Source organism: Mustelus asterias, chromosome 17, assembly GCF_964213995.1.
Source record: "Mustelus asterias chromosome 17, sMusAst1.hap1.1, whole genome shotgun sequence".
Taxonomy (NCBI): domain Eukaryota; kingdom Metazoa; phylum Chordata; class Chondrichthyes; order Carcharhiniformes; family Triakidae; genus Mustelus; species Mustelus asterias.
Window position 1 is genome coordinate 14783024 of NC_135817.1, and position 72089 is coordinate 14855112.

General features: G+C 43.2%; 1 protein-coding gene across 2 annotated transcripts; it reads left to right on the top strand.

Annotated features, from left to right (window-relative positions):
• Positions 1 to 5752: 5752 nt before the first annotated feature.
• On the top strand, positions 5753 to 57989 carry LOC144506343 (BCLAF1 and THRAP3 family member 3). Of its 2 annotated transcripts, none has more exons than XM_078232318.1 (12): positions 5753 to 5918; positions 8258 to 8326; positions 37050 to 37760; positions 38137 to 38880; positions 43477 to 43655; positions 48422 to 48530; positions 48636 to 48696; positions 49249 to 49376; positions 51084 to 51180; positions 51963 to 52064; positions 54099 to 54257; positions 55639 to 57989. In XM_078232318.1, exons 2-12 carry the CDS (start codon positions 8286 to 8288, stop codon positions 55666 to 55668), a joined length of 2361 nt encoding a protein of 786 aa, XP_078088444.1. In that variant the 5' UTR covers positions 5753 to 5918; positions 8258 to 8285; the 3' UTR covers positions 55669 to 57989. The 2 variants fall into 2 exon arrangements, with proteins under 2 accessions (XP_078088444.1, XP_078088447.1); XM_078232321.1 differs by having other exon boundaries at positions 5758 to 5922.
• Positions 57990 to 72089: the final 14100 nt, after the last annotated feature.

A 72089-nucleotide genomic window follows, 5' to 3' on the forward strand; every position in this document is an offset into this window, starting at 1 on the left:
TTGGGCATGTTCGTCCATTGTATATAAATGATGTACGTGTGGTGGCCGCACAGTATCTACCCCGTCCCCCGTATCCTACCCAGGAGAAGTGTGGATCTATGGGTGTAATTTCTAGGGTGCAGTCCTGTGTCCGGTTAAACCCACATTCTGCTGCCTCTCCTTGTCTCAGTGGGTGAGGACAGATGGTGATCTCTCCCCGCTGCGAGAGAGACACTGGACATTATACCATGCCTGGAGATGGCCGTGGTTTCGAGAGCAGGACACCAAAACGGCATTACAAAGCCAAACATGGGCACAGAAGGTGTGGGACTGGGGTCTAAATGTAAACATTCACCCCTGGATCCGAATCATTTCACATACACTGGTTGTCATCCAACTCATCTTAGCACTTTCCTGGGGAGTAGCGACATGCTACACATACCGCCAGCAGAAGAAAACAAAATCACGTAAAAACTTAGTTAGGACAATTGGCGTGGTCGGACAGTTAACAAATCGGGAGGATTACTCCCGCATACACTTAATTTGACAAACCTCGGGGCTCCCCTAAACTGCATGACTGCAGCGTGCAAATGCAGGGAGCACCGGACACAAAATATGTTAAAGGGGAAAATCGGTCTGAGGGAGGCGAGACAAGTCCGCTCCCGACCGACAGGGGGGAACTGTTGGTGGACAACAAATTTATGAAGTTACGTATATAATATGAAACAGGCCAAACTGCAGTCAGAACCCCTCCATTAAAGATTAAAAGGGACAGATCCAGACAAACAGGCAAAGGCATGCTTTTAAAATGCAAATAAGGTCTAACACACAAAAGGGGGCCAGACAGGGTGGCACCAAAGGAAACTCATCTAGAACAAAGAACAATACAGCACAGGAACAGGCCCTTCGGCCCTCCAAGCCCGTGCCGCTCCCTGGTCCAAACTAGACCATTCTTTAGTATCCCTCCATTCCCACTCCGTTCATATGGCTATCTAGATAAGTCTTAAACGTTCCCAGTGTGTCCGCCTCCACCACCTTGCCTGGCAGCGCATTCCAGGCCCCCACCACCCTCTGTGTAAAATATGTCCTTCTGATATCTGTGTTAAACCTCCCCCCCTTCACCTTGAACCTATGACCCCTCGTGAACATCACCACCGACCTGGGGAAAACCTTCCCACCGTTCACCCTATCTATGCCTTTCATAATTTTATACACCTCTATTAAGTCTCCCCTCATCCTCCGTCTTTCCAGGGAGAACAACCCCAGTTTACCCAATCTCCCCTCATAACTAAGCCCCTCCATACCAGGCAACATCCTGGTAAACCTCCTCTGTACACTCTCCAAAGCCTCCATGTCCTTCTGGTAGTGTGGCGACCAGAACTGGACGCAGTATTCCAAATGTGGCCGAACCAACGTTCTATACATCTGCAACATCAGACCCCAACTTTTATACTCTATGCCCCGTCCTATAAAGGCAAGCATGCCATATGCCTTCTTCACCACCTTCTCCACCTGTGACGTCACCTGTGGACTTGCACACCCAGGTCCCTCTGCGTACCTACACCCTTTATGGTTCTGCCATTTATCGTATAGCTCCTCCCTACATTATTTCTACCAAAATGCATCACTTCGCATTTATCAGGATTGAACTCCATCTGCCATTTCTTTGCCCAAATTTCCAGCCTATCTATATCCTTCTGTAGCTTCTGACAATGCTCCTCACTATCTGCAAGTCCTGCCAATTTTGTGTCGCCCGCAAACTTACTGATCACCCCAGTTACACCTTCTTCCAGATCGTTTATATAAATCACAAACAGCAGAGGTCCTAATACAGAGCCCTGCGGAACACCACTAGTCACAGGCCTCCAGCCGGAAAAAGACCCTTCCACTACCACCCTCTGTCTTCTGTGACCAAGCCAGTTCTCCACCCATCTAGCCACCTCCCCCTTTATCCCATGAGATCCAACCTTTTTCACCAGCCTACCATGAGGGACTTTGTCAAACGCTTTACTAAAGTCCATATAGACGACATCCACGGCCCTTCCCTCGTCAACCATTCTGGTCACTTCTTCAAAACCTCCACCAGGTTAGTGAGGCATGACCTCCCTCTCACAAAACCATGCTGACTATCGTTAATAAGTTTATTCCTTTCTAAATGCGCATACATCCTATCTCTAAGAATCTTCTCCAACAACTTCCCCACCACGGACGTCAAGCTCACCGGCCTATAATTACCCGGGTTATCCTTCCTACCCTTCTTAAATAACGGGACCACATTAGCTATCCTCCAATCCTCTGGGACCTCACCTGCGTCCAGTGACGAGACAAAGATTTGCGTCAGAGGCCCAGCGATTTCATCTCTCGTCTCCCTGAGCAGCCTTGGATAGATTCCATCAGGCCCTGGGGATTTGTCAGTCTTTATATTCTCTAACAAACCTAACACTTCCTCCCTTGTAATGGAGATTTTCTCCAACGGTTCAACACTCCCCTCCGAGACACTCCCAGTCAACACTTCCCTCTCCTTTGTGAATACCGACGCAAAGTATTCATTTAGGATCTCCCCTACTTCTTTGGGCTCCAAGCATAATTCCCCACTTTTGTCCCTGAGAGGTCCGATTTTTTCCCTGACAACCCTTTTGTTCCTAACGTATGAATAAAATGCCTTGGGATTCTCCTTAATCCTGTCTGCCAAGGACATTTCGTGACCCCTTTTTGCCCTTCTAATTCCCCGTTTGAGTTCTTTCCTACTTTCTTTGTATTCCTCCAGAGCTCCCTCCTTTTTTAGCTGCCTGGACCTAACATACGCCTCTCTTTTCTTTTTGACCAGTCCCTCAATTTCCCTGGTTATCCACGGTTCTCGAATCCTACCCTTCCTATCCTTCTTTTTTACAGGCACATGCCTGTCCTGTAGCCCTAACAACTGTTCCTTAAAAGACTCCCACATGCCAGATGTGGATTTACCCTCAAACAGCCTCTCCCAATCAAGAGCTGCCAATTTCTGCCTAATCCCACTAAAGTTAGCCTTCCCCCAATCCAACACCTAATCAACCCAACATCTAATCAAATCAGCACCACTGACCTAATCAAGTGATATCAGGAAGCCTTCTTAGCCTCAAAAGACTTCCTGAGATCAGCCAAACACCCATTGTTCAAGAAACCCCGGGGAGATTCTAGTCCATTGATAAACCCATCGGACAGAAACGATTACCATACCTAAACATTGATACTGTACTTAAAACATCAAACAGAATGGTCAGAGTCAAATACTGTAAACAAAACATTAACATTTGAATCAGACAACGTGTCACTGTTCGAGTATAACTGCAGCCCATTGCGGCAGGCCTTCAGAGTACCTTTGGGACTGTTATTGTGTGTATGTCCTGATTGTACCTCTGTCGACGTAAAGCAATAAAGCTGTGCCATTGTTGAACCCGACTCTGGGTCCGTAGTGGTCGTATTCGCCCACTCGCGCTAACAACCTCGACAGGAATGTGGGGCTATGATCAGTAAATTCGCAGATTACACAAAAATACGTGGTGTGGTATTGTTATGAAGTTGCATATATAAGGTTAAAAATGTGGTGTTTGACAAATGTAAATATTGAAAAGAAATGCTGAAACCAAAAGAAGAAATCATATAGCATTGTCTCTTTAAAAAGTATGTGTCTTTCTGTGGATTCTAAACTGCAGCAGCAGGTTTGCAACATTTGTATCCAAAGCAGCAGTCAGGGTTCCAACAGAGCAAAACAGGCTTTTGAATTGAACCAACGAGTTTAAAGCAAGCATGCAGAGACACAGGACAAATGGAATTCAAATGTGGGGTTTATTGACAGCCTTAAGCCCCTCAGATTGCAGGAATACTGTGAGGTAATTCCAGGTATTTAAACCTGGACAAGGGGAAATAACTGTTAGAGTAAGTTTGCCACCTTTTTAATCAGAAGGAGGGAGAGGCAAGGCTCTCATATAGTATCCTTTGGTTTAATATATATATATTCTTTCAGAAAATCACTATTTAAAAAGAAAGAGATACCAACTCAGAAAGTGTTCCAGACAGAAGCATCAGAGGAAAGTTCATACTTCCAACATATGCCTGGTATTATCTTATTTGAGAGTGACAATATTCTATAAGGATCTATTTCATTATTCCTGAATGAGTCTTGTAATATTCGAACAGAATTCTACTGGGGAGTTTATTCAGTTAATTGTTTTAATAAGGTTGTCACCAGTTTTTAAATAAAGACCTGTTAATTGTTCATGATAGAGAGTGTCAGATCCTGCTTTAATTTACCAAAACCAGTAGCTTTCTACCACCTCACGCACATTTGTATAAGATTACGAGGCAAGGTATCCCTTTGGATGGTTCCAAAATCGCGTAGAGTGAAAAATCACCTCCGCGTCATAACAGTATATAGGAGAAAGTCCTTAGATTACAGGATGATATTGACAGGCTGGTCAGATGACCAGAACAGTGGCAAATGGAATTTAACCCTGAAAAATGTGAGGTGATGCATTTTGGGTGGACGAACAAGGCAAGGAAACACACAATGAACGTTAGGAAGTACAGAGAACCAATGGGATCTCGGGTGCAAGTCCAAAGATCCCTGAAGGCAGCAGGACAGTAAGATAAGTTTAACCATCCTGAAGGCAAAGGGGATACTTGCCTTTGTTAGCCAAGACACAGAATACAAGAGCAGGGAGGTTATGATAGAGCTGTATAAAATGCTCACGAGGCCACAGCTAAAGTAGTGTGTGCAGTTCTGGCTGCCAAACTGTAGGAAGGATATGATTGCACTAGAAAAGGTGCAACGACATTCATCAGGATGTTGCCTGGGATGGAGTGTTTCAGCTATAAGGAGAGGCTGGTTAAGCTGGGGTTGTTGTCCTTAGAACAGAGAAAGCTGAGGGGATCCCGATTGAGGTGTACAGCATAGGTAAGGAGAATAGGAATTAACTTTTCCCCATAAAAGAGGGGGCAATAACCAGGGGCTATAGATTTGTCAGGGGCATGGGATTTAGAGGGGATTTGATGAAAACTTTGGTGGGGCTCTGCTGCCTGAAAGGGTGGTACAAGTGGGAACCCTCACAACATTTAAGCAACATTTAGGTGAGCACTTGAAACTCCATATCATGCAAAGCTATGGACCAGGTGCTAGAAAGTGGGATTAGGGTATGTGCTTGATGGCCGCTGCAGACACAATGGGCTGAAGGGCCTCTGTCAGTGCTGTAAGACTCTATGAGGCATTGAAAATCATAAGGGGTCCAGACAGAGTAGATAGGGAGACACTTGTGAATGAGAAGACACTGAGCTACAAAGACAGAAAATACTGGAAAATCTCAGCAGGTCTGACAGCATCTGTGGAGAGAAAATAGAGCTAATGTTCCGAGTCAGGGTGACCCTTCGTCAGAGCTCAACCAGTTAAAGTAATTGGCAGAAGTAAACTCTTTCACACAATGAGTGGTTAATTCTCTGCCTGAGAATGTGCTAGAGGCAGGTTCAATCAAACCATTCAAAAGGGAATTATTATGATTATTTGTAAATAGTCAATTTGCAGTGTTCTGGGGAAAAAGCAGTACAATGGCAATAGAGATGCAAGGCTCATTCGGACAGAAAGTGCAAGACAATGGGCCTAATGGACTGTAACAATTCTGTGATTCTGGCTGCAACACTGCGCATGTGCTTGCCCGGCTGTTAGCCTTTGGCAATACTGCGCTTGTGCCGCCGAAACTCAGCGCCCGGTCGGGGGCGGGGTGATGACGGCTCGGCGGAAGTTGTCGCCGCAGGAAGGTCAGAGGTCAGCGCTTTGTTCGGACGCAGATTCCGAGGAGTCCAGCGGGCGGCAAGGCGGCGGCGGTCCAAGAGGAGGGGAACGAATTGTCGGAGCAGGCGTATCTCCTGAGGAGGAGAGTTTCCGGAGACGCTGTGAATCATAGCCGCTCACAGCAAGTTTCAGATTTGTTGATTATAATTGAATGAGTGGAGAGGTTTGCTCCCACCGCGAGGGGGAGGTCTCATTTCAAATCGCTTCAGTCCCAACCGTTAAACCTGGCTTCTCAGCAAGGCTGGCCTGCCCACTGAGCCTGCGCCACCGCTCGAGGCCCCCCGACGGTGCCGAGCGCACGCGCGGGATTGGAACTGCCCCCTGCATACGGGAACCGCCGACTTATCCCTTTGGGCCCATCATGCCTGAGCTGGACATCCAGAGTCCATACATTCTAATTCCATTTTCCAGCACCTGGTTTGTAGCCTTGTATACTGTGGCGTTTCAAGTGCTCATCTATATACTTAAATATTATAAGGGCTCACGCCTCTACCACCCTTACAAGCAATGAGTTCCAGATTCTCAACAATCTCTGAGTGAAAAGGTTTTACCTCAAATCCCCTTTAAATCTCCAGCCCATTACCTTAAATCTATGCCTCCTGATTATTGACCCCTCTACTAAGGCAAACTTACTTTCTACCCTTTATATGTCCCTCATAATTTTGTACATTTCAATCAGGTCCCACCTCAGCCTTCCTCCCTCCCCCCCGAGGCTGTTCCCCCCCTTTTCTTCCCCCGAGGCTGTTCCCCCCTTTTCTTCCCCCGAGGCTGTTCCCCCCTTTTCTTCCCCCGAGGCTGTTCCCCCCTTTTCTTCCCCCGAGGCTGTTCCCCCCTTTTCTTCCCCCGAGGCTGTTCCCCCCTTTTCTTCCCCCGAGGCCGTTCCCCCTTTTCTTCCCCCGAGGCCGTTCCCCCCTTTTCTTCCCCCGAGGCCGTTCCCCCCTTTTCTTCCCCCGAGGCCGTTCCCCCCTTTTCTTCCCCCGAGGCCGTTCCCCCCTTTTCTTCCCCCGAGGCCGTTCCCCCCTTTTCTTCCCCCGAGGCCGTTCCCCCCTTTTCTTCCCCCGAGGCCGTTCCCCCCTTTTCTTCCCCCGAGGCCGTTCCCTCCTTTTCTTCCCCCGAGGCCGTTCCCCCCTTTTCTTCCCCCGAGGCCGTTCCCCCCTTTTCTTCCCCCGAGGCCGTTCCCCCCTTTTCTTCCCCCGAGGCCGTTCCCCCCTTTTCTTCCCCCGAGGCCGTTCCCCCCTTTTCTTCCCCCGAGGCCGTTCCCCCCTTTTCTTCCCCCGAGGCCGTTCCCCCCTTTTCTTCCCCCGAGGCCGTTCCCCCCTTTTCTTCCCCCGAGGCCGTTCCCCCCTTTTCTTCCCCCGAGGCCGTTCCCCCCTTTTCTTCCCCCGAGGCCGTTCCCCCCTTTTCTTCCCCCGAGGCCGTTCCCCCCTTTTCTTCCCCCGAGGCCGTTCCCCCCTTTTCTTCCCCCGAGGCCGTTCCCCCCTTTTCTTCCCCCGAGGCCGTTCCCCCCTTTTCTTCCCCCGAGGCCGTTCCCCCCTTTTCTTCCCCCGAGGCCGTTCCCCCCTTTTCTTCCCCCGAGGCCGTTCCCCCCTTTTCTTCCCCCGAGGCCGTTCCCCCCTTTTCTTCCCCCGAGGCCGTTCCCCCCTTTTCTTCCCCCGAGGCCGTTCCCCCCTTTTCTTCCCCCGAGGCCGTTCCCCCCTTTTCTTCCCCCGAGGCCGTTCCCCCCTTTTCTTCCCCCGAGGCCGTTCCCCCCTTTTCTTCCCCCGAGGCCGTTCCCCCCTTTTCTTCCCCCGAGGCCGTTCCCCCCCTTTTCTTCCCCCGAGGCCGTTCCCCCCTTTTCTTCCCCCGAGGCCGTTCCCCCCTTTTCTTCCCCCGAGGCCGTTCCCCCCTTTTCTTCCCCGAGGCCGTTCCCCCCTTTTCTTCCCCCGAGGCCGTTCCCCCCTTTTCTTCCCCCGAGGCCGTTCCCCCCTTTTCTTCCCCCGAGGCCGTTCCCCCCTTTTCTTCCCCCGAGGCCGTTCCCCCCTTTTCTTCCCCCGAGGCCGTTCCCCCCTTTTCTTCCCCCGAGGCTGTTCCCCCCTCTCTTCCCTGCTGCCCAATCTGGGACTGTTCCCCCGTTTCATCACAATCTGACTCTTTCTCTCTCTCTCTCTCTCCTCCTCTCCCCCCCCCCACCCACCCACCAACCAACCAAATATTCAGCTGCCCCTTTGTTTTGCCCTGACTCATTGCCCTTGCCCGCAGTCCTCCTTTTCACTAGGTTCTGTTCCTCTCCCTGTTCTTGGCTTTAAAGTCCCCAGCAATTGCTGCCACCACCACTGCAACTGCTGTTGCTCTTGTTGCACTTTCTGAACTCGCACTGAATTCCTGTACTCTATCTATTGACAGAATTGTGTGAGGGATATGAAATGTTCTCAGTGATGTAAAATGTTCTGATGTGTATACATATATTTTTCATATTCACAGCTCGGAGGGTTGCTAATTACCTGGCAAAATGGTTCGATCAAGATCGAGGTCCCCACGCTGGAAGCATAGGTAAGCAAATCCTACACTTTGCAAAGGTGTCCATTAAGCTCTAATCCCGTAAGAGGACTTATAAAGCTGGTTACCTAAGCATGGAGTTGAGCTTTGGAAAACCTTTGGCACAGCAGTTCTAATGAGTTAGATGCAGGAAAATCCGCTGGTGAGTTGCTTTGTAAGTCAAAGACAATTCTGTGAAATAATGTCTGAAAATTTGACAGACATATATGAAGAAGATTTTGGTTATTTTGGAGCTAGTATTTGGTGTGAAGCTACTTCCAAATGAGGGTAAATCTTTTTTGGAAGAGATTACATTTACAGCTCTGCTTTGTTGACGCATCGTGGTGTATGAAAAGTGACAATTTTACATGCCTGTAATGATTGGATGGTTTGGCGAGATGTCTGAAATTGTGGATAAAATATTTTGAGGTTGTGTAAAGGATACTCATTGACAGAAGGGTTGTGAAGAATATTAGCTCTTGAATATTTGTACTTTGTTGTAGTACAGTTTGATTGCAATCGCCTCTAATTCAGTCGCTCAGGTAACTCGTAAATAAGCCAGCCTGAGGCAACAGTTTGTGAATGTAGATTGAACAGTTGACTCACATCTGTGTAACACTGTTCACCTTGTAGTTCTGTAGAAACTGTTCCAAAGTCACATATAAAGATAAAGTCACCATAGACCCAGGTGACCATAGACTGTTCTCCCCTTTTGAGGGGGAGAGCTGACTGGTGCTGATTTCACCTGAGGACCACACTTCAGGTGAGGAGCAAGGTTGAGAAGGCGGGGCCTTCATGAATAATCTCAGCCAGTACAGGAATTGAACCCACACTGGTGTCGCTTTGCATCACAAACCAGCTGTCCAGTCATCTGGCTAACCGACAGCCAATCTAATTGCTAAATATAACAGTTACGCGTTGTTTTGGTTCAGGTGACCTCTGTTTTATTTTAATGCTTATACCATGAGATTTGCGTGTATTTTGCTTTTCAAGTAAAAGTTTATTAGTCACAAGTAAGGCTTACATTAACACTGCAGTGAAGTTACTGTGAAACTCCCCTAGTCGCCACAGTCCAGCGCCTGTTCAGGTCAATGCACCTAACCAGCACATCTTTCAGAATGTGGGAGGAAACCAGAGCACCCGGAGGAAACCCACGCAGACACGGGAAGAACATGCAAACCACCCAGACAGTGACCCAAACCGGGAATCGAGCTCGGGTCCCTGGTGCTGAGAAGCAGCAGTGCTAACCACTTTGCTACCATGCCGCCCATCTACATTCATGAGTAGAAATTTGTGATGTTGCACATGTTAGATTCAGATGAAAAACTTGTGTGGAAACTCATCTTGTAATTCTCAATCACTTTACTTTGTATCGTGTATTCAAATAGTTGTTTTTCAGAATAGTTAAAGGTAAACCTAGTTTCTTCACTACAGCAGCACGCTTCCCAGAGGCAGAATCAAAGCAATTGCTGATCTAAGGAATGATATGGCAGGAGAGCTAACCAAAAATCTGGTTGGAAGGGGTGGGACTTAAAGCTGGTCTTAATGGAGGCGAGGAAGGTTGGAATTGGGAGTGTTCAGCCAATATGTGGTGAGGGAAATATGGTGCAAAATTAACCAGAGTAAGAGAAATATAGTTCATGGAAGGTTTTAAGGATGGAGATGTTCGGAAAAGTTTAAAACACAAGGTTTAAAACTTAAATTTAAGGCACCAAATGTCGATCAACAGGGTTGATGGATGATGGATCACAGGGACTTGATGTGGGATAAGATAGATCTGGCACTGTATAGGGATCATAGGAGGCCATCAGAGTATTGGAATGTCGAAATCTGACGAGCTTCAGCAATAGGAAGGACAGAGGTGGATAAACTTACAAAGATATAAATAAGTTGAGATGATGCAGTTAGAAGCTTAGCTTCAAGTTGAGTCAGGCAGTGACATTATAGGCACTCTGCCTAGTTCAACTTGAGGCAGTATTTGGAATCTGTGGAGAACAGAATGAAGTTTGTGAAGGGCTGAAGATAACAATCACAGGCGGTTATAGCATAGAAAGAGGTCATTCGGCCTGTTTTGTCAATGCTGGCTTTGTGAAGGAGCAATTCAACTTGTGCCTCTCCCCTGCCTTTTCTCCATAACCCTGCACATTCAACCTTTTCAGATAATAATTCAATTGTCTCTTGAATGTCTCTATTGAATCTTCCTGTACCACACTCTCAGGTAGTACAGATCCTAACCAATCGCTGTGTGAAAAAGTTTCTTCTCATATCTACATTGCTTCTTTTACCAATTTTCTTAAACCTGTCTTCTGGTTCTCCATTCTTTCAACGATGGGAACAGTTACTCCCTATCTACCCTGTCCAGACTTCTCATCCCTGGAACCATTCTTGAGAATTGTTTTTGCACCCTCTCCAATGTCTTCACCTCTTAGCTGAAGTGTGATAACCAAAACTGGATGTGAACTCCAATTGAGGCTAAAACAGTGTTCTGTACACATTTAACGTCCTTGTTTTTGTACTCTGTACCCCTATTATTAAAGCCCAGGATACTGTATGCTTCATCAACCAATCTCAACCTGTCCTGCCACCTTCAATTATATATGCCCTCAGTTCCCTGTGCTCTTCCAACTTAAGAATGACTTTATTTTCTCTATTTTATATAATCGCTTATTCTTTCTACCAAGATGAAATACTTCATGCCTCTGTATTAAGTTTCATCTGCCAAGTTATGACTTCAGTCATTTAATTTTTGAATTGAACAAATTTTGTCCAACTTCCCACTTTTTATGAGCATCAGTGTTGCAAGCTGGAGACAGTAGGCGTGCAGGTCTTGAGGTGTAGACTGCGATAGGTACAACTAGGTATTGTAAGCATATGTGAAAGCTGATTCCATGTCTGGATGATATCACCAAGGGACAGTTTCTAAAAGAGAAAGGTTCCAAGAGTAGATCCTTTAGCCATATTTCATGTTTCTTGTTAATCATAAATAAAAATCTCAAACAGCACCATGTGTTTCTTCTGCCACTTGACTGAATTTCTCTAGGATTTTTGCTAAATCCAGAGGTTGTTCCTTAACATCACCATGTGTCATTTTGGATCTCTGAAGAATTATCATTTGTGTAGAATACTTCTGGACTCTGGAGATAGGTGAACCTGCAAACAGAGCTATTCGCTGTCTAGAGTGAAGCTGTGGGAGGGAATGGTGTATCACATGTTTTTGTCTTAACATGTTTTTATTGGCCAATCAGGAGGAATTGACTTTTGATTTGATCTGACCTCTACAAAGCTACTTCTCCAGGTTACTATTCTTGAGAAGAGTCAAACTGGTTGTTGGCACTTGGTACTGTACCTTGGAAATATGTGGATGAGGTTGTTCATTATTTGAAGCTAGTGAACTCTCGATCGAGTTATGTGGCCCATCTAGCGAGGATTTGATCCGACTGTGCCTGCTATGTGCTGGTGAATCACCACTCATTGCTAGGATGCAAGTTTTTACCTTGGTTACTGGCACACCTCCATAATTTAAGCATTGTGCAATTTATTGTCATGGAATCCTACTGAGGGTGATTGTTTCCCTAGTGATGTGGGAATGATATGCTTTCAGTAAAGTCTAGTTTCTCCGAGAGGCTTGGCTAATTCCAGTGCAGTGTTGGTGGGGCTATGTGGTGGAAAATGTTTAAACAACAGGGTATAGCACCTTTTTGCTGCAGGAATCAGGCTTCATAGATCTGTCTTATGCCAACAATAGGAAAACAAGACTAAGGATTTGGAGGGGCCTTGCAGCTGTTAGCACTCGGTCTGAGCTTCATGCAGCACGCTTGAGACCCCAAATGCGCATCTTGCCACCACATTAATTATCACGACTCACAGTTTGGGAAGCCCTGATCTAGTAATCCCCCTCGATGTAGTCGTGTGAAGCTATATTCAAACAACAGATTTCAATTGGTACAACTTGAGATACTTGCTGCCCAACGTATCAGGGTGAGGGATACAAGATCACAAGGAATAGGAGCAGGAGTAGGCCATTCAGCACATCTGTCGTGGATTAACCCAAATAATGTGAGTACTCAAAATTTTTTAAGCTTTTTATTAAATTGCTAACGAGAACAGACACAGTGAACAGTGAATTTCACTATGGTGTTCTGTTGATTCGTACAGATAGTTAGCAGTTATAGTTAATTACAGCAAATGAGAAACGAGCAACTTTTTAATTCGTCATTTGCATACGTAGTCCACCAATCATAGCATAGCTTTTTGCTCTTATCCAATAGAAAACCATCTCCTTCATTAGCGTAATTATGTCAACATATCTTGTTATTTGGTAATTGTCATAGTAACTTGTCTTTATTTTCATCCTGTGTCCTAACCTGGAATACAGTGATTATGAAATTGACACAAGTTTAGATTAGTCTCTTATCCTGAGTACGTAAGCGCTGGCCTCACTGAAGGCCTAGTAGGCTAATAATCATTTTCCACGACTTAACAGAGTTGTTTGTCATAACTTAATTTCCACACATCAAGCCTGTTCCATCATTGGACATGTTCATGACTGATCTGATTGTGGTCTTAACTCCACTTTTCTGCATGTGTATGTCCCATCCCCATAACCCTTGATTCCCTAGTAGATCATAAATCTGCCTGACTCAGCCCTGAATATATTCAGTGACCCAGCCTCCACTGCTCTCTGGGGAAGAGAATTCCAAATATATAATAATTCTCTGAGAGTAGAAATTCCTCCTCCTCTGTTTTAAATGGGGGGCCCCTTATTTTTAAACTGTTCACCCTAATTCTAGATTTCCCCACAAGGGGAAATCTGAGAGAATGCTCTCAGCATCTACCCCATCAAGCTGCCTCAGAATCCTTTGTATTTTAATCAGATCACCTCTTTGCCTTCCTAACTCCAATGAGTATAGGCAAATCTGCTCAAACCTTCCCCATAAGACAACCTTTCATCCTGGGAATCAGCTCAGTGAACCTCCTGTCAGAGGCTTTCAATCCAAGTATACTCCTCCGAAGAGCAAAACTGTACGCAGCGCTCTAGGGTTGGTTTCACTTGTACAGTTGTAGCAAGACTTTCCCAACTTTTGTTTTCCGAGAGTCGGAATAAATGGGTGCTTTTCTGGTTGGCAGATGGTAACTAGTGGCATGCCGCAGGGATCGGTACTGGGGCCTCAACTATTTACCATTTATATAGACGATCTGGAAGAGGGGACTGAGTGTAGGGTAACAAAGTTTGCAGACGACACAAAGATAAGTGGAAAAGTGAATCGTGTGGAGGGTGTAGAAGGTCTGCAGAGAGATTTGGACAGGCTGAGTGAGTGGGCAAGGATCTGGCAGATGGAGTATAACGTTGACAAATGCGAGGGGGGGGGTTATATACTTTGGAGGAAATAATAGCAAATTGGATTATTATCTAAATGGAAAAAAATTACAACATGCTACTGTGCAAAGGGACGTGGGGATCCTTGTGCATGAGACGCAAAAACCCAGTCTGCAGGTGCAACAGGTGATCAAGAAGGCAAATGGGATGTTGGCCTATATCGCAAGGGGGATAGAATATAAAAGCAGAGATGTCTTGCTGCATCTGTACAGGGCATTGGTGAGGCCGCAGCTGGAATACTGTGTGCAGTATTGGTCCCCTTATTTGCGGAAGGATATATTGGCCTTGGAGGGAGTGCAGAGAAGGTTCACCAGGTTGATACCAGAGATGAGGGGTGTTGATTATGAGGAGAGACTGAGCAGATTGGGTTTGTACTCGTTGGAATTTAGAAGGCTGAGGGGGGATCTTATAGAGACCTATAAGATAATGAAGGGGCTGGATAGGGTAGAGGTGGAGAGATTCTTTCCACTTAGAAAGGAAGCTAGAACTAGAGGGCACAGCCTCAAAATAAAGGGGGGGTCAGTTTAGGACAGAGTTGAGGAGGAACTTCTCTCAGAGGGTGGTGAATTTCTGGAATTCTCTGGCCACTGAAGTGGTGGAGGCTACCTCGTTGAATATGTTTAAATCACGGATAGATGGATTCCTGATCGGTAAGGGAATTAGGGGTTATAGGGATCAGGCGGGTAAGTGGAACTGATCCACTTCAGATCAGCCATGATCTTATCGAATGGCGGGGCAGGCTCAAGGGGCTAGATGGCCTACTCCTGCTCCTATTTCTTATGTTCTTATGTTCTTTTGTATTTCACCCCTGCCCCTTGCAACATTCTATTTGCCTTTGTAATTACTTGCTGTGTGCTAACTTCTCATGTACACAGTGGTTAGCACTGCTGCCTCTCAGCACCAGAGACCCAAAGATTTTTTGATTTGATTTATTATTGTCACATGTATGCAGTGAAAAGTATTGTTTTTTGCAAGCTATACAAACAATGCATGCCGTTCATAGAGAAGGAAAGGAGAAAGTGCAGAATGTAGTGTTACAGTCATAGCTAGGGTGTAGAGAAAGATCAACTTAATGCGAGGTAGGTCCATTCAAAAGTCTGATGGCAGCATGGAAGGAGCTGTTCTTGAGTCGGTTAGTATGTGACTCGGACTTTTGTATCTTTTTCCCGATGGAAGCGGTGGGAGAGAGTATGTCCGGGGGTTCCGTAATTATGTTGGCTGCTTTTCCGAGGCAGCGGGAAGTGTAGACAGAGTCAATGGATGGGAGGCTGGTTTGCGTGATGGACTGGCTTCATTCAGACCCTTTGTAGTTACTTGTGGTCTTGGGCAGAGCAGGAGCCATACCAAGCTGTGATACAACCAGAAAGAATGCTTTCTATGGTTCATCTGTAAAAGTTGGTGAGAGTCATAGCAGACATGCCAAATTTCCTTAGTATTCTGAGAAAGTAAGTTGGTGGGCTTTCTTAACTATAGTGAGGGACCAGGACAAGTTGTTGGTGATCTGGACACCTAAAAACTTGAAGCTCGCGGCCATTTCTACTTTGTCCCCATTAATGTAGACAGGGGAATGTTATCCACTAGGCTTCCTGAAGTTGATAGAAACATAGAAAAACTACAGCACAAAACAGGTCCTTCGGCCCCACAAGTTGTGCCGAACATATCCCTACCTTCTAGGCCTACCTATAATCCTCCATCCTATTAAGTCCCATGCACTCATCCAGGAGTCTCTGACAAGACCCTATTGAGTTTGCCTCCACCACTACTGACGGCAGCCGATTCCACTCGCCCACCACCCTCTGTGTGAAAAACTTCCCCCTAACATTTCCCCTGTACCTACCCCCCAGCACCTTAAACCTGTGTCCTCTCGTAGCAGCCATTTCCACCCTGGGAAAAAGCCTCGGAGAGTCCACCCGATCTATGCCTCTCAACATCTTATATACCTCTATTAGGTCTCCTCTCATCCTACGTCTCTCCAAGGAGAAAAGACCGAGCTCCCTCAGCCTATCCTCATAAGGCATGCCACTCAACCCAGGCAACATCCTTGTAAATCTCCTCTGCACCCTTTCAATCTTTTCCACATCCTTCCTGTAATGAGGCGACCAGAACTGAGCACCGTACTCCAAGTGGGGTCTGACGAGGGTCTTATATAGCTGCATCATTATCCCGGACTCCTAAACTCAATCCCTCGATTGATAAAGGCCAGCACACCATACGCCTTCTTAACCACCACCTCCACCTGCGGGGTCGATTTTAGAGCCCTATGGACCCGGACCCCAAGGTCCTTCTGATCCTCTACAGTACTAAGAGTCTTTCCCTTAATATTGTACTCCTTCATCCCATTTGACCTACCAAAATGGACCACTACGCATTTATCTGGGTTGAAGTCCATCTGCCACTTCTCCGCCCAGTCTTGCATCCTATCTATGTCCCTCTGTAACTTCTGACATCCCTCCAGACTATCCACAACCCCATCAACCTTCGAGTCATCGGCAAACTTACCAACCCATCCCTCCACTTCCTCATCTGGGTCATTTATGAAAATGACAAACAGCAAGGGCCCCAGAACAGATCCCTGGGGCACACCACTGGTGACCGACCTCCATTTAGAAAAAGACCCATCTATACCCACTCTCTGTCTCCTTTGGGCAAGCCAGTTCTGGATCCACAGGGCAGCAGCCCCTTGGATCCCATGCCCTCTCACTTTTTCGAGAAGCCTTGCATGGGGGACCTTATCGAACGCCTTGCTAAAATCCATATAAACCACATCTACCGCTTTCCCTTCATCAATGTGTTTAGTCACATTTTCGAAGAGCTCCACCAGGCTCGTAAAGCACGATCTGCCTTTGACAAAGCCGTGCTGAGTATTCCTGAGCATACTAAACCTCTCTAAATGCTCATAAATCTTGTCCCTCAGGATCTTCTCCATCAGCTTACCAACTACTGAGGTTAGACTCACCGGTCGGTAATTTCCTGGGCTATCCCTACTCCCCTTCTTGAAAATAGGAACCACATCCGCAATCCTCCAATCCTCCGGCACCTCTCCCGTCTCCATCGACGACACAAAGATCATCGCCAGAGGCTCTGCAATCTCTTCCCTCGCCTCCCACAGTAACCTGGGGTACATCCCATCCGGACCCAGGAACTTATCTATCTTGATGCCATTCAAAGATTCCAGCACAACCTCTTAAAGTCCACATACTCAATCTTTTCAGTCCACCGCAAGCCTGCAGTACATCCACCCAGGTCCTTCTCCTCTGAAAACCGAGGCAAAATACTCATTAAGCACCTCTGCCATTTCTACTGGTTCTGTACAGACTTTCCCGCCTGCACCTTTTATAGGCCCTATTCCTTCACGTCTCATCCTTTTACCTTTCACATATTTATAGAACGTCTTAGGGTTTTCCTTAATCCTGGTTAGCACTGCTGCTTCACAGCTCCAGGGTCCCGGGTTCGATTCCCAGCTCGGGTCACTGTCTGTGTGGAGTTTGCACATTCTCCTCGTGTCTGCGTGGGTTTCCTCCGGGTGCTCCGGTTTCCTCCCACAGTCCAAAGATGTGCGGGTTAGGTTGATTGACCAGGTTAAAAAAATTGCCCCTTAGAGTCCTGGGATGTGTAGGTTAGAGGGATTAGCGGGTAAAATATGTGGGGGTAGGGCCTGGGTGGGATTGTGGCCGGTGCAGACTCGATGGGCCGAATGGCCTCCTTCTGCACTGTAGGGTTTCTATGATTTCTATGATTTCTACCTGCGAAGGCCTTCTTGTGACCCCTTCTGGCTCTCCTAATTTCAATCTTTAGTCCCTTCCTACAAGCCGTATACTCATCTAGATCCCTATCTTCAGCAAGCTCTCTGAATCTTTTGTATGCTTTCCTTTTCTTCTCGACTAGGTCCCGCACAGCTTTCGTGCACCACGGTTCCTTTAACTTACCAACACCTCCCTGTCTGCTCGGAACGTTGTCCTGTAGAACTCTAGACACCAGTCCAACGCCGGCATCTCCACATCAGAACTCTAGACAGACATTCCTTGAAAAACTGCCACCTCTCTTCAGTACATTTCCTCGAGGATACCTCCTTCCAATTGATGACTATATCCTTCGTTTTGTTGACATTGAGGGAGAGATTATTTTTCATTGCACCAGTTCACCAGATTCTCTATCCGGGTTTGACCCGGGTTTGTTTCCGACTTTGACTAACTGTGTGGAGTTTGCATGTTTTCCCTGTGTCTGTGGATTTCCTCCTTGTGCTCCGGTTTCCTCCCACAGTCCAAAGATGTGTAGGTTTAGTGGATTAGTCATGCTAAATTGCCCCTTAGTGTCCAAAGATAGAATTATACAGTGCAGAAGAGGCACTTCGTCCTATCAAGTCTGCACTGACACGTTTGATTCCCACCTGCCAGTACTTGGCCCATAGCCCTGAATGTTATGATGTGCCAAGTGCTCATCAAGCACTTTTTAAAGGATGTGAGGTAACCCACCTCTACCATCCTCCTAGGCAGTGCATTCCAGGCCGTCACTACCCTCTGGGTAAATAAAGTTTTTCCTCACATTCTCCCAAACCTCCTGGCCTCACCGTAAACCTATGTCTTAACTAAGGAGAGCAGCTGTTCCTTATCCACTCTGTCCATGTCCCTCATAATCTTGTACACCTCAATCAAGTCGCTGCTCCAATGAAAACCAACCCAAGCCTACCAGTGCATAGGTTGGGTGGATTAGCCATGTAGCAGGGTTAGGGCCTGGGTAGGATGCTCGATCAGGTGCAGACTCAATGGACCAAATGGACTCTTCTATGTTGCCACATACTGCAATCTCTTCTACTTTAAATAATCTGTTTCCTACTTGCCAAAGTGGGTAATATCTCAATTTCCTACATAGTTTTTGTCCACTTAGTTCACCTGTGCACATCCCTTTGCAGAGTGTTTGTATCCTCCTCACAACTTCCTTTCCAACCTATCTTTGTATCATCAAATCTGGCTACAATGCACTTGGCTCTTTCATCCTCATCTTTAGTATGAATGTTATCATTGCTGGGAACAGGAATAGTTTTGGGCTTAGTGTCAACACTAAGCATCCGTAGCTCTTATAAAAACAGAAAATGCTGATAAACTCAGCAGGCCTGGCAGCATCTGTGGAGAGTGAACAGAATTAATATTCCAAGTCTACACAGCTCTTCAGAGCCTCTAGCTCAAATTGGTTTCAGTGATAATGACTCTACCCCAACAATGTGTTTCAATAGAAAATCGCTTGTTAGAGAGCAGTGCATTACACGCACTGGCTGTATGAATACTACACTTCCTCAATTCTGGGTAGTTTATGACCCACTCAAACATGGACTGGGACTGTCATAATTCTTGTTACAACTCCTGACAGCCGCTGGAGAGAAAATGGCTTTTCATCACATCAGTAGAACCCTAGTTTAATCTCGGATTTACAGTCTTGTCTTCGCTAGCTAGCTATGTACAATAGATTGTCAGATGGGCCATGACCTTATTGGTTGGCAGTGCAGGCTTGAGGGGTCAAATGACCTATTCCAAATTTGTATGTTCATATGCATGCATTCAGTATTAACTTTTTGGGGAATGAACGAATAAAAAATAATGATGTAACTAGCTATAGGTTTAATTCATCATTAAATACCATGTCAACATGTTAAATCAATTAAAAAGGAAGTTCGTGGGCAACTCTATTCTGGACTTCTGGATTGATGGTCGTCTTTTCATTCGTTCATAATGTTCTTGCAAATAGAGGATGAGAATCTTATTACTGGTTCACAGGGCAGTGATATCATTGGCTCAGCAAAGTCTTAGAATTCATCTTCAAAATCAAATGGATGTGTCGATTATTCAAGGATAGACAGCCCAGATTTCTTAAAGGCAATTCCTGGTCGAAAAATTGAGGAGCTTTTAGAAGAAGCCAGATAGAGATGCAGTTGATGTGATCTATATGGATCTTTAGATGGCATTCTATAAGGTGTCCTTGTTGCAAAGGTTCAAGTATAAGGGGAAATTTCACAATGTGAAAAATAAGGTTGGAAATCATCAAGGAAGATGGTCTTGAGGTAATGGAGGAAGTGGGATATCCAAGGCTTAGGGCAAGATGTAGTTCTCTTGATGAGTATGGATGGGATCCTTTGGACTTGTGTTTCCAATGTCCAGTTTCAAACTTTGCTGATGATGCAAAGAGAAGAGGGCATGGCAAGCAGCATTGAAGCTTGTAAAAGGAATAGGCTAATGAAACAGATAGATGGCTGACTGAAATGTGCGCTAAATCATTTTGGAAGAAAAAAGTGAAGTGTGCATCCATTGGAAAGACACTGAAAAGTGTGGATGATTAGAGAGCTTTAGAGGTAATTGCCTCTTAGTCTGCCTGTAGGCATATAAAGCCATAAAGTAATTTTCCATTAAAATTCTGCCCACAATTACAAATATCTCCCAAGCATTCAAAGTACCTTGAACTGCTACATCCTGAGATCCACACTCAGTGCCATGCACTGCCATGTGAATGTACTTGATCTCTCTCCAGTGGCATCAATTCATTCTATTTCACATTTGTCCTGCTCCACAGTTACACTTCTTCCTTTCTCATCTGACAGCTTAACAAAATATCATTTTCTCTTCCTTTCAGGTGTTAAGGATCATATGCTCCAACTGCCCTAGTAGTGCTCTTCCAGATCTTTCTTCCCCTACAGCTCCCACTGACCCCCATCCCTTCTCAAGTGTGCCTCTGTATTCATGATACCCCCCAACCTTCCTCTTTCTGACCCTGAATGATCTGACCTTAGCAATGGACTCAACTTTATCTTCTTAATCCAAACACCTTAATGAATTTAAACCTTGGTATGACATTGGGCTTCCTTGACCTCTGCACCCATTTCTTTGGCCAGAAGAAAAAATAATTATTGAAATAAAAGTGGTATAAGTTTAATTACATGCAGCCGCCTTCAAGCTCAGGTAATGCCACGAGTCTATATTTGACAAGTCTGGGTTGAGCTGTGTCTCAATTTCACTGCTTCCCTCACTCTCTGAACCTGCTGTCTCAGGTTCAACACTAACCTAGTTATCAATGCAACTGACGAGTGATACCATTATTTTCTGGCACATTGACTTCCAACCGAGCTGAGACTGAATGCCAGCTCTCCAGCGCTTCTTCCTACCTCTCCTGAATTACCACCCTACCATCAAGTTGTTTCCTGGACCATCACTGATTTCCTCATCTGGAGATCTTCCGACCTCATAGTCCCCCAACCCCAATCAACCGCTTCTACTTCCATCCCAAGATCCACAAGCAGGACTCTCATGGTTGACCCATTGTTTCAGCTTGTCCATACCTCATTGAACTGATTTCTTCCTATTTCTACTCAATTGTTTTCCCCTTGTCCATTCTTTCCCAGGCTTCATCCAAGATTCTTTTGTGCCCTCAGTTTTCAGTTTTCTGGTCCTAATCATCTCCTCTTCACTATGGCTTTCCAATCTCTCTACACCTCCATCTCCAACAAGGATAGTCTAATTTCTTCCTTGGTCCTATTTACCACCACCCTCCACCTAGCTGAATTTATTCTTTCTTTGAACTACTTCCTCTTTCAATCATTTCACTCCCTCCAAATGAAAGGTGTTTCTCTGGGTCTTGGCAATGCCCGCCTCTTTTTGTGAAATGCATGGAATTTTTTTCCAGTCCTACTTGGCCCTTTCCTCTGTTTTTCTTTATGGGTAGATTGTTGTTGATGGTGTTTCCTGCTCTCACCTTGAATTGGAAAACTTCCATCAACTTCACTTCTAATTTCCGCCCTTTCTCATTTTCTCATGGTCTGTCTTTAACTCTTGCCTTCACTGACTTCTCTGTCTCTATGGGGCTAGGCGATCGAATGATAATCTTTGTAAGAATACCTGTAGAGGGACAGGTAGTATTGAGGAAGCAGGGGGCTGCAGAAGGACTTGGACAAGTTAGGAGAGTGGGCAAAGAAGTGGCAGATGGAATACAATGTGGAAAAGTGCGAGATTATGCACTTTGGAAGTAGGAATGGAGGCGCAGACTATTTTCTAAATGGGAAAATGCTTAGGAAATCAGAACCACAAAGGGACTTGGGAATCCTTGTTCAAAATTCTCTGAAGATTAATGTGCAGGTTCAGTCGGCAGTTAGGAAGGCAAATGCAATGTTAACATTCATGTCGAGAGGCTAGAATACAAGAGCAGGGATGTTCTTCTGAGGTTGTATAAGGCTCTGATCAGATCCCATTTGGAGTATTGTGAGCAGTTTTGGGCCCCATATCTAAGGAAGGATGTGCTGGCCTTGGAAAAGGTTCCGAGAAGGTTCACAAGAATGATACCTGGAATGAAGAACGGTTCGTATGAGGAACGGTTGAGGACTCTGGGTCTGCACTTATGGAATTAAGGATGTCGCTAGTCGCGTCCCGGAAATCCTGAGGTGGGAGGGAGAGGAGCCTGAGGTAGCGGTACATATTGGTACCGCTGATGTGGGTAGGAAGGGAGAAGGGGTCATGAAAAGGGAGTACAGGGAATTAGGGAGACAGCTGAGAAAGAGGAAAGCAAAGGTAGTAATCTCAGGATTACTGCCTGTGCCACGGGAAGGTGAGGGCAGGAATGGAGTGAGGTGGAAGATGAATGTGTGGCTGAGGGACTGGTGCAGGGGGCAGGGATTCAGGTTCCTGGACCATTGGGACCTCTTTAGGGGCAGGGGTGATCTGTATACAAAAAACGGGTGGAACTTGAATCACACGGGGACCAATATCCTGGCCGGTAGATTGGCTAAGGTTACTGGGGAGAATTTAAACTAGATAGGTTGGGGGGAGGGGAGCTAGAAGAGTTGACTAGGATCAAGGAACTAATTGATGGGGTGGAGGATGCAGGGGTAAGGGGAATTACAAAATTAATGGTAGAGGAGAGAGTGCAAGTGAATGAAGGCGGTAATTTAGATAAGGGAGTAGAGGGAGAGGGTGTTCGCGACTCATCAAAGCGGGTCCAGATAAAAGCTGGAATAAGGACACTTTGCCTGAATGCACGAAGCATTCGGAACAAGGTAAATGAGTTGATGGTGCAAATCAGCACAAGTGGGTACGATCTAGTGGCCATTACAGAAACTTGGCTGAAAGGTGACCAGGACTGGGAGATGAATATCCAGGGGTATCAGGCGTTTAGGAAGAATAGACAGGAAGGAAAAGGTGGTGGGGTCGCGCTATTAATAAGAGATAATATCAGGGTAGTACTGAGGGATGACATAGGCTCTGAGGAACAAAACGTGGAATCATTATGGGTAGAGATGAGGAATAGTAGAGGGAGAAAGACACTAGTAGGTGTGGTATATAGGCCCCCAAATAATAATGTTGAGGTAGGGAGGGCTATAAACAAGCAGATAAGGGATGCGTGTAAAAACGGAACGGCAATAATCGTGGGGGACTTCAACATGCACATTGACTGGCAGACTCAAGTCGGTAAGGGTGGAATGGAGGAAGAGTTCTTAGAATGCTGTCGGGATAGTTTCCTTGAACAGCATGTTACGGAACCGACGAGGGAACGAGCTATTTTGGATCTGGTATTGTGTAACGAGGTAGGTAGAATTAAGGATCTTATTGTGAAGGACCCTCTTGGGTCTAGTGACCACAATATGGTCGAATTTCTGATTCAGATGGAAGAGGAGAAAGTTTGGTCCCAAACCAGTGTCCTCTGTTTGAACAGAGGGAAATATGATAGGATGAGGGATGAATTGGCTAAGGTAGACTGGGAGAGCAGGCTGGCAGGTAGGATAGCTGAGGAACAGTGGAGGATTTTTAAGGAGATCCTTTTCAGTTCTCAGCAAAAATATATTCCAGCAAAAAACAAGGATTGTAAGAAAAGGGAGAACCAGCCGTGGATAACGAAGGAAATAAAGGAGAGTATTAAAATAAAAACAGCTGCGTACAGAGTGGCCAAAAATAGTGGAGAAACAAGTGATTGGGAAAAATTTAAGAAACAACAAAGAGAGACTAAGAAAGCGATAAAGAAAGGAAGGATAGACTATGAAGCTCGGCTAGCAATTAATATAAAAAATGATAGTAAAAGTTTTTATAAATATATAAAAAGGAATAGAGTGGCTAGAGTGAATGTTGGACCCTTGGAGGACGAGAGGGGGGAGTTAATAGTGGGAAATGAGGATATGGCTGAGTCTTTAAATAAGTTTTTTGTGTCGGTCTTCACGGTGGAGGACACAAGTAGTTTGCCAAATATTAACGATAGAGGGTTGGCAGCAGGAGAAATACTTAATACCATTAATGTTACCAGAGAGGCAGTGCTGGGTAGACTAATGGGACTGAAGGTGGATAAGTCCCCGGGTCCGGATGGAATGCATCCCAGGGTATTGAAAGAAATGTCAGAGGTAATAGTGGATGCGTTAGTGATTATTTATCAAAACTCGTTGCATTCTGGGGTAGTGCCGGTTGATTGGAAAACGGCTAATGTTACGCCGCTGTTTAAAAAAGGAAGGAGACAAAAGGCGGGTAACTATAGGCCGGTCAGCTTAACGTCTGTAGTAGGGAAAATGCTGGAATCCATTATTAAAGAGGAGATAGCAGGGCATCTGGATAGAAATGGTTCGATCAATCAGACGCAGCATGGATTCATGAGGGGAAAGTCGTGCTTGACGAACATGTTGGATTTTTATGAAGATGTGACTAGGGCGGTTGATGGAGGAGAACCGGTGGATGCGGTGTTTTTGGATTTCCAAAAGGCGTTTGATAAGGTGCCCCATAAAAGGCTACTGAAGAAGATTAGGGCACACGGAGTTGGGGGTAGTGTGTTAAAGTGGATTGGGGACTGGCTATCCGACAGGAAGCAAAGAGTCGGAATAAATGGGTGTTTTTCCGGTTGGAGGAAGGTAACTAGTGGCGTGCCGCAGGGATCGGTACTCGGGCCGCAACTATTTACCATTTATATAGATGATCTGGAGGAGGGGACGGAGTGTAGGGTAACGAAGTTTGCAGACGACACAAAGATAAGTGGAAAAGTGAATCGTGTGGAGGACGGAGAAGATCTGCAGAGAGATTTGGACAGGCTGAGTGAGTGGGCGAGGATATGGCAAATGGAGTATAACGTTGATAAATGCGAGGTTATACACTTTGGAGGAAATAATAACAAATGGGATTACTATCTCAATGGAAACAAATTAAAACATGCTACCGTGCAAAGGGACCTGGGGGTCCTTGTGCATGAGACGCAAAAGCCCAGTCTGCAGGTACAACAGGTGATCAAGAAGGCAAATGGGATGTTGGCCTATATTGCGAAGGGGATAGAATATAAAAGCAGGGATGTCTTGATGCACCTGTACAGGGCATTGGTGAGGCCGCAGCTGGAATACTGTGTGCAGTATTGGTCCCCTTATATGAGGAAGGATATATTGGCATTGGAGGGAGTGCAGAGAAGGTTCACCAGGTTGATACCGGAGATGAGGGGTTTGGATTATGAGGAGAGGCTGAGGAGATTGGGTTTGTACTCGTTGGAGTTTAGAAGGATGAGGGGGGGATCTTATGGAGACTTATAAGATAATGCGGGGGCTGGATAGGGTGGAGGCGGGGAGATTCTTTCCACTTAGTAAGGAAGTTAAAACTAGAGGACACAGCCTCAAAATAAAGGGGGGTCGGTTTAAGACAGAGTTGAGGAGGAACTTCTTCTCCCAGAGGGTGGTGAATCTCTGGAATTCTCTGCCCACTGAGGTGGTGGAGGCTACCTCGCTGAATATGTTTAAAGCGCGGATGGATGGATTCCTGATCGGTAAGGGAATTAAGGGTTATGGGGATCAGGCGGGTAAGTGGTACTGATCCACGTCAGATCAGCCATGATCTTATTGAATGGCGGGGCAGGCTCGAGGGGCTAGATGGCCTACTCCTGCTCCTATTTCTTATGTTCTTATGCACTTGTTGGAGTTTAGAAGGATAAGGGGGATCTTATTGAAACTTACCGGATACTGCGAGGCCTGGATAGAGTGGACATGGAGAGGATGTTTCCACTGCTAGAAAAAACTAGAACCAGAGGGCACAACCTCAGGCTAAAGGGACGATCCTTTAAAACAGAGATGAGGAGGAATTTCTTCAGCCAGAGAGTGGTGAATCTGTGGAACTCTTTGCTGCAGAAGGCTGTGGAGGCCAGGTCATTGAGTGTATTTAAGACAGAGATAGATAGGTTCTTGCTTAATAAGGGGATCAGGGGTTATGGAGAATGGGGATGAGAAAAATATCAGCCATGATTGAATGGCAGAGCAGACTCGATGGGCCGAGTGGCCTAATTCTGCTTCTATGTCTTATGGTCTAATACAGCTATCCAGACTAGACTTCCCCGCACTTTGATTCCTGCAAGAACTCCATCCCACTTTCTCCTTCTCCGTTGCTTCTGTTTAGATGATGCAACTTTCCAAATGAGTGCTTCCGATATATCTTCCTTTTTCCTAACTATGGTTCACAGTACCCTTAATTGAATTTGACCCATTTTCCACATTTCTGTTCTTAGATTTCCAGGATCCTGCTTTTGTAATAGTAATTTGAGTTTTATAAATTGGGGTTTAGAGATTAAAAGTTAAGCAGTGATCATTTGTACAAAGTATGGGCCAAGGTGGTGTGCACAGCAGTGGTCCTTCATTGCAAAATGTTAAAATGTAAAGTCCTAAGTTAATACTGTGGAGGAGGGACTTGAGATAATGGAGCTGCATCCACTCGAGCAGGGAAACCCAAGAGGAGATTGATTAGGTTATGGGTTGCTTGAGGAGTTATAAAAGCAATAATGTTGACTTTTCAGCTAAAAATTAACACTGAGGAAAAAATGTCTTCACACTGAGATTGTTGGAGCATGCAAATGCCCTACAATAGAGAGGACAGTAAGTAGTCTCACAACACCAGGTTAAAGTCCAACAGGTTTATTTGGTAGCACGAGCTTTCCGAGCGTTGCCCCATCATCAGGTGAGTGAAGAGTTCAGTTCACAAACAGGACATATATAGACACAAACTCAATCACAAGATAATGGTTGGAATGTGAGTCTTAACAGGTAATCAAGTCTTTACAGATGCAGACAATGTGAGTGGAGAGAAGGTTAAAGAGATGTGAATTGTCTCCAGCCAGGACAGTTAGTGAGATTTTGCAAACCCAGGCAAGTTGTGGGGGTTATAGATAGTGTGTGTGACGTGAACCCAAGATCCTAGGGCGGCATGGTAGCACAGTGGTTAGCACTGCTGCTTCACAGCTCCAGGGTCCCGGGTTCGATTCCCGGCTCGGGTCACTGTCTGTGTGGAGTTTGCACATTCTCCTCGTGTCTGCGTGGGTTTCCTACCATCCTAGCACTACCATCCTAGGGCGGCATGGTAGCACAGTGGTTAGCACTGCTGCTTCACAGCTCCAGGGTCCCGGGTTCGATTCCCGGCTCGGGTCACTGTCTGTGTGGAGTTTGCACATTCTCCTCGTGTCTGCGTGGGTTTCCTCCGGGTGCTCCGGTTTCCTCCCACAGCCCAAAGATGTGCGGGTTAGGTTGATTGGCCAGGTTAAAAATTGCCCCTTAGAGTCCTGGGATGTGTAGGTTAGAGGGATTAGCGGGTAAATATGTAGGGGTAAGGCCTGGGTGGGATTGTGGTCGGTGCAGACTCGATGGGCCGAATGGCCTCCTTCTGCACTGTAGGGTTTCTATGATTTCTATGATCCCGGTTGAGGCCGTCCTCATGTATGCGGAACTTGGCTATCAGTTTCTGCTCAGCGATTCTGCGTTGTCGTGTGTCGTGAAGACCGCCTTGGAGAACGCTTACCCAAAGATGAGAGGCTGAATGCCCATAGAGTCATAGAGGTTTACAGCATGGAAACAGGCCCTTCGGCCCAACTTGTCCATGCCGCCCCTTTTTTAAAAACCCTTAAGCTAATCCCAATTGCCCGCATTTGGCCCATATCCCTCTATACCCATCTTACCCATGTAACTAACTAAATGCTTTTTAGAACATAGAACAGTACAGCACAGAACAGGCCCTGCGGCCCATGTTGTTGTGCCGAGCTTTGTCTGAAACCCAGATCAAGCTATTTCCTACCTATCATCCCGAAGTACTCCATTTGCCTATCCAATAGCTTCTTAAATGTTCCTAAAGTTTCTGACTCCATTATCACTGCAGGCAGTCCATTCCACACCCCAACCACTCTCTGAGTAAAAAACCTACCTCGGACATCCTTCCTATATCTCCCACCATGAACCCTATAGTTATGTCCCCTAGTTACCACTCCATTCACCCGAGGAAATAGTCTTTGAACGTTCACTCTATCTATCCCCCTCATCATCTTATAAACCTCTATCAAGTCTCCTCTCAACCTCCTCCGCTCCAAAGAGAAAAGCCCAAGTTCCCTCAACCTTTCCTCATAAGACCTACCCTCCAAACCAGGCAGCATCCTGGTAAATCTCTTTGCACTCTTTCCAGTGTCTCCATATCCTTCATATAGTGAGGTGACCAGAACTGCACACACTATTCTAAATGTGGTCTCACCAAGGTCCTGTACAGTTGCAGCATAACCCCTCGGCTCTTAAACTCAAACCCCCTGTTAATGAACGCCAACACACTATAGGCCTTCTTCACGGCTCTATCCACTTGAGTGGCAACCTTCAGAGATCTATGGATATGAACCCCAAGATCTCTCTGTTCCTCCACATTCTTCAGAACCCTACCTTTGACCCTGTAATCCACATTTAAATTTGTCCTACCAAAATGAATCACCTCGCATTTGTCAGGGTTAAACTCCATTTGCCATTTTTCAGCCCAGCTCTGCATCCTATCTCTATCTCTTTGCAGCCTACAACAGCCCTCCACCTCATCCACTACTCCACCAATCTTGGTGTCATCAGCAAATTTACTGATCCACCCTTCAGCCCCCTCCTCCAAGTTATTTATAAAAATGACAAATAGCAGAGGACCAAGCACTGATCCCTGTGGCACTCCGCTGGTAACCGGTTTCCAGTCCGAAAATTTTCCATCCACCACCACCTGTTAGATAGCCAGTTACCTATCCAATCGGCCAAACTTCCCTCTATCCCACACATCCTTACTTTCTTCATAAGCGGACCATGGGGGACTTTATCAAACGCCTTACTAAAATCCATGTATATGACATCAACTGCACTACCTTCATCTACATACTTAGTTACCTCCTCAAAAAATTCAATCAAATTTGTGAGGCAAGACTTGCCCTTCACAAATCCGTGCTGACTATCCCGGATTAAGCTGCATCTTTCTAAATGGTCGTAAATCCTATCCCTGAGGACCTTTTCCATCAACTTACCAACCACCGAAGTAAGACTAACTGGCCTATAATTACCAGGGTCATTTCTATTCCCTTTCTTAAACAGAGGAACCACATTTGCCACTCTCCAGTCCTCTGGCACCACCCCCGTGGACAGTGAGGACGCAAAGATCAATGCCAAAGGCTCTGCTATCTGATCCCTTGCCTCCCAAAGACTCCTAGGATATATTTCATCAGGCCCAGGGGACTTATCAACTTTCAGTTTATTCAAAATTGCTAGTACATCTTCCCTCTGAACATCTACTTCCTCCAGCCTATCAACCTGTGACACCCTCTCTTCCTCAAAAACATGGCCCCTCTCCTTGGTGAACCCGAAGAAAAGTATTAATTCATCACCTCTCCTATCTCTTCTGACTCCATGCATAAATTCCCACTGCCGTCCTTGACCGGCCCCAACCTCACCCTGGTCATTCTTTTATTCCTCACATAAGAGTAAAAAGCCTTGGGGTTTTCCTTGATCCGAACCGCCAAGGACTTCTCATGCCCCCTCCTAGCTCTCCTAAGCCCCTTTTTCAGCTCATTTCTTGCTAACTTGTAACCCTCCATCGAGCCAACTGAACCTTGTTTTCTCAACCTTACATACGCTTCCTTCTTCCTCTTGACAAGACATTCCACCTCTTTTGTGAACCATTGTTCCCTCACTCGGCCATTTCCTCTCTGCCTGGCAGGGACATACCTATCAAGGACACGCAGTATTTGTTCCTTGAAAAAGTTCCACTTTTCATTAGTGCCTTTCCCTGACAACTTTTGTTCCCATCCTATGCTTCCTAATTCCCACCTGATTGCATCATAATTACCTCCCCCCCCAATTGTAAACTATGCCCTGCCGCATGGCCCTCTCCCTCTCCATTGCAATAACAAAAGACACCGAATTGTGGTCACTATCTCCAAATTGCTCTCCCACAACCAAATCCAACACTTGGCCCGGTTCATTTCCCGTTACCAAATCCAATGTGGCCCCACCTCTTGTCGGCTTATCCACATATTGTGTCAGGAACCCCTCCTGCACACACTGCACAAAAACTGCCCCATCCGAACTATTCGACCTATAAAGGCTCCAATCAATATTTGGAAAGTTAAAGTCCCCCATGACAACTACCCTGTGACCTCCACACCTATCCATAATTTTTAAAAGACAATATTGTACCCGCCTCTACTACTACCTCTGGCAGCTTGTTCCAGACACTCACCACCTTCTGTGTAAAAAAATTGCCCCTCTGGACACTTTTGTATCTCCCCTACCTTTGGAAAAGATATTGACTATCAAGCTGATCTGTGCCCCTCATTATTTTATAGACCTCTATAAGATCACCCCTCAGCCTCCTATGTTCCAGAGAAAAAAAGTCCCAGTCTATCTAGCCTCTCCTTATAACTCAAACCATCAAGTCCCGGTAGCATCCCAGTAAATCTTTTCTGCACTCTTTCTAGTTTAATAATATCCTTTCTATAATAGGGTGACCAGAATTGCACACAGTATTCCAAGTGTGGCCTTACCAATGTCTTGTACAACTTCAACAAGACATTCCAACTCCTGTATTCAATGTTCTGACCGATGAAACCAAGCATGCCGAATGCCTTCACCACTCTGTCCACCTGTGACTCCACTTTCAAGGAGCTATGAACATGTACCCTAGATCTCTTTGTTCTGTAACTCTCCCCAACGCCCTACCATTAACTGAGTAAGTCCTGCCCTGGTTCAATCTACCAAAATGCATCACCTCTCATTTGTCTAAATTAAACTCCATCTGCCATTTGTCAACCCACTGGTCCAATTGATCAAGATCCCGTTGCATTTGGAGATAACTTTCTTCACTGTCCACTATGCCACCAATCTTAGTGTCATGACATGTTGAAGGCTCTGGAGAAGATGTCGTCATGTCATCGATGAAGACGAACATCTCGCGAAGACCATCCCCACACCCCCACTTCTTGCCTTCAAACAACCGCACAACTTCAAACAGACCGTTGTACGCAGCAAACTACCCAACCTTCAGGAGAACAGTGACCACGACACCACACAACCCTGCCACATCAACCTCTGCAAGACCTGCCGGATCATCGACACAGATGCCATCATCTCACGTGAGAACACCATCCACCAGGTACACGGTACATACACTTGTGACTCGGCCAACGTCGTCTACCTGATACGCTGCAGAAAAGGATGTCCCGAGGCATGGTACATTGGGGAGACCATGCAGACGCTACGACAATGGGTGAATGGACACCATTCAACAATCACCAGGCAGGAGTGTTCCCTTCCTGTCAGGGAACACTTAGTCGAGGGCATTCAGCCTCTGATCTTCGGGTAAGCATTCTCCAAGGCGGTCTTCACGACACACGACAACGCAGAATCGCTGAGTAGAAACTGATAGCCAAGTTCCGCACACATGAGGACGGCCTCAACCGTGATCTTGGGTTCACGTCACACACACTATCTGTAATCCCCACGACTTGCCTGAGCTTGCAAAATCTCACTAACTGTCCTGGCTGGAGACAATTCACATCTCTTTAACCTGTGCTTAACACTCTCTCCACTCACATTGTCTGCATCTGTAAAGACTTGAATACCTGTTAAGACTCTCATTCCAACCATTATCTTATAATTGAGTTTATGTCTATATGTGCCCTGTTTGTGAACTGAACTCTTCACTCACCTGATGAAGGGGCAATGCTCCGAAAGCTCGTGCTATCAAATAAACCTGTTGGATTTTAACCTGGCGTTGTGAGGCTACTTACTGTGCAGTCCAACGCCGGCAACTCCACGCCATGACTGCAATAGAGAGTGGTAATGGTGGCAAGCTGCAGAAATGTGAGAGAGTCCATCTTTACTTCAGATGCATTTCACATTCAGTAACTTGTTTCTAGTTCCCAAATGCTTTGACTGAAATTAGTAGGTGGAGCTATTTTATGCATTGGTTTATAGGGTTTCCATAATGAAGTTCTGTGACGGTATTTTAAAATTTTAATTGCTTAGCTTCACATCTCCAAGCATGTGCTGCACACAAATCACTTCCACCTGTTGATCTATGTTTCAGTCAAACAGTTTGATCATTACTGTAACTTTTCATTGTTTTCTACACTCCTGACAATATGGAAAAAAATACTGCTTACTCCATGATGAAAATAATCCTCCTCTCATTGGAGATCGAACTTAACCTCGTGCTCAGGAATGTGGTAGCATATGTAATACATCAGTACTATTTGGTTTGCATCATGCTTGTGCATTAACTATAGATTATTAATGCAATGTAGTTTGGCTTGTGGTGAGCCAGAAGGTGCTTCATGTAAGAACGATACAAATGTTTCATACATAATGTTCAATGTACGATTACAACCATTGATTCATGCTGCCAAGCACTGGAAGTTCTGTGTTTGTGACGAGGATACAGAATTTGTAGTGGTGTGTTAAGGTTTAAAATCATAAAACTGTCCATTATTATGTGAAACCGGTAAGAATGACCTTCACATGCACTTTATACACAATTCTGTAAGCTTGGAGTGAATTGTATTTAACAAATTATGGATTGAAAGAAATATAATGAACTGTGGTATGGAATTCGGGAAATTAATTAGTCAATGCCACATTGAAAGAAACAAACTGGATCAGACTTGGTTAGATGAGATAAATAAAGTGGACTATGGAAGCTGACAACTTATAAATCAGCACAGTTTAAAAGTGGGTTTACAAGGAACGATGGGAATTAAATAAAAATGAACAGAAAAGACAAATTTACACAATCACAACTAAGATTACATTGACATTTAATAAATGTATTAAAATGGAACTGTGCACAATGAATTTCAATTAGACTTGCCCAGAGTCACAAATGGCACCCTTAGGTTTTTGAGTCAAAGTCACTAAATAAATTTGTTTGTTTGCAAACCAGAAGAAAAATATGTATTCCCAAACATCTGCAATGTTGTGAAGGTTCAGGATCTAAGGTAGCTGGAGCCTGATTGGTCGCAACTAACAGGAAACGGAGTCATCTAACATGAAATGAAGTCAAGATAAATGAGCCATCATTTTCAAGTCGACAAACTAGCTAGTGAAAAGTCACAGGGAGCAGTTCTGGCCCCTCATAAGTTTACGATCCATGTTAATGACGTGGATAAAGAGGCTGACTGTATTGTAGCCAGAGGATCCAAAGATAGGCAGGAAAACAAGTTGTTCAGAGGATACAATGAAAAGGTACAATGAATGGGCAAAAAGTTGGTTGATGATTTGATTTATTATTGTCACATGTATTGGGAAACAGTGAAAAATATTATTTCTTGTGCACTATATAGACAAAACATACCATTCTTAGAGAAGATAGGGTAGAAGGAAAACAGAGGGTGCAGAATATAGTGTTGCAGTTACATGTAGATAAAGCCCAGCTTAATATATGGTAGGTCCATTCAAAATTCTGGTGGCAGCAGGAAGAAGTTGTTCTTGAGTCGGTTGGATCTCAGACTTTTGTATCTTTTTCATGGTGGAAGAAGGTGGAAGGAAGCATGTCTGGAATGCGTGGGATCCTTGATTATGCTGGCTGCTTTTCCGAAGCAGCAGGAAGTGTAGACAGAGTTATTGTGGAAAAATGAGGTTGTCCGCTTTGGCCAGAAGAATGGAAAAGCAGAATATTTAAAGAGATGGACTGTAGAATGTTGTACAGAGGGATCTAGATCCTTGTATGAGTTACAAAGTTACTGTACAGTTACAGCAAATAATTCGGACGGCAAATGGCCTTTATTTGCAAGGGGGTTGGAGTACAAAAATAGGGATGTCTTGCTACAACTGTATAGAACATTGGTGCAACCATATTTGGAGTGCTGTGTACAGTTGTTCTTTCTCAAGATGGGATAAACTTGCATGGGAAGCATTTGAGAGAAGGTTCACTCGACTGTCATAGAATCATAGAAACACTACAGTGCAGAAAGAGGCCATTTGGCCCATCGAGTCTGCACCGACCACAATCCCACCCAGGCCCTACCCCCATATCCCTACACATTAACCCACTAATCCCTCTAACCTACACATCTCAGGACACTAAGGGGCAATTTTAGCATGGCCAATCAACCTAACCCGCACATCTTTGGACTGTGGGAGGAAACCGGAGCACCCGGAGGAAATCCACGCAGACACGGGGAGAATGTGCAAACTCCACACAGACAGTGACCCGAGCCGGGAATCGAACCCAGGTCCCTGGAGCTGTGAAGCAGCAGTGCTAACCACTGTGCTACCATGCTGCCCCACCGTGTCCTGGGATGAAGGGCTTGTCTAATGAGGAAAGACTGAGCAGATTAGGCTCATCGAGTTTAGAAGACTGAGAGGTGATTTTGTTGAAACATATATGATTCTGAGGGAGCTTGACATGGTAGATGCTGAGAGAATGTTTTGCCTCATGGGGCATCCACAATTGGGGATCATGGTTTTAAAATAAGGCAGAAATGAGGAAGAATTGCATCTCCAACATTCTTATTCTTTGGACTTCTTTTCCCAGTGACCAGTGGAGGCTAGCTCATTGAATATATTCAAGGCTGAGTTAGACGGTTTTTTGATCTGCAGAGGAGGGTTATGGGGGACAGGCAGAAAAGTGGAGATAGTCCACAATGAGATCAGTTGTAATCTTTTTGAATGGTACAGCGGGCTTGATGTGCTGAATGGCTTAGCTGTGCTTCTATTTCTTATAATGGAATTAGCTCAGTAAGGGAGCTGAATCAGGCAGATGAGGATGGCCCTAGATTCAATCCCCATTTTGTGCCACATTAGAGAGAATCCTGGCTGGCATGCCATTGGTATGTCATTCTGCGATGATTGAGTGAGAGGAAATCATGGCAGAATTGCCACTCTTGATCACTGGAACTGTTTGTGTGAATATCAGGCGAGAAAGGATGTTTATGGTGGTTGAAAATCAGTAATTTCAAACCTATTGGAATCACTGCAGGAATTCTTCAGGACACATCTTAAGCCCAACAGTCTTGAACACCTTCATTAATGACCTTCCATCTATCACAAGGTCAGTGAGACTGTAAGCTGAAAATTCCTCAGGTAACGAAGTGATAGATGCAGACGGTTCCTCAGGTGTTGAAGCCATAGATATCTACATGCAGCAAAACCTAGGCAGCATTTCGATTTGGGTTGATGTATGAGCAATGACCACCTCTAGTGGAGTGCCTAAAAAAATGACTTTCAGTGGTATTGCTGTCGCTAAATCCCTCACCATCAACATTTTGAGGGTCACCCTCATCAGAAACTGTGAATTGGCCACGTAAATAGCACTGTTACCAAAGCAGGTAAGAAGTTGGGATATTCTACACCGTGACATGTCTCCTATCTTTCCAAAGCCTCTTCACCACCATCTTCAAGGCAATTATCGGCCTGAATGGAATACTCTGCAGTCACTTGGATGTGTGCAGCTACAACAAAATAATACAAGATACTCGCCACCATCCAGGACAAAGCAGTCCCCTTAATCGGTACCTCATAAGCTAAAACGCCCAACCCACCTACCACCATGTACTGTGTGTGCAGTGTGCATGATGCAGGATGTACTGGAGTAACTTGCCAAGGTTTATTCACCAGACTTGAATCCCTGTCCTCAGCTACTTAGAAGGGCAAGCACATCAGGTGTATCGTCTCCAAATCACATACTAGCCATACTTGGATGTGTGTATTACCATTCCTTCATCATCACTGAACTAATCCTTATAATCCCATCTTGCAGCACTGTGGGAGCACCTTCAGTAAATTTACTTCAACTATTCAAGAGGGCCAACTTGAGGTCACCTAGGGATGGGCAATAAATGCTGGCTTTGCCAGTGATGTCCATGTTCTGAAAACAAATTGGAAAAAGAACAGGATGTGGTTCAGCTTTGAAGCTTTCCTACACTTGAATACTTTCTGAGCACATTAATATAGGTCAGCTTTATATAATGAATATTTGGATGTCGTGGTCGGCATCTGTGGAACTCTGCAAAAATCATTGTGAAGCAAACTTATTATGGAGCTGATGAAGAAGCTGTTTCTTCCTCTCGTGTTGCTGAAATAAAGTCTTCAGTTAATTTCAACCTCAAACTTGAAAATCATTGAGATTACAGAAGGAGCTATGTGTATCCTTGTTTCTCTGCATGTCATTCATGGTCGTTCAGTGTTGAAATTGTTAAAATTCAATGGAAAATTCTTGATTGTTCCTAAAGTGGTGCCGAGATGTTCTTGGATTTAATCTGTCAGAGTGGTGTCAACCAAAAGCATCAGTCTTGGAGTTTGATATCTGGTTACAACTTTGTTCTTGACTTATCGATTTCTTGTCAAATTAATTATATAAATGTCTAGTCACTATTGTCTTGAGTACATGACAACTTTTCTTTGTACGTACTGAGAGTTCCTAAAGATCACCGGTTTGGGCAGCTTTCCTTTGTAAATTTGCACTTCAACGTATAATGTATTTATTGGAATGTGTTTAAACATTTTTCCAGTGATTTTATGTGATATCTTCCAGTTAAATAATACAAGTGCAACATGAATGGCGAAAAGCCACCTGAATTTAGAATTTCAAATTGCATGTTAATATGTCCAAATTAAACTTAATTCCTAGTAAACACTTGCTTGAGCTACAAATTGTGTTTGTATAGTGTCTTTGATTTGGTAAAATGTTTCAAGGCACTTCATGAGGGCATTATCAAACAATATTTCACACAACCAGAAATAGTAATCAAGGACCTAAAGCTTGGTCAGCGAGAGGTTTTAAAGTACATTTTAAAACAGGAGAGAGGTGTAGAGATTTAGGGAATTCCAGAACTTCAAGTCCAGGCAGAGCTCTGGGCAGGATCCTGCTATTTAAAATTATTATATAGATTTTGTTGAACAAATGGTCCTGTTTCCAATAAAACACTGCAGCCTTGCTTTAATATTGTTGATCCTCAGTCTCATCATTGTCATTTTGTAATGCTGATTACATTAAAAGTGTAATCCAAAAATGAGAATGAATCTTTCTGCAGTGAGGTTATAACTGGGATGAGCTGCTACATTGTGTTTTATTTCAGTTGTACCAAAATGTCCCATCTTCTCCTTCAAATACATTGTAGGTCAATCTCGCCAACCTATGGAAGAAGCCAAGAGTACTATGTTGAGAGACCATTGCATCAGTCCTATAGTGGTGAGCTGAGAGAATTTGGTCAAAGCTCAGGAAGACCTGTACAGTGGAGGAATCAACGAGAGAAATGGACTGAAACAGTAAATGTAGAATCAAGATCGGGAGATGCCCAATATGGCGCCGTTCATCATAAAGTTTTTGAGTACGGGCATCCTTCCCCAAATGCAAGAGTGGAATCAGAATATACAACTACAACTGGAAGAAACTTGTATCTACAAGAAAGAGAAGGAAACGAAACCTACCCACTTCCTTCAAGATTTCTTGAAGATAATCCATACAATGATCATGATGAACGGCCATCTGACAGCAGTGAATGGCATGAACAACGGCACCATTCTCACAGTGAACGGCACCATGAGCATGATCAGTGGCACAATGACCTTGATGATCGACATTACCATCAGAATGTGGAAGTTCCAACCTACAGCAGAGTGTACAGCGAAAAGCCCAAGAGCTTCGGAAGTGATCCACAAATAGATTCCTATGACGAACCTGTGGTAACTACTTATGGCTCCACAGAGAAGTGGCATGACTCAGAAGGTTTTAGAAGTCATGGTTTACATGAGGAAAGGCGCTCAGGTTCTTCGCGTTCTCCTGGAAGACGGGCTGAAGAGCTTCCAGATAGGAGCTCCTACCAGAAGAGGTATTGGAATAGAACCATTAAGGCTGTGTTTTGATGTAAAACCTCAACTGAAATAAAATGATCATATTTGTGAATTGAGGATTTAAAAGTTGAAAGCCCTTTGTCCTAATCTGAAAGTGTGAGCATTCTATTTAAATAATGAGCTCTTATGTTATTTTCAGAAAGAGCAGATTGGATGGCTTGAAAGCTGAGGACCACTTTTGTTTTCCTCAGCATCCTACTGAATGGCTTTCAGAAGGATAAAGGGTTAGACTTGTAACCTGGGAAATACACTGCTTTCGAGGCATTGCTCCCAAACTTACTTCAAGTATTACCAAAACTTAATTCTCACTGTCTTCTCTCTGCTGCAAGTGTAAACTGCTTTATGTCAACACAGGTATCCTGAGGAGGATGAAGTCAGAGGGTACAGAGAAGCATCTGGAAGAGGCTGGGTACCCGGAAAGCATGAGGTGATAGAACATGAACGGGATTTAAAATGGAGAGGGGAGAAATTCCCTCATAATAGGAAAAGCTATCCCACAGCATCATACGGTGATTCTGAAAGCATGCGTGTTAAAGATATACCAAGAGAACGGTATAGTAACAGTGACCGCTGTGAAGAGTATGTGCAGGTAAAGAGTGGGTTTGCACATCCACAAAAGTACCCTGAGGTGCAGGCCTCTTCTGAGCATCACCAGATATTTTCCAGTGGAAGACAGCAAGGCTATTCGAGCAAAGAGAAAGAGTTTACCACCAGCAGCTCAAGTAATAAAGAGGTGAGTTGTTTTCACGGTAACAGTAGGAGGTCAGGTACTGATGTGGACAGAACAGAGGGGCGCCACGTTGGGTCAGCAAAATATTCTGTTCCTGAGCATTACCCTAGCAGGTTTCAACATGTAAGCAAGAAAGAAGTAAGCCCAAGATCTGCAACTTCAGTAACAAGAGGACGTACGGAAAGAGGAAAGGAAGTAAGAAAGCGCTCCGAGTTTTCCAAAGACCGACGTGACGATGCTCATAAGCGATCAAGCCACAGATCTTGTCATGTGGAAACTTCACGACGTGATGCTAAGAGTAAACCCGAAAGGAAAACGGAGTCTCTAACGATCAAACTAGATATGAAGAAATCTGTGAACAAGTGCAGGTATTGTCCTTAATTCTTTGCTATGAGGCTGGGTAAAGAAATTTCATGCATATTTTTAGTATCCATCTAAAGATTTAAGTTATAGTACCCTTCCCTTACAGAAAGCAGCCCATTCTGAATTGTCAAACAGCTTAAAAATGATCCTTAGACTCTGCTCTGATGCAGCAGAAACTTTAAGTGCCGTCTCTTTCTATAATAGGGGGACTTTGATTTCCAGCTTTTACTCCACATGCTAATCCTAGTTCTAAAAATGCTTTCGTTCCTGATGGAAGGAAATGAGCAGGAGGGAGAGAATTCCTCACTTTGAACATATACTAACTACTTAGCCTGCGTGTTCTGAAACTTGACAAAGGAATTGCATTCTTAAACACTAGCAATTCTGTATAATACATGATACAATCAAAAGGCAAAGAAGAAAGAAAGGATGGATCCAATCCTTTGTGATGGGCTTCTGCCTGATTTGCCCATATACCAGAAGCTAGAAAAAGGAGCGTAAATCGCTATGAATTCTAAATGAAGAGTCTTGTGTGCATCAAGATGTTCTTTGCGGTTTTTGAAAGTTGATTGAAGACTAACTTTATTGTGAAAAACTGAAGTCAATAAGTGAAAAATTATACTAGAAAAGTGGCAGCTGCTTCGACCTCGTACTGAACACTGAACAGTGTTAAACACAACAAAAACATAAAATGCTGTCAGCAGGTCTGACAGCACCTATGGCTGCGAGAATAGAGCCAATGTTTTGAGTCTGGATGACCCTTTGTTCTCATTGCAAATCTCTTTCAAGCAGAAAATTAATTTGTTGAAATTTGGATGTCATGTATGAGAAGTGGAAATTGTGTGTAACTACAATCAAGAAAGAGGGGGAATATTGCCTGAATTGTGTTCTACGGTCTGATTTTGTTCATTGTGTCCATACCATTTTGATTGAATTAATTTTTCAGTGTCCTATAACAATTGAACAAGCTACATACATAAAGCTATATAATGGTCCTGGATAAGTTGCGGATCTCATTCCTGGTCCAGGTGAAGACTACAAAAAAATAATTCATGCAATGAAAATCTTTATACAAGGATCTATTCTTCAATCAGCCTACTTTCAAATGGTTTGTACCTGATGAAAATAATGTAGAAAAATGAATGAACAACGCCTCTGTTACTGCCATGCGTTTCATTCAGGAATTTGTTTGCTGTGCATGGGCAGTATCTTTCTGCAAGCCTTGTTTGACTGGTGGCGGCATCTTGCTGTGTAAAAAATGTTTTATCAAAAATAGAAGGACACAGAATGGAACTTGAAAATAAAATTGATCACTTTCATCACATCTGGAACATATCAACATATCCTGCAGATCCTGGGTTCAGCAAATTTGTATAATTTTTTTCTAAGATCATAATGTATAAGCAAACTAAGAATTCATGCTACAGCCTTATAATACAATGCGCCCATTAAATGAAATTGATTCATTCTGGAATAGTGCTGTTCAAGAGTTCAGAAGGCTTCTAATTTGAAGTAAACAGCTCGCTTGGCGCATCACAACATTCAGTATGCTGCCTTGATGGTTGCCTCCTTTGCTTAGGTTTCAAGCTATGAGTGACGTGTTAGCCCAGAGAACATTGACTTCTGCCATTTCAAGCTAAGGTGCTAATTTCAAAAAGGAGCATCTGATCATGATGTAGTTTCCAGCGGAAAGAGAAATTTGTCAATGGAAAATAGCGTAATACCGCCATAAATTTTCAATTATCCTCGAATTACTGTACTTCACAATGCAAGTTGGTTTTGACTTGAAAATTATTGAACTGCTTATCTTTGCTAAATTTCAGTTGAAGTTAGACTGTTGTTTCATTTAGGCTCTGCTGGATTAATACCCTGGATCTAATAAGGTTTCAGAATTCTCAGTATAACTGAATATCTTTCGAGGAATATTGAAACAAGGGAATTAAAGCATCTCTCCTTGACATCTTCATATGTATATTCAACAGCATTGCCATTATGGAACCCCCAACATCTTGAGGCTCTCCATGGTCAGAAACTTATCTGGACCCAACGTATAAATACTGTGGCTAGAAGAGCAGGCCAGAGGCTGGGAATTCTACAACATATAACTCACCTAACACTCTAAACCTGTCCAACTTCTACATCCTCAAACTAACACCGTCCAGGACAAAGCAGCCCACTGTTGGACCTCATCTACCATCCTAAATGTTCATTCTGTTCATATTGGTGCACCATAGCAACAATATATACCATCTACAAGATGTCTTGCAGCAATTCATCAAAGGCTCTTTCAACAACACCTTCCAAACCTAGGTGACCTCTGTCACTTAGAAGGACTAGGGCTGCAGCTGCATGGGAACACCACCACCTGCTAATTCCCCTCCAAATACACATCATCCTGACTTGGAAATATATCTCCGTTCCTTCACCGTCACTGGGTCAAAATTCTGGAACTCCCTCCCTAACAGCACTGTGGGTGTACTGCAGCGATTCAAGAAGGCAGCTCACCATCACTTCGGGGGCAATTAGGGATGGGCAATAAATGCTGGCTTGTCAACAATGCCCACATCCCATGAAAAAAAAACGTTCTTCAGATGAAGATTAAAGATGAGTTGATACATGAACAGCTAGGCAAAAAAGCTCAACATTGTCTTTGTTCACCTATTTTCCTGCGAGTCACTATGAACAACAATAGAGTTGAAGACTAATTATGGCAATCAATCTCTCTGAATTGATCTACAACAGCCTTAGATTTGAAATGGGGGAAACTCCAGCAGTAGAGAACTTTGCTTTCCAAATCTGCTACACTTGCCACATCTAATTTCTGAAATTACTCTGTATACTGACGTATCCTGGAATATTTGAATGATTTAGTGCTCACTGCATCCATGGCCACCCTAGCGAACCAGTTCTAGACATTGGTCGCTCGCTCGTTAAAAGATGTTTTAGTTTATAGCTCTCCATCGGCCACCCTTGCAAGCACGAGATGTCTTCTGCGCTATTCTGGACAAAGTGAAAAGGCTGCTCTCCGTTTTATCTAATGCTTGCCGAATTGAATCATTGCTTAAATATAAAGTGGACAATCTCGAAGAATTCTACTGCTATTGTGCATGAAACACATCTCAAGCTCGTCGCGATGTTGATGCAGTGTGAATCAAAATTAGTTCAAGGTCTGATAATCTTGCCAATGTACCCAATTGGCTGGCACCTACGTGGACTGCAATTAATGGATAACCCCAAACTTGTTAACTCTATTTTCCTGAGCCAGTAACTGCATTACAGGCCTATGAAGGCATTTTCAGAATTGCCAGCTTGCACTTGCTGAAAATTGCCCCAGGGGACAACACAGCTTATTCATGAACCTGAGTTTGGATTTCTAGCCATGAAGTGGCTTTTCGTGTGAAATTTCTTTCTACTCAGCCTCAAATATTCAACCATTAGTGCTATTTTCTGACCGATGGCTTAGCTGATTAAAATTAATGTAATTGATTTTTCCCTTTTGATAACCACTTGACAAAATCTATTTTTAAGCATAAACTCCATGTTTAACAAATTACTTTTGATATATGTGTAGTCATATTGAATTCTGTAGTAGGTGCAGGAGTTATTTTACAAGAAGAATTTAAGGAAACCAAAGCCAGGTCATTAAGGTATGAACATTCCACTTCCATAGAATGTAATGTGAATGACAACTAGTCTTTGGCAAAAATGGATTTGGGAATTAGTTTGAATTGAAATTAATTTACTATAATGGGAGGCTTAAATTCAATAATTGCAATTCTTTTTATAAAATACTTGGCTGAGGATGTGTTGAGAAATGAAAATTGCGGTATTCAGTATTTTCCAGGTGTTCTGTGCAGTTCTTGTTATTATACATCTGACAAAAGGGTGGATGGCATGCGTTTTGGCTACATAACTTTCTATATTTATTTTGGCACAACCTAATGTCAGCTTTGTTTGATCTAATTTTCTGGAAGTTTTACATTGTAGGAGTGCAGAGTGATAGCTCAGCACATTTTTTAAAATCAAATTTTCAACCCCAATGGAGACTTGTTTCAACAACTTCTCATGGCTGCTCCCCTGACAACACTCTGCCTGCCTCTGGGTGCCACTCTCACACCATTTAAATTGGGTGGCAACTTTAGACAACTCTCAGAGTTAATCCAGACCAGAACCATCCTGGAATACTGTACTATAGCTGATTAGTTTTCCTAGAGCTGTGCCATGTCCAGGTAACTCTGAATTAGTGACTGATACAAAAATGAAGCAAGCCTCTCTGGCATGCAGATAGCTTCTCTTGATGGGTAATATTAATGTTGGGATCCGTAATTAAGCAATCAATTTGGGTATGACATTTAAAATTAAATGATTTATAATCTTTAATAGATACTGGGGCGAGTACTTTAAGCAGAACCCCCCCCCCAAAAAAAGTAAGTGTCTGTGAAATATTTTTTTATTTTTAGAATTACCATATTCAGTAGCTAGAAGGTTTGTTAGCTTTGTATTTATGTATATTTACGTATATTATGGATTCTGTTGATAAAAGCTCATAATGCCTGATTCCTAGTTGTGAATTCTTTGAATGTATGTGGGGATTTCTCCAGGCCTACATCAAGCCATGCTTCAGAGAGACTAATGTCTCGGGATTTGGTTAGTGTTGGCAAGAAACGGGATGAGTTCCATCATGTGTTTGAGCATATGGGTTCATCATTCAAGGCTAAACCGAACATCTCATCAGGAGAATTTGCCCAGGAGATAATCACTTTGATGCACCAGATTAAAGGTTGGACATGCATTATGGCATCCTTTTTATTTAGTTGCAAGAAGCGCTGCTGGTAGTGAGATGATTGCATTTAAAGTATTGCTTGTTTATCAGTGACCTAGCCGAATGTTTTAAAAAGTATTATTTTAAAACCATGTTAATTGTAACATGTGCATTTCTTGTATTTATACATTGTGAAATCTGGCTTAAAGTCTAACCACTTTCCTTTCTGGTTGTTGAACATCTTAAATGAAATTAGTTTGGGTTGTAGCATTAATCCAGCTCCTAATAAACCCCAATCCACTTGACCTTAAAATTGCATACTATACTTGGGGAGGTCAAAATAGAGAGAAAGGAGGCTCATGTGGAACATAAACGATAGCATGTGCCGTACATTCTCAGTAATAAGTACCATTCTGTCTTCACTGGTTAGCCAGTGGTGATACTTTTGAGGATTGACTTCCTTTGTTTTATTGGGTTAGTGAGTGGGTCTAACTCATATTAACTGGGTCTAACCCACATTATTTCTAACGTTTGCACCTGATGCTGTTACTGTCTCACTTAAGCCAATTGGTGAAGTTTATTTCTATCTGAATACTCAGCGATCATTTTTCTCCCATAGCCTTGTCCCAATTCTAAACTTAGTAATTTAGCAGATGAGTGCAATTTGTTTGCAATCCAAAAGTAACTTCTATGATTCAATATTTCTTATCTATCATATGCAATTAGTAGGTGGATAGTTATGTTGCTTAATTCAGATAGTCTGAAGTAGGTGTCTTCACTTTGCTGTCTTAAATAAAAACTTTTGTAGTCCGAACAAGAGTAGGTTATACAGCTCCAAATCATTTTCACCATTCAGTAATGTCACAGTTCAACTCCACTTTTCTAAAATATCATAGAATCCCTGCAGAAGGAGGTCATCCTGGCCACTGAGTCTGTACAAACTCTGACAGAGCATCTTACCCAGACCCTATCCCCATAACCCAACGTATTTACTCTGTTAATCCCCCTAACCTACACATCCTTTTGGGCACTAAGACTCTGGGAGAAAACTGGAGCACCAGGAGGAAACCCACACAGACACAGGGAGAATGTGCAAGCTCCACCCCACAGGCAATCACCCAAGGCTGGAATCGAACCCAGGTCCCTGGCACTATGAACAGCAGTGCTAACCACTGTGCCACCGTGCTGCACAGCACCATATCCCTTGATTCCTTAGAGTTCAACATTTATTGCTCTCAATTTTAAATGTATTGAGTATCTCTTGAGGTACAGAATGCCAAAGCTTTGCAACGCACTGGGTGGGGAAAAGTATCCTTGTCGTAGTTTTAAATGGCAGACCCTTTAATCTGAGGCTGTAACTTCCTAGTTTTAGATGTCCCCCACTAGGGGAAATAATGCCTTGCCCTGTAAAGCACTGTAAGAATTTTCTGTGTTTTAATCATCTCTCATTCTTAGAGTCGAGGGAAAACAGACCCATTCTACTCTTTCCTCATAGGACAATGCTGTCATCCCAGGAATCAATCCAGTTGTATAAGGCTTTGGTGAAATAACAACTGGAGTACAGTATACAGTTTTTGTCCCTGCACCTAAGGAAGGTTATACTTTTGTTACACTTTCTTTAAAACAGGTATAACCTTCCTTCGGTGCAGGGACAAAAACTGTATACTGTACTCCAGTTGTTATTTCACCAAAGCCTTATACAGCAGCAAGACTTTCTCCTTCGTAAAACACAGTATTTACCTTCCTAATTGCTCACTTTAAATGCATGTTAACTTTCTGATTTGTGTTCAAGTGCATTCATATCATACTGCATAGCAATATTTAATCATTTCTCACCTTTTAAAACAAAGCTCTGTTCTTCCATTTTTCCTGCCAAAGTGGATAATTTAGCATTTCCCGACAATATATTCCATCTATCACCATGCCCACTCACTTAACCTGTCTATCTTCCTTGCAGAGTCTTTGTGCCCTCCTCGTAGCTTATTTTGCCAAATAACTTTGCATTGTCAGAAAACCTGGATATGTTACACTCAGCCCTCTCATCTTTCTCTCCTTCTCTCACTTTGAGTTCTCTACCTGAAGACAAGTCGTATGTAGTTATTTGCTAGAACACAGAAAAGGCAAGTGCCATGCTTTTAATAGGGTGGGACAAAGAGAAAGACACCAAGACTGCCTCCACCGGAATGGGGAAAGAGCCCTGTGCTGATCCACACGCTAGCCGCCTGACCACTGAAATAACTTCCCCTGAGACCCTAACTAATTGATATAGATGAATTCAGAGTATTGGTTAATTTAGATATTAGAGCAAAACGTAGAATTCAAAATAATGCAAAGGATGCAAATTAAGTATTGTATTGTGAAATAAGAACAAAGAACAGTACAGCACAGGAAACAGGCCCTTCGGCCCTCCAAGCCTGTGCCGCTCCTTGGTCCAACTAGACCAATCGTTTGTATCCCTCCATTCCCAGGCTGCTCATCTGACTATCCAGGTAAGTCTTAAACGATGTCAGCGTGCCTGCCTCCACCACCCTACTTGGCAGCGCATTCCAGGCCCCCACCACCCTCTGTGTAAAAAAACATCCCTCTGATATCTGAGTTATACTTCGCCCCTCTCACCTTGAGCCCGTGACCCCTCGTGATCGTCACCTCCGACCTGGGAAAAAGCTTCCCACTGTTCACCCTATCTATACCCTTCATAATCTTGTACACCTCTATTAGATCTCCCCTCATTCTCCGTCTTTCCAGGGAGAACAACCCCAGTTTACCCAATCTCTCCTCATAGCTAAGACCCTCCATACCAGGCAACATCCTGGTAAACCTTCTCTGCACTCTCTCTCTAACGCCTCCACGTCCTTCTGGTAGTGCGGCGACCAGAACTGGATGCAGTACTCCAAATGTGGCCTAACCAGCGTTCTATACAGCTGCATCATCAGACTCCAGCTTTTATACTCTATATCCCGTCCTATAAAGGCAAGCATACCATATGCCTTCTTCACCACCTTCTCCACCTGTGCTGCCACCTTCAAGGATTTGTGGACTTGCACACCGAGGTCCCTCTGTGTTTCTATACGCCTGATGACTCTGCCATTTATTGTATAACTCCTCCCTACATTATTTCTTCCAAAATGCATCACTTCGCATTTATCCGGATTAAACTCCATCTGCCACCTCTCCGCCCAATTTTCCAGCCTATCTATATCCTGCTGTATTGCCCGACAATGCTCTTCGCTATCCGCAAGTCCAGCCATCTTCGTGTCATCCGCAAACTTGCTGATTACACCAGTTACACCTTCTTCCAAATCATTTATATATATCACAAATAGCAGAGGCCCCAGTACAGAGCCCTGCTGAACACCACTGGTCACAGACCTCCAGCCGGAAAAAGACCCTTCGACCACTACCCTCTGTCTCCTATGGCCAAGCCAGTTCTCCTTGTATCCCATGAGCCTTAACCTTCTTAACCAACCTGCCATGTGGGACTTTGTCAAATGCCTTACTAAAATCCATATAGACGACATCCACGGCCCTTCCTTCATCAACCGTTTTTGTCACTTCCTCAAAAAACTCCACCAAATTTGTAAGGCACGACCTCCCTCTTACGAAACCATGCTGTCTGTCACTAATGAGATTGTTCCGTACTAAATGCACATACATCCTGTCTCTAAGAATCCTCTCCAACAACTTCCCTACCACGGACGTAAAGCTCACTGGCCTATAATTTCCTGGGTTATCCCTGCTACCCTTCTTAAACAACGGGACCACATTCGCTATCCTCCAATCCTCAGGGACCTCACCTGTGTCCAAAGAAGCGACAAAGATTTCCGTCCGAGGCCCAGCAATTTCATCTCTCGTCTCCCTGAGCAGTCGAGGATAGATGCCATCAGGCCCTGGGGCTTTGTCAGTTTTAATGTTCCCTAAAAAACCTAACACTTCCTCTCTTGTAATGGAGATTTTCTCTAACGGGTATTAGTATATTATATAATATCCTGAAATTTAAGTTTGAACTTTTTTTTATTCTTTGCTTGTGGGCATTGCTGGCAAGGCCAGCATTTGTTGCCCATCCCTAATTGCCCTTGAACTGACTGTTTCCCTTAACCATTTCAGAGAGCAGTTATGACTTAACCACATTGTTGTGGATCTGGAATCACATATAGGCCAGACCGGGTAAGGACAGCAGATTTCCTTCCCTAAAGGGCATTAGAGAACCAAATGGGTTTTTACAACAAACAATGATAGTTTCATGGTCACCATTATTTGGTGGCATAGTGGAACAGTGGTTAGCACTGCCATCTCACAGCGCCGGGGACCCGGGTTCAATTCCGGCCCGTGTGTGTGGATTTCCTCCAGGTGCTGCAGTTTCCTCCCGTAGTCCGAAGATGTGCGGGTTACGTTGATTGGCCATGCTCAATTTCCCCTTAGTGTCAGGAAGATTAGAAATGTAAATACATGTGATTATGGGGATAAGGCCTAGGTGGGACTGTTGTCGGTGCAGGCTCGATGGACCGAATGGCCTCTTTCTGCACTGAGATTCTATGATCATGAGACGAGTTTTATATTCATTAATATTTATATTATTAATTTAACTTAAAATCTGTGGATTTGAACCCCAAAGAATAGCCTGGGGGTCTCAATAACTAGTCCAGTGACATTACCAATATGCCACCATCTCCCGTTAATAATTTGACTAAATGTCCAATTGACTTAATTTTGTATAAAAACTAACATTTCTGCTTTCCTACTGAGAGGTGACGTATGGTAATAAGTGGTCATGATTTTTGTTACAGAAGACCATTTTAAGTCTTCAGATCTAACATTGCATGACCGCTTTTCAAAGTTGCAAAATGCACAGAGTCCAGAAAGAGAAGAGCAAAAATTGGGCCCTGAGATACACAGGTATTGTAATTGCACAGTATATATTTTTAACAGTATACATTTATAAAACAAACCTTTTATCTCCTGAGGACATAATTTATTTGTTTCTTTTTCCTTCTGAAAAAGACGGATTGACATGTCATTGGCAGACTTGCACAGCCGAGAAAGAAAACCCATTAGCAGAAAGGTACGTTACCTCATTTAATGGTGTTAGCATTTCATTTCCAATTCCATTGTACCTCAGATAAAGTACTTCCTTTATCGTTAGAAAGATTAGGCTGTGAAAATAGAAATTGAAATCTGTGGATGCATCCATCAGTTCGGGCATGTGTAAGGTCTGTGTCACAAATGTACCTGATTGGATACAAGGCACAACTGGGTACAGAGCCTTACAGTAAAGCATTGGCAAGTAGGTACAAAAAAACACCCTCTCTCTACCTTGTACTGTGTTTTCAAATTGTAAAGAAGGCTTGAACTGATATTCTTGTATACTTCTGACATTTTTATGTATTTATGCATATGTTAGAACCAGTTTCAGCAAAAAAGCTATTATTCATTGAGGTAAGCTGAACAATCTGCTGTCGTGCTGCGGTTTAACTTGATTTTGAAGAAAAGCAATGTATTGGGATGGTGTGGGTCAGCTTGCAAAATATCTTTTGGTAAAAATGAAGGCTTACGTTTTTCTTGAGTCTGCAGTGGCTGATTTTGTTTTACTTGTAAATATTCTCTCAATACTTAGACAAGCACGTGGGTTGCTGTAAATCCAGATGATCTTCGTCATGACATAGAGAGGAGGAGGAAGGAACGATTACAGGACAAGTATGAGAAGACCCATCAAACTGCGGAGCCTAGGTTTCTTTCTCACAGGTAACTTAGATTAATCACAACCAGAATATCAAAAATCCATACTAGATTCCTTCCACGCTTAGGATTTCATGCTAGTTCTCACATGCAAGTCCACTTCACTAACCAAAATATGTTTCCTATGGTAAAACTTTAAGCAGGTGTTGCAGACATGAGGGTGAGGTCGATTGAATTATTATTACTATTCCCCTCCTGCCCATGACAGTGGTAGTTTTAATTTTTAATTTAGCTTGTTTCCCTTTGTATTCTTTTCCATGTTAAAATGGGCCATGGTGTGTTTCTCAAACACTGGTTTATGAGGTCCAACATTAAAAATAAATCCACAGCAAGTTGTTTTAAGGTGAAATAAAACTAGGATTTATGGATGTATTTCAAAGTCTGAGGGATGGATGGTGACACACGTTCACACTCGTGCATTCAAGGCCGAGGAAGAAAGAAAAATAAGTCACAAATTGTGAGTTACTTTGAAAAAAAAGTGTTGACATTAGTTTATGTGGGTAGCGTCTAGTATGTCAATGTCTAATGAAGGTTCTGTTGGCTGGCTTTGTCTGGCAGAATTCCTGGCCTTTGCCCTAGGAACTCAGTTGAGGCAGTTGAAGATGCAGCAAAGTATTATTGTTTTCCAGGAATTAGTTTACTCTGGAGACAAAATACCGGATTCTTCCTGGAGATCTGACTTTAAAAGAGATGGAGGTCAGAGGCAGGCTGCTCACCTGGAGTCCGGTTTTCTTTTCTGAGGTTAAACCGCAACCTAAGAGAGAATCTAAAAATTGTGTAGTTAAAAATAGCTCCAGTCTCGGTCATGTGCTAGGGTGGTTTAAGGACCCTTATTAAAACCAAATATATGCTGAGCAGGTAATTATAGAACCATTGGAGATGAGTCACAATAGCTTTGAGTTTGCCAGAGCTGTCTGGTGCTAGTTCTGTGTCGGCTTGACTGGAATGCTCATACAGTGCAAGGCTGTTTCGTTCCAGGAGGATGATGAATTAACCTTTGTCCATTTTTAAAAAAAGAATTTAAACAAGAGAGTATGGAAGAGAAACAATGTAAGATTTTTTTTTCTCTTCATGCCTTCGCATGAAGGGAAACATTACAAATGTTCTGTAGGAAAAGCTCCCTAGAATTGCATGTATGAGATAGACAAAGGCCATGTCTGGGTGGTTTGGGTCTCTGCGCCTCCCTGATGATAGAGTTGAGATTTGGGACCATGCACAAAGAATTAGAGAGTCTACACGTCACTGCCTTACTATGCATCTTCATTAAACTGAGCTGCTGTTACTGAAAAACTTGAGCTGTTTCTTTCTCACCCCAGGTGAGCAATATTAAGCATTGCTGTTATCTAGGTAGATTTGACAATTCATGCATGTTTTTCTTGTGTGACATAGGTGGTTTTGTGTTGGAATCCTTTTCCCAACCCCAAATTAACACTTATCATGTATGTGGTACATATTCACCCAGCCAGGAAAATTTGCTGGCAATTACAAAAGCCTCATGGGGGAAGAAGACTATTTCATTTAAAATCAGGCTGATATCTGATTTATTAGAGTTGAATATTATTTTTCCCACCAATGCAGTATTCAGTAAATAATTCAAAACTGAGCCTGCTGTTGTTAGTTCTGTATTCTGCATGCTTTATGCACATTCCTTGCCCTTGTATCTAAGGCTTTAATATGAGGTTTGGCTCCCCAAAATTCGATATTTTGTTACAGGTCAGAGAGGCCTATGAAACCTCATTCACTTAGTCGAGAGAAGGCAACAAGAAATCCACGTTTTAAAGAACCATCGGTTGGACCTCTGGAGCGTCGGGTAAGAATAGCAGGAAAGCCAATTACAGTCAGCCGGGATTAGTGATCTATACGGGGAACTCCACTTATTTGTTTTTCACCCCAATATTTCCATAGTCTCAAGTGAAGAACTTATCTGCTGGGTGAATTTAGAGGGATTAGCTGACTAGATGGCTGAGGAGGTATAAAAGGCATCACAAGAGAGAAGCGGGGGAAAGAAACCTCCATTCATTGTGAGCAATGGTGTGAGATCCACTAGTGCATATGTTTGAAGTTTTACCGATAACGCACGTGACAGTGTAATTTGACATGTGGATAATGTCTGCAAGGGCACAATGTGAATGTTTATGATAGAAAAAAACATTTAATGGTCGACCAGCACACTTTAAGCCGATTTAACCATGCAAAAATATTTTCAAAGAAATGTTCATTCACTATTATTTCACTAACTGATTTCTAGTGTCCAAAATAACCAAAATGGTGGGTTTGAAGACCCTCATTCACTTCTCCCAAAGTCCAATTCTGTCACTGAAATGCTGGACTGGCATGTCCCAGTACATCTAAACTCCATATTTTCCACACAGTTACGTACCTTCAACTGGTGCATCTGGCATACCCTCTTGTGTGCTTTCAATTTTAAAACTGTTGTATCACTTTTATAAGTAAGCTTAAATGTTTTCCTTTACGGTAGAAATGATCCGTTTGAGGTTAGAAAAGGTTTGTATGTGGAATTTGAAGTAACATTCTGCTCTCCATGCATCTAGTTTCTGACAAGTGAAATAATTTTTCAAATTGTTCCTCTAGGAAAAGTTGCACAGGGAGGCGACTGCTAGAAAGGCGTTTGAATCAACAAAGAGAAAAGTAGGAGAGACCTTGGAGCCTAGACATTTTCAAAGACCCATCAAGGTATTTAATTGTGCTGTAGCACAATTGAAAGTGTATGTCTAAGAAGCAACGCTGTAAAATTTACTATCTACACATAACTAAGATTGGCAAAATAACCATGAACTGACATTTTGTGCATAGTGTGCTGCAAGTGGCTCTAATGCATTTTTGGGACTTGTTTGTGTTTCTTTAAATATATAGGATTTTCACTGGCGGTTGCATGAGCATTAGGACCATAGTTCAGAAATATAAATACTATTGGTGATATATTAGAAGTTAATTGACCAATGGATGGAGATCTGAATGTGACCTTTATTTAGCTCTGCAGATTATACATGTGAGATTATTCAAGTAAACTCAATACTATGGTAATGTGTCGGAATTGCTTTGGAGACAATACATTACAAACAAGTGCCACACGTTCAACTGCATATGTTCACTTTATCCACACTTAGTCACTTTTGTTGCAACTACCTAGCATCTTGAATGCCCCTGCACAAAATGTTATAATCAAGCAGATACCTAATGAGGAATTAGTGATCTAAATTAGAAGCTCCATTATTTGTTTTGCAGCCCTAGATTTCCAAAGTCTACTTAAATTTTACTAAACCCTTGTAACCCATGGCATTTTTTTACAGATGTCATCAGAACTTGCTACCATATTAAATGTTTCTCTCAATCTGGTTCCTGGAGACAAAGCTTTATCTGAGCTCAAACAGTAGCAATGTCAATAAGTCTTCAACAAAGAGAAGCACTTGAGTACTAACTGCAATATATTCAAAGAACCAGTGTTTTGTTTTAAAAGGTGCTAAATGAATTTTAATACTTTGGGTGAAAATACTTGCTTGTATCTGAGGTTTTTTAACCTTGTTGAATGGTATTCCTGTGAAACAATTTGTCAGAAAACAGTCTCGACCTACTGTTGAGGTTACTGCTCCATAGGATGCTGTTGTCTAATCAGCAGGGATCCCTGGACCACAGGCCCAGCATTCTCCTCCCCCAGTGTCTTCTTAGCAAGTCCCTTCAGCTCTCTGAAATTTCATCCTTCCCTCGATACTTAGTGTGAAGGTTAAATTTTGATCTGTTTCAATATTTTATCTAATATTGATTGAAAATAAGAGCATAAGAACTAGGTGCAGGAGTAGGCCATCTGTCCCCTCGAGCCTGCTCCGCCATTCAATAAGATCATGGCTGATCTTTTCGTGGACTCAGCTCCATTTACCCGCCCGCTCACCATAACCCTTCATTCCTTTACTGTTCAAAAATTTATCTATCCTTGCCTTAAAAACATTCAATGAGGCAGCCTCAACTGCTTTACTGGCCAGGGAATTCCACAGATTCACAACCCTTTGGGTGAAGAAGTTCCTCCTCAACTCAGTCCTAAAGCTGCTCCCCCTTATTTTGAGGCCATGCCCCTGAGTTCTAGTTTCACCTGCCAGTGGAAACAACCTCCCTGCTTCTATCTTATCTATTCTCTTCATAATCTTATGTTTCTATAAGATCTCCCTCATTCTTCTGAATTTCAATGAGTATAGCCCCAGTCTACTCAGTCTCTCCTCATAAGCCAAACTTCTCAACTCCAGAATCAACTTAGTGAATCTAGTAAACTCTGTAATCAATCTAGTAAAATCTTCAAAAGACTATTTTTGGGACTATTTATGGAATGTTTTCTCTGGTCAGCCTTGTTCCTGGGACAGTTAAATAAATCGAATTGTTCATTGAGAGGACAAAGCATAAGATTTTTTGAAAACATTGGGCTTAAAAGGCTAAACAACCTTTCAATCGTGCTTTTTTTTCTTCTTTTACCTTTGAGACCAAATTGAGTTATGTTTTATGTTTTACTGTGTAGGTGACTCTGAGCTGATTACATTCAGCCTGTTGGGGAATACCAACTTGGAATTGGCATTTGAGAACTAACTTAAATAACTTGAAACTATCCAGTTGTTTTTAAATTCCCCTGTCTGTCACAAGTTCCCACAATTACTGATTGTTTTTCCTGCATTGGCATGGAAATATTTTTATAGCGAAGCCAACATTGATTCTGATTTTTTGCAGCATTTTGTGAAAGACTATTCATCTTCTGGGCGAAAGAGAGGTTATACATTTGAATCCAAGTACCGGCGTATATATGGACTTGGTTTTGGACGTACCAATCACAAGATATTCACCAAACACTTCAGGGAAGAGATAATAAGGAAACGGAGAGCTGAAAGGGTAAGGATTTGTATGTTCGGAAATTCATTTTTGATCTGGTTTGGTGACATTTAGTTGGGAACTGAATTTCTATGCTATTGATTTAACGTGTGCTGCGTTTTTGTTCTTCCATCTTTTCATTATTGTTTTTTATTTCCTCTTGCTTTCCCTCTCTGTCTTACTATATATGATTCCCCAGACAAAGTATTGGAAGACTCATCTATTCCCAGTTATTTTGGTTTCATTCTTAACAAGGTCATTAGGGTTGCTCAAAGCAGCATCCAGATTGATTTATTTCTCTTTGAATTTCAACTCCGTGTTCTTTGACTTCTTGCAGAGGGAGGAGGAGGAAGACACTAGCCACAAAGCTGTTACAATTAATTATATTTTGCTCAAATATTGGACACATGATCCCAGTTTGTGGAAACAAAATTTGTGATGCTAATGTCTGCCCATGTACTTCAAAGCTTCAGTTTCTTTACCTTACATTATAAAGCAACAGAAAATTGTATCTAGTCACTTGCCATGTAAGATCTCTCATTGACTTAACTACACTGCTCTTAGTTTATTGCTGTCCTCAGCTGCTTTCATTTCCAAGTGCTTCTTGTGATCATCTCTGAGGTATCACTTAATCACTTGTAGCTTAATGGTGAAAGTACAGTGAGCAGTGCAGCACTTCTGAATGTTCGAAGACAACAAATTGAACAATATAACGTGTTTCTGGTTACAAGTCTGTCACTGATTACAGTGAGAATGTTTTGCGATGATCAGTTCAGAGTATCACCCAACATTAAGTGCATTTGAAATAGATATGTTTGTCTCCTTTTAAGTGCACTGATGCCCATCAAATATAGAGATATTGAGTCTAATGTTAATATGTTCCTTGACCTTATTTGCATGAACTTTCAGGTGGGGGAAATTAATCTATAATTTTGTATTTGAAGTTTTCAACTAAGTGACTTCCAAGGTTGCATAACTCCAGAGGACTGGTCAATTTTGTGCCCTTTTGGTATTTTGTATTTGAAGTTTTTGAATTTGAAGTATTTGAAGTTTTGGACACATGAAGTTTTGTATTTGAAGTATTTGAATTTTGTATTTGAAGTTTTCAACTAAGTGACTTCCAAGGTTGCATAACTCCAGAGGACTGGTCAATTTGGTGCCCTTTTGAAAAATATATTGTTCCTGTCAGTTACAAATTCAATTTAATATTTCTTCACTGGCATCATTTCACATAGAAGCCGCAGGAGTAACAGTGTAAGTTCCAAACACCGCTTGGATTTGAATTCTATAGCAATGTGCAGGATTAAACCCCTTGCTCCTTCATTCCTGACTTGAATCATGATGAAATTGTGGAACTTTAAAAGATTGTAACTATGTAACATTAATTTTCTTTCTTGACTAGGAAGTACCCAGCAGCACCACGGACAAGTAGATGCTCGATCTATCAGAATGTGGAAGAGTTTGGACCGACATATATATTTCAGATGTAAATCTCCACAGGATTACATACATTTCAGTTTAAATAAATCAGTTTGTCCTTTGCTGACTGCTATGAATGCTATTGTTTGTTTACCTTGCTGTCTGTAGTTAGTGACACACTAAAGATTTTTTAAAAATACCCTTGACAACCTGGGAATTGATTTAAAATACTCCACTGTCCTCCAATTTCAAATGTATCCTACGCTTCACCCCTTCCCTCCAGTCTTCATACAAGGTCTTCAATGAATAATTCATCTATGAGAACTGCACAGTGCAAAAACAAATTTGAGATTAAACACCGTTCCATTTAAGCATAACCAAAACGATGATGCATTGATGTTGAAAAAGTTGTACACTGCTTTTCAAAACTAGAGGTGTTGATGATTAGTGATTTAAAGTAGAGGGATTGTTTAAAAATTAAACTTGTGGATTTTTCTGATTTTGTGTTTTGTCCATGGCTGTAGGAGACTGAGGAGGTGGTGCTACTTGGTATACTCGTAAAGTTACTTGTATTGTGGACTTTATGGCTGAGTTCATTTGCCTTAAGGGAGGGGAGAAATTGCATCCCAGACTACTGTTGTGCTTTTGGTTGGAACATGCAATTGTGTGTGTGCAAATAAACGGTATGTTAATGTTTTGGTGTGAGATGTAGTTGTTTGGAATTTTGTAGCTCTTTTCTGTTTTATTGTAGTGGGTATTGTTATCCAATGGTACCATTGTGTGTAGAGTTAGCGTAGATGATTTAAGTCGAGAAGTGTGGTAAAACAGGAAGACAGGGATCGAAACAAGGAGAAAACTAGCAATAAGGCAAAACAAACTGATCCAGCAAATAGCGTTAAAGGGCAAAGCATTGAAAATCTAACAAGCGGCAAAAATGTGAGATAAGAATGTCCAAGTTATTTACTTGTTTTCTTAATGCGCTTGAGTTTCTGTCCCTTTGATTTCACTTATGTCATTTAACTGAGTGTCTCCCATGTTCCTATCTGTGCAAAACTTAAGATGAGTTATTACACTTCCATACTGAGAGTACATGTGGAACTGTTTCCATTCATCAATTGCTCTACTCTCAAAAAGATCTGTTACATCTTGTCACGAGTACTGTACAGCAGAAGTTGTGCCCACTGATTTATTTTTCCCCAGAAAGCAAACTTGGGAACCAGGGTCAGAAGGAAGTGCTTTTTCATGTTAAAATTAAGTCCCCTCCAAACTAAAACATCAACATGTGTAAATGACTGATTATTAAAAATCTTTTTATACATTATTCCCAAAAGCGTAGAACGAATTCCTTTCAGAATCTAGTTGAAGTTTAATTTTTACACCATTTGAAATTTCTGAATTCAGCATCTGTCACTTGGATGAAGCACAATTATATTGGTGTATTTCGTGTTTTGAACTGTAGACTAACCTCTGATTAGTCGATATGTTTTTACACCTTTATTTGGGTTGGTTAGTGATTACCTTTAAATGTCAAATGTTGTCGGTTGACAATTGTAACCAGTTGTATGTTTACTGGAACAACCTGTGCTGTTTCCAGTGATTTTTTTTTCAGTACTTCACCCATAGTTGCACTCTTAAACCATGGATCGGTAGTGTGGTGCTAACATCAGGACTGTTTATTGGGTGTCACTGAGTCATTTCAGAACTTTGAGCTCTAAAGTTCCAAGCAAACATTTCTACCTTTTATGGGACAGATTGGCTTTAAAACATTTATTGAATGAGTTTGTCCAAGGACTTGAATGTTGAAAGAGGTAGGTAACAAATTGAATTACCTAAGTTACTTCAAATCTCTAGTGAATTATATAAATATATTAGTGACTGTTTGCAATGACTTATTTGATCCCAGTGAGATATCAAGCATGTGATCCTTTTCAATATGCTGTCCAATTGCCCAGTAAACAACTCCACAAAACTGAAATGGGGAATCATTCCGTGAATCCTTTCTCTGTAGATTGTTTTGGTAGCATTACTGTTGCGTATCTGTGCAGTGATGTGACTACATGGCAACAGTTTGTTAATAGCTTTCTAATAGTTGACCATACATAGTCATGCTTCATTTTAAACTGTTTACGTATCCAAAGGTATGAAACTCAGTAGGTGGCAGGAGCTGGTTGAAATTCATATTCAGCATTTTATGAAACCATGTACTTTTACTGCTGTAGCCACACACATTTTTTCTCTTTTTAGTTCTGATGTCTTTAACAAAAGCATACTTCAAACTGCTGTACCTTAAGCCACTTGTTTATTGCATTAAAATTCCTGTTGCTTTAAGCCTTGTGTACTGGTGTCGTGTAGTTTGACTAATAATTTCATTCCAGTGGAGCCTTGCAACCTATAAGTGAGACATCTTGTACGTCCAGCACAACAAATAACGAACACATTTAAGGATTAACATCAAATGTGAATTTTAAAAATATATAATTTAACATATACTTGTTTCACCTGAGCTGTTTGGAATTCTCTTCTTTTTATTACACTTTTATTATATACCTCTATACTTCCATAAAGCTTTCTCTAAAAATCTGACTGTCCAACCGTATATTTGGCCTTCCACGTATCATTCTCTCTAATCCTACCCAATGGTCTTCCCACTACTAATTGAAGTCCCATGAAACACTTTATAGGAGGAGTGCTACAGTTCCTCTAGTTAAATTAGCTGATCCTTACTCCTTTAAATCAGCATGAAATGATCTGAATCTCTTTAGAGTCAAATGGGGTTAAAGATAATTGAACCAGTGTGGGAAAGTGAGAAGAGACGGGTTTGACCTGGAGACCCTTAATGCAAGGGGCTGGGAGAGCAAGTTGAGAAAGGAGAATTCAGGTCAGCGGGGATGTGCAGAATTGTTAACCTTGTGAAGAGGATGGGTGGGGAGGTTGTGAATGGGAATGCAGTGAGGTTATTGCAAAAAGAGATAAATAAAGTAGGGTGGTCGTAGTCTCCAAGGGGGAGCTGCAGCAAGTGGGGTTATGGAGTGTGCAGAAATCTGAACAATTAGAAGCAGCCAGCAGGAAAAAGGGGAATGCAGCGATAGTAAATGATGAGGAGCACCCATAGGTTTAAAAAGAACAAAATCAAACACTAGTTCACAAAGAAATTAATTTCCTGCATTCAAAGTAACCATCAGCCTTTGTGTTTATTATTTTCCTTTATGGATGGTTGATGATCCCTGTGCTGCCTCTAACTTCCATGAATTCTCTACATTTTCTGGGATCCCTAGTGCCTTTCCTCTGCTGTCCAGCTGTGTGGCACTATCCTAATCTGGATCCATTCCTATATAGAACCATAGAAAATTACAGCTCAGAAACAGGCCTTTAGGCCCTTCTTGTCTGTGCCGAACCATTTTTTGCCTCGTCCCACTGACCTGCACTTGGACCATATCCCTCCACAACCCTCTCATCCATGAACGCATCCAAGTTTTTCTTAAATGTTAAAAGTGTTAAAAATGTTAAAAGCATTTACCACTTTATCTGGCAGCTCATTCCACACTCCCACCACTCTCTGCGTGAAGAAGCCCCCCCTAATATTCCCTTTAAACTTTTCTCCTTTCAGTTACATTCAGTTAAAAGCAGTAAACTTCTTGCATTGGCTTTTTTTTTCTGCTCCTGTCCTGTTCCCTGTACTGTCTCCCATTCATCCATTCCTGGCTACCTCTCAGCAGCAGCATCTGAAAACATTTCAAACTCCACATTTATACTGTGGGCACACAGTACCTCACTACCACCTTGTTCCATCCATCCCTCTACCTCTGGTTTGTCGATGCTTGTTTGATAATCCAGGATTAGATAGATTACCTCTTTAAATACTGGGAAGACTGAAACCGTTGTCTTTGATCCTGGACACATGAACCATTTCCAAGCCACCATGCCTCTTAAGATAAAAACAAAACACTGGAAATCATCGATGGACTGGCAGTATCTGTGGAAAGTAAACAGAACACTCATTCCACATCAAATCACTTTTCAGTAAAGGCCAGGAGCTGCATCCCTCTTCCTTGCCAACTGTTAAGTATTAACTTAATACTTCTAACCTTGGTATTTGAATCTGAATTGAGATTCTGACCCTATATCCGCTCGATCACCATGACCCCACCTTCTTACGTTGCTTCACCATTGATGACTGAACTTAAAATTTGGAATTCCCTCAAGTCTGTTTCTGTCTCTCTACCTGTGTCTCCTCATCTTTGCAGGTGCTCCTTAAAGCCAATGCTTTGATTACCTGACCTAGTATTTCCTTTGACTGATTTCAGTCAATTGGGTTCTAAGGTTCTCATATTCATGCATTCTAATGGCACATTTGCATTTTTATACGTTGGTAGAGTAATAAAATGTTCCATGTGACTGAACAATTCACAGGTAGGCAGTGGATGTTGTCTACGTGGACTTCAGTAAGGCCTTTGCCAAGGTCCCTCATGGCAGACTGGTGCAGAAGGTGAAGTCGTATGGGATCAGAGGTGAGCTGGCAAGGTGGATACAAAACTGGCTCGGTCAAAGAAGACAGGTTGCAGTGGAAGGGTGCATTTCTGAATGGAGGGCTGTGACAAGTGGTGTTCCTCCGGGATCAGTGCTGGGACCTTTGCTGTTTGTAATATATATAAATGATTTGGAGGAAAATGTAACTGGATTGGTTAGTAAGTTTGCAGACGACACAAAGGTTGGTGGATTTGCGGAAAGCGATGAGAACCATCAGAGGATACAGCAGGATATAGATTGGTTGGAGACTTGGGCGGAGAGATGGCAGATGGTGTTTAATCCGGACAAATGTGAGGTAATGCATTTTGGAAGGTCTAATACAGATAGGAAATATACAGTAAATGGCAGAACCCTTAAGAGTATTGATAAAGGGATCTGGGTGTACAGGTACGCAGGTCACAAGGTGGCAATGCAGGCGGAGAAGGTAGTCAAGAAGGCATATGGCATGCTTGCATTCATTGGCCAGGGTATTGAGTTCAAAAATTGGCAAATCATGTTGCAGCTTTATAGAACCTTAGTTAGGCCGCACTTGGAATATAGTGTTCAATTCTGGTCACCACACTACCAGAAGGATATGAAGGCTTTGGAGTGGGTACAGAAAAGATTTACCAGGATGTTGCCTGGTATGGAGGGCATTGGCTATGAGGAGAGGTTGGAGAAACTTGGTTTGTTCTCGCTGGAGCGACAAAGGTTGAGGGGGACCTGATAGAAGTCTACAAGATTATGAGAGGCATGGACAGAATGGATAGTCAGAAGCTTTTTCCCAGGGTGGAAGAGTCAATTACTAGGGGGCATAGGTTTAAGGTGCGAGGGGCAAGGTTTAAAGGAGATGTACGAGGCAGATTTTTTGCACAGAGTAGTGGGTGCCTGGAACTCGTTGTCAGGGGAGGTAGTGGAAGCAGATTCGACAGTGACTTTTAAGGGGCGTCTTGACAAGTACATGAATAGGATGGGAATAGGGGAATATGGTCCCCGGAAGGGTAGAGGGTTTTAGTTAAGTCAGGCAGCATGGTCGGTGCAGGCTTGGAGGGCCGAAGGGCCTGTTCCTGTGCTGTAATTTTCTTTGTTCTTTGTTTGTAATTGTCAAGCTGCCGTGGTAGGAATTGACCTGCTGCTAGTTCACCAACATAACCACAACTCTATTGTACCCTTACCACACCAGGTACCTTTTTTTTTTAATTGTAAGTACTGAATATGCCTAGCTCCACCTTGACGTTGTCGCAATGTCTGTGAAGCAGTTCATCACAACACACCCATCATCTTTAAATCATAGAATCCCTACAGTGCAGAAGGAAGCCATTTGGCCCATTGAAACTGCACTGATAAAAATCCCACCCAGGTCCCATCCATACATTTGCCCTGCTAGTCCTCTGACACTAAGGTTGATTGGCAAAGCTAAGTTGCCCCATACACATCTTTGGAGTGTGGGAGGAAAGTTTATTTATTAGTGTCACAAGTAGCCTTACATTAACACTGTAATGAAATTACTGTGAAAATCCCCTAGTAGCCACAATCCAATGCCTGTTTGGGTACACCAAGGGAGAATTAAGCATGGCTGATGCACCTAACCAGCATGTCTTTCAGACTGTGGGAGGAAACTGGAGCACCTGGAAGAAACACATGGGGAACATGCAGACTGACTCAAGCCAGGAATCGAACTTGGGTCCCAGGCGCAGAGGCAGCAGTGCTAACCACTGCCACCCTAACTGGAGGAAACCCACACAGACACGGGAAGAATGTGAAAACTCTACATAGGCAATCACCCGAGACCAGAATTGAACCTGGGTCCCTGGTGCTGTGAGGCAGCAGTGCTAACCACTGTACCACCATGCCACGTTTCTTGTCTTTTAGAATATCTACAGTGCAGAAGGAGACCATTTGGCTCATCAAGTCTGCATTGACCACAATCCCACCCAGGTCCTATTTCCATAACCCCACATATTTACCCTGTTAATCCCTTGACACTAGGGTGTCAATGACATGACACCCATGTCATTAGCATAGCCAATCAACCTAACCCGCACATCTTTGGACTGTCGGAGGAAACCCTGAAAGCTTATGGTATTTGCTACCAAATAAACCTGTTGGACTTTAACCTGGTGTTGTGAGACTTCTTACTGTGTTCACCCCAGTCCAACGCCAGCATCTCCACATCATGGAGGAAACCCATGCAGACACGAGGAGAATGTGCAAACTCCACACAGATAGTGACCCGACGCTGGAATTGAACTTGGGTCCCTGGTGCTGTGAGGCAACAGTGCTAACCACTGCGCCACCGTGTCACCCAGAAAATGCAATGTACACGAAGGCACTACTGAGATTCTAACCAGTCAAGGGATTGAGCAGAATGGATACTAAGCTCATTTTTAAAAATAAAACACTGACATTTCAAGCCATGCCTCATGTCATTGAGTCAACCTGGAAAGATCGAAGTAATACACAATAGGTAACTGTTCAGATCCGGCTGGTATCCAGGTAGATCTACAGCAGAGCAGCACTTCACACACAAGCATAGCACCTTGATCACGTGAATGAAGTTGTGAAAATATTTTGGATGCACTGAGATGACAGCCAGGAGATCATTGGAGTCATGTAGTCTGAAGGTAACCGGTATCGAAGATTGCTGAGAATGTGCTGCGACAAAGAAACTCTTTCATGGCTAAATGGTGCAGATTTGAGGTGGTAAATTAACCAGAGGCAACTTGAAAAATGTTTTCAAGCAATAACTGGTTAAGATTGGCAATCTAGTTCACAAAAAGTTGGTAGCTGCAGATTCAATAGGAGCCTAAAAATAAACTGGCTAAATAAATGGAGAAAAAAATTAAAGGGATATGGGGAAAGGGTGATTAACTATTGCTCTGCAAGGGAGCTAGTGTGGACTCATTGGAAGCTGAATGGCCTCCTGTGTTGTACTATATAAGAGAAAGTAATGGTGAAGGGATTGGGAAGTTGAACAGCTTGATGGGATTGTGGGCCATTTGGCAGTGGCGACAAGGGAAAAGTGGTGAGGGTGGCGAGTTTATACTGAAGGCCAAAACTGTTGGTTTCAGTCGTCCTGAAGGTTGATGCTCTTCCAAGACTGAATGTTGAATAAGTGGTCTGACAGCACAAAGGCAGTAGAGGAGTGGCAAAGGGGGTGCAGTAATGAAACTGGGTATTGCACATACAATATCTCTGGCTTATCATCTGCTGCTTCTGGCTTTCCTCCATCATCAGGTCAGAAATGGCAATGTTCACTGATGATGGCATAGTTTAGTCCCACTTGAAACTCCTCATACTGAAGCAGTCTGCACCTGCATATAGCAAGGTTTTGACAACATTTGAGTTTGGGCTGAGAAATGGTAAGTGACATTTACGCCATACATTGCCAGACAATGAACATGTCCAAGAGAGAATCCAACCATTTCCCCTTGATGTTCAATGGTATTACAATTGTTGAATCTTCCACTATCAACATTCTGGGAAATGCCATTTACCAAAGATTTGATTGGACCAACCACATAAATACTGTGTCTGCCAGGGTGTTATGGTGGCACAGTGGTTAGAACTGCTGCTTCACAACGCCAGGGACCCGGGTTCAATTCCGGCCTTAGGTGAATGTGGAATTTGTACATCCCATGTCTGCGTGAGATTTCTCCAGGTGCTCTGGTTTCATCCCACAGTCCAAAGATATGCAGGTTAGGTGGCTTGGCATGCTAAATTGTCCCTTAGTGTACAGAGATGTATAGGTTAGGTGGATTATCCATGGTATTGTGCAGGGTTGCAGGGATAGGGCAAGGGGGTGGACCCGGGTAAGACTCTTTTGAAGAGTCAGTGCACACTTGATGGGCTGAATGGCCACCTTCTGCACTGTAGGAATTCTATGGTTCTACAATTCAGCTTAGAAGTTGGGTTTTCTGCGGTGAGTTGACTGTCCACAGCACAAGTGAGAAATTTGATGGAGTATTTTCCGTTTGTCTGGATGAGTGCAGCTCAACACCATCTAGGATCCACCATCATACTGTGGCAGGAGTGTGTACCATCTGCAAGATGCACTGCAGGATGTCACCAAGATTCCTTAGGCAGCACCTTCCAAACCCATGACTACTACCATCTAGAAAGACAAGAGCAGTAGATACCTGGGAACACCCTCCAAGTCACTTACCATCCTGACTAGGAAGTATATCACCATTCCTTTACTGTCACTGGGTCAAAATCCTGGAACTCCCTTCCTATCAGCACTGTGTGTTCTTACACCATATGGCTGCAACTGTTCAAGAAGGAAACAAAATGGCCATGAATCTGAGAAAGGAATTGTCGAGGATGCAATAGGTAGGGAGCTCTTAGGTGTAAGTTGTGGCGGGTGACAGAAACATCGCAAATAGAAGCAGGAGTAGGCCTTTGAGGCTGCGTTCGGCCCTTTGAGCCTGCATTCATTATGATCATGGCTGATCATCAAATTCAATATCCTGATCCTACCTTTCTCCCATATCTTTTGATTCCTTTCGCCCTTCTCACTATGAAGGCCAACATACCATTTGCCTTTTTTTTGCTGCCTACTACACCTGCATGCTTACCTTCAACAACTGGTGTATGAGGACATCCAGGTCTCGTTGCACATTCCCCTCTTTCAATCTATAGCCATTCAGGTAGTAATCTGCCTTTGTTTTTGCTACAAAAGTGGATAACCTCACATTTAGCCACATTATACTGCATCTGCCATGCATTTGCCTACTCAGCTTGTCCAAGTCACACTGAAGTATCTCTGCATCCTCCTCACAGCTTTCCCCTCCTCCACCCCCCCCCCCCCCCCCCCGCCCCATCCAGCTTTGTGTCATTTGCAAATTTGGAGATTTAAATTTAGTTCCCTCATCTAAATCATTAATATATATTGTGAATAGTTGGAGTCCCAGCACAAATCCCTGCAGTACCCCACTCATCACTACCTGCCACTTGGAAAAAGACCTGTTTTTTCCTACTCTGTTTCCTGCCTGTCAACTCGTTTTCTATCCATCTCAATACACTATCCCCAATCCCATGTGCTTTAATTTCATATAACCTCTTATATGGAACTTTTGTTGAAAGCTTTCTGAAAGTCCAAATAAACCACTGGCTCCCCCTCATGAACTCTACCAGTTACATCCTCAAAGAATTCCAGTAGATCTGTCAAGCATGATTTCCCTTTCATGAATCCATGCTGACTCTGTCCGATTCCCCCATTGTTTTCTAAGTATTTTGTTATAAAATCTTTGATAATGGATTCTAGAATTTTCCCCACTACCAATGTTGGGCTTACCTGGTCTATAATTCCCTGTTTTCTCTCTACCTTTTTAAACAGTGGGGTTACATTAGCGACCCTCCAATCTGTAGGAACTATTCCAGAGTCCATAGAATCTTGGGAGATGACCATCAAAACATCCACTATTTGTCAGGCCATTAAGTACTCTGGGATGTAGAGTGCCTGAAGAGGGGGAAGTAGTTACAATATTGGCTCATGCGGAGCCAGGAAGGATGGTTGGATGGAACTTGGTTTGAGTGAGTAGGGGATAGGCATAGGTGAGACAAGCTGGCAGATTGACAAGGAGCTAGAAGGAATGAAATGATGGGTCAGGGTTAAAATGGTAGCGTTCTGGGGAAGGTTTGTCTTGGGCAAGTGGGAGGAGCCACTGATATCTGGACAATTCAAAAATAGCATTGACACATTTGAATTGGCACCAACCAATTGCATCAATGTAATTTAATACAGTTTTCATGTAGTAACCACTTGATTAGGGACAGTACGGTGGCACAATGGTTAGCACTGCAACCTCACAGTGCCAGGAACCCGGGTTCAATTCCAGCCTCGGGTCATTGTGTGGAGTTTGCACATTCTTCCCATATCTGCGTGGGTTTCCTCTGGGTTTATTCTATTCTATGACTCTATCATTTGATTCTATGACTAAATAGATTCTGTTTATATTGTAAGATATTGTACAGTTTCTCAAATTTAATACAATGGTTTGGTTTTTGCTACATATCTGTCTTGAAGAGAAAGGATTCTGCGGACAAGTTGCTCTCTACGTTACAAGCTCACTGCTGGTAAAATAATCCCATTTCCCTTGTCACTACTGCACAGCACTCACTAGCAAGTTCCTCAGCTCTGTACTGTCAATAAGGGGAGCTCAAACATCCTTAAGCAACGTCCAATATGTTCAATCAAATGTAATTCTAGTATCTGGCGTCCACGCTGAGAAATTGCCTCACTCTTCTGGTAAAGGTAATTCTCTCCTCCCATGCTTACTTCATCAAAGGAAATGGTTAATGTTATTTGAGAGAAAGAAGGTGTAAAACTATAAATATGGTGGCACAGTGGTTAGCACTGCTGCCTCGCAGCGTCATGGACCTGGGTTCAATTCCGCCTTGGGGTGACTGTGTGGAGTTTGTACGTTCTCCGTGTCTGTTTCCTCCCACAATCTAAAGATGTCCAGGTTAGGTGGATTAGACATGTTAAATTGCCCCTTAGTGTCCAACAACGTGCAGGTTAGGTGGATTAGCCATGGTAAATATGCAGGGTTTTGGGGATTGGACGGTGGGGAGGTCCTATGTGGATTATCCTTTCAGAGAGTGGGTGCAAACTAGATGGGCCGAACAGTCATTTTCTGCACTGTAAGGATCCTATGGTTCTATGCACGCATTTTCATTAAAGATCCCTTTCCTATACTCGCTGCTTTATTGTGTATGCTCCAAATGATTTTCTCTGAACATGAGTGAGCATCTTTAAAGAAAGAATGTTTCGGACCTTGTTCTGTGCTGAGGTGAGAGCAGGAATTTGAGAATTATATCACTGTCTCAGGGGCAGAAAATGGAGTTGGGGAAGGGAGGGGAGGAGGAAATCATCCAGGCTCCCATTCCAATTCTGGGAAAAAGTATTCTTAAAGTGCACAAGGGAGAGATGTGACTCTTCTAAATCATGTAGCTTACAATACTGGCTGACTGAACTTGCAGCAAGTCTCCCAAAATGAATCCCTGTGAGTAGGAATTTTAAAATCACTCATTGTTTTAATCTTTCCACCTCCTGCCTCAAACTACTGAGATGTCTTAGCTACTGAGTCTCCAAACGTGTCGAGTATATGGAGTTCACATATCAATGTGGAGCCTACTTAATTTGTGCAGCCATAATATCAGACGACCCTAATCTAAGATGGTTATATGTCCATTCCACAGAGTGTGACCATTTGGATTATTTCTTAGTGATGTTTGAAATTCTCTGAGATTTAAGATTGTTATTAAAGTAAATACAGCACTGTAGACCCGTTGTGTCTGCCAGTCAAAGACAAACCACACACTAATCTAATCCCCTTTTCCAGTACTTGGCCCATAGCCTTGTATGCCTTGGCATTGCAAGTACACAGTAACTTCATTGCAGTGTTTATGTAAGTCTACTTGTGACACTAATAAATAAACTAATTTTCCATATCTAAATACTTCTAAAATGTTACAAGGATCTCTGTCTTCACCATCCTTTCAGGCACCCTTCCAGACTCCCACCACCCTTTAGCTGAAAAAGGTTTTCCTCACATCCCCTCTAAATCTCCTGGCCCTTACCTTAAATCTATGCCCCCTAGTCATTGATTCCTCCACCAAGAGGAAAAGTTTCTTCCTGGCTACTCTATGTCCCTCATAATTTTATACATCTCAGTCATGTCATAGAAATCATAGAAACCCTATGGTACAGAAAGAGGCCATTCGGCCCATCGAGTCTGCACCGACCACAATCCTCCCAGGCCCTACCCCCATATCCCTCCATATTTACCCACTAATCCCTCCAACCTATGCATCTCAGGACACTAAGGGCAATTTTTTAAGCATAGCCAATCAACCTAACCCGCACATCTTTGGACTGTGGGAGGAAACCGGAGCACCCGGAGGGAACCCACGCAGACATGAGGAGAATGTGCAAACTCCACACAGACAGTGACCCAAGCCGGGAATCGAACCCAGGTCCCTGGAGCTGTGAAGCAGCAGTGCTAACCACTGTGCTACCGTGCTGCCCCCCTCATGTCCCCTCATGGAATGTCCCCCCTCATTCTCCTCTGCACCAATGAAAACAATTCCAGTCTATCCAATCTCTCTTCATAACTAGAACTCTCCAGCCCTGGCAACATCCCGGTAATCTCCCTTGGACCCTTTGCAGTGCTATCACATTCCTCCAATAATATGGATTCCAGAACTGCACACAATACTCTAGCTGTGGTCTAACCAATATTTCATATAGTTCCAGCATAACCACCCTGACCTTAAACTCTGCCTCAGCTAATAAAGACAAATATACCATATGCCTTCTTCTCCACTTCATCCATCTATCCTGCTACCTTAAGGAGCCGGTGTACATGCACAATAAGGTCCCTCTACGTGCTGTAGATTTGATGTTTCTCAATCTGCAGCAACTATTATAATGCACCTTTCTCTTTGTTACCCTAAACATTCACAATCGCACCCTCACCAGAGCCGGCACAATGGTTCGGTGGTTAGCACTGCTACCTCACAGCGCCTGGGACCCTGATTCAATTCTGGTCTGTGTAGAGTTTGCACATCCTCCCCTTGAATGCGTAGGTTTCCTCCGGGTGTTCCGGTTTCCTCCCACACTCCAAAGGGTATGTAGGTTAGGTGGATTGGCCATGATAAATTCTCCTTAGTGTCCCAGGTTAGAGGGATTGACGGGGTAAATATGTGGAGGTTACAGGTTTAGGGTCTGGGTAAGATGCTCTGTTTGAGAGTTGGTGCAGACTCAATGGGCCAAATGGCCTCCTTCTACACTGTAGGGATTTGACCACATGTCCTTTCCACTACCAAAACCAACTGCTGTTACTGCCATAACATCACCTTCCTCCGCCCCTTGCTCAGCTCATCTACTGCTGAAGCCTTCATCCATATCTTTTGTTGGCTCTAGAGTTGGCTGCATCTTCACTTGTATCAAGGATGGGAACTAAAAATTGAGGGTTATTCAATGTTTAGTAAGGACAGACGGAAAGGAAAAAGTGGTGGAGTTGCATTGTTTAAAGATATTGATTAAAGATTGAGGAAATATATTAGCATAGATGATGTGGAATCTGTAGGGGCAATCTAGATGTGAGAGAACCCTTGGGGATGAGTGTGACCATAATATGATAGAATTCTTTGTCAAGGTGGATAGTGACCCAGTTGATTCTGAGACCAGGGTCCTGGATCTCAATAACGGTAATTATGATGGTATGAGTCATGAATTGGCCATGGTGGACTGGGAAACATTACTGAAAGGAAGGTCTGTGACAAATGGCGTTCCTCAGGGATCAGTGCTGGGACCTTTGCTGTTTGTAATATATATATAAATGATTTGGAGGAAAATGTAACTGGTTTGATTGGTAAGTTGTGGACGACACAAAGGTTGGTGGATTTGTGGATAGTGATGAGGACCATCAGAGGATACAGCAGGATATAGATCGGTTGAAGGCTTGGGCGGAGAGATGGCAGATAGAGTTTAATCTGGACAAATGTGAGGTAATGCATTTTGGAAGGCCTAATACAGATAGGAAATATACAGTAAATGGCAGAAGCCTTAAGAGTACTGATAGGCAGAGGGATCTGGGTGCAGAGGTATACAGACCACTGAAAGTGGCAACACAGGTGGAGAAAGTAGTCAAGAAGGCATATGGCATGCTTGCCTTCATCAGCTGGGGCATTGAGTTTAAAAATTGGCAAGTCATGTTGCAGCTTTATAGAACCTTAGTTAGGCCGCATTTGGAATATAGTGTTCAATTCTGGTCGCCACACTACCAGAAAAATATGAAGGCTTTGGAGAGGGTACAGAAAAGATTTACCAGGATGTTGCCTGGTATGGAGGGCATTAGCTATGAGGGGAGGTTGGAGAAACTTGGTTTGTTCTCACTGGAACGATGGAGGTTGAGGGGGACCTGATAGAAGCCTACAAGATTATGAGGGTCATGGACAGAATGGATAGTCAGAAGCTTTTTCCCAGGATGGAAGAGTCAATTACTAGGGGACATAGGTTTAAGGTGCGAGGGGCAAGGTTTAAAGGAGATGTACGAGGCAATTTTTCACACAGGGTGGTGGGTGCCTGGAACTAGCTGCCGGGGGAAGTAGTGGAAGCAGATATGATAGTGACTTTTAAGGGGCGTCTGGACAAATACATGAATAGGATGGGAATAGAGGGATATGGTTTCCAGAAGGGTAGGGGATTTTAGTTCAGTCGGGCAGCACGGTCGGTGCAGGCTTGGAGGGCCGAAGGGCCTGTTCCTGTGCTGTAATTTTTTTTGTTCTTTTTCTTTGACAGTGGACAGGCAATGGGAGACATTTAAGGAATGAATAGGTAAGCTCCAGAAGTTGTTTATTCCTGTTTGGCGCAAGAGAAGTAAGGGAACTGTGATCAAATCATGGCTTACAAAGATAATTAGAGATAGTATTAGATTCAAAGAACAAAACAAAGAACAGGACAGCACAGGAACAGACCCTTCAACTCTCCAAGCCTGCGCCGATCACATTGTCTTATCTAGACCAACCACTTATATCCCTCTATTCCTCGTTTGTTCATATGCCTATCCATGTCTTAAATGTGGCTAACGTAACTGCCTCAACCACCTCACTTGGCAATGCATTCCAGGCCCCCACCACCCTCTCTGTGAAAAGATTTCCCCCACACATCTCCACTGAACCTTTCCCCCCTTATCTTGAACTTGTGCCCCCTTGTAATTGTCATTTCTGCCCTGGGAAAAAGCTTCTAACTGTTCACCCTATCTATACCACTCATAATTTAATAAACTTCTGTCAGCTTGCCCCTCAGCCTCCTTCTTTCCAGGGAGAACAATCCCAGTTTATTCAATCTCCTCTCAGAGCTAATACCATAGCTAATACCACGCAACATCCTGGTAAACCTTTTCTCTCCAAAGCTTCCACATCCTTCTGGTAGTGCGGTGACCAGAACTGGCCTAACCAATGTTTTATACAACTGTAACATAATTTGCCAACTTTTATACTCAGTGCCCCGTCCAATGAAGGCAAGCACCTTCCGCCTGTGCTGCCACTTTTATGGACCTGTGGACCTGTACTCCCAGATATCTCCCTGTGTCTATGCTCCTGATGGTTCTGCCATTTATTTTATAGCGCCCACCTGAATTGGATCTACCAAAATACATCACCTTGCATTTGTCCGGATTAATTTCCATCTGCCATTTCTCTGCCCAATTTCCCAGCCTATCTATATCCTCTGTACAGGTCTCTGACAATCTTCATCACTATCCACAACTCCGCCAATCTTAGTATCATCCGCAAACTTGCTAATCAATTCAAAGAAGAAGCATACAAATTTTAAAAAAGCAATAGACCTGAGGATTGTGAGCAGTTAAAAATTCAGCAGAGGATCAAGGGGTTAATTAAGAAGGGGAAAATAGTGTATGAAAGTAAGCTAGCGGGGAACACAAAAAAACGACTGTAAAAGTTTCTACAGAGAAAAAGATTGACAAAAGCAAATGCGGCCCTTACAGTCAGAAACGGGTGAATTCATAACGGGAAATAAAGAAATGGCTGAGGAATTAAATTTGTACTTTGCTTCAGTCTTCACAAAGGAAGACATGAATAATGTACCAGAAGTTCTGAGAGAAAGTTTTAGTGAGGAGCTGAAGGAAATCAATATTAGTAGAGAAATGGTCAATTAATGGGATTGAAGGTGGATAAAGCTTCGGCCCTGATAATCTTCATCCTAGAGTATTTAAAGAAATGGCCCTGGAAATAGTAGATTCTTTAGTGGTTATTTTCCAAAATTCTTTGGACTCTGGACTGGCTCCTACAGATTGAAGGGTAGCTAATATAAGCCCACTATTCAAAAAAGGAGGTAGAGAGAAAACAGGGAGCTATAGACCAGTGAGCCTAATGTTAGTACTGGGGAAGTTGCTAGAG

Excerpts from the sequence above, each read along its gene's own strand:
- LOC144506343 (XM_078232318.1), top strand. The coding sequence starts at position 8,286 with ATGGTTCGATCAAGATCGAGGTCCCCACGCTGGAAGCATAG. Across the intron at positions 43,656-48,421 it reads TTTGATGCACCAGATTAAAG|AAGACCATTTTAAGTCTTCA; the intron begins GTTGGACATGCA and ends TTTTTGTTACAG. Across the intron at positions 48,531-48,635 it reads TTGGGCCCTGAGATACACAG|ACGGATTGACATGTCATTGG; the intron begins GTATTGTAATTG and ends CTTCTGAAAAAG.